At 33.9% G+C, this 62,693-nt stretch overlaps 5 protein-coding genes and 1 pseudogene across 5 annotated transcripts; 4 read left to right on the top strand and 2 right to left on the bottom strand.

Moving 5' to 3' along the window:
* Positions 1–18,090: 18,090 nt before the first annotated feature.
* On the top strand, positions 18,091–20,688 carry LOC116138594 (putative pentatricopeptide repeat-containing protein At3g16710, mitochondrial). The gene is made up of 2 exons (XM_031424306.1): positions 18,091–18,327; positions 20,350–20,688. Exons 1-2 carry the CDS (start codon positions 18,091–18,093, stop codon positions 20,686–20,688), a joined length of 576 nt encoding a protein of 191 aa, XP_031280166.1.
* On the top strand, positions 20,688–21,796 carry LOC116138593 (annotated as a pseudogene).
* Positions 21,797–21,959: 163 nt separating this feature from the next.
* Positions 21,960–25,370, bottom strand: LOC116138573 (CTL-like protein DDB_G0288717). Its single transcript, XM_031424288.1, has 3 exons — positions 24,322–25,370; positions 23,209–23,554; positions 21,960–22,556 (listed from the first exon to the last, which is right to left on the bottom strand). Exons 1-3 carry the CDS (start codon positions 25,368–25,370, stop codon positions 22,296–22,298), a joined length of 1,656 nt encoding a protein of 551 aa, XP_031280148.1. The 3' UTR covers positions 21,960–22,295.
* A 5,124-nt stretch (positions 25,371–30,494) lies between these two features.
* Positions 30,495–31,694, top strand: LOC116138635 (protein HIGH ARSENIC CONTENT 1, mitochondrial-like). The gene is made up of 6 exons (XM_031424337.1): positions 30,495–30,564; positions 30,651–30,728; positions 30,827–30,900; positions 30,991–31,061; positions 31,233–31,286; positions 31,380–31,694. Exons 1-6 carry the CDS (start codon positions 30,548–30,550, stop codon positions 31,491–31,493), a joined length of 408 nt encoding a protein of 135 aa, XP_031280197.1. The 5' UTR covers positions 30,495–30,547; the 3' UTR covers positions 31,494–31,694.
* Positions 31,695–32,200: 506 nt separating this feature from the next.
* Positions 32,201–33,150, top strand: LOC116138541 (protein HIGH ARSENIC CONTENT 1, mitochondrial-like). Its single transcript, XM_031424251.1, has 6 exons — positions 32,201–32,263; positions 32,344–32,421; positions 32,511–32,584; positions 32,674–32,744; positions 32,869–32,922; positions 33,003–33,150. Exons 1-6 carry the CDS (start codon positions 32,247–32,249, stop codon positions 33,084–33,086), a joined length of 378 nt encoding a protein of 125 aa, XP_031280111.1. The 5' UTR covers positions 32,201–32,246; the 3' UTR covers positions 33,087–33,150.
* Positions 33,151–33,687: 537 nt separating this feature from the next.
* Positions 33,688–37,774, bottom strand: LOC116138579 (peptidyl-prolyl cis-trans isomerase CYP21-1). Its single transcript, XM_031424293.1, has 7 exons — positions 37,425–37,774; positions 36,472–36,550; positions 36,197–36,244; positions 35,371–35,394; positions 35,093–35,275; positions 34,848–34,923; positions 33,688–34,108 (listed from the first exon to the last, which is right to left on the bottom strand). The coding sequence occupies exons 1-7, from the start codon at positions 37,524–37,526 to the stop codon at positions 33,946–33,948; spliced, it is 675 nt and encodes a 224-aa protein (XP_031280153.1). The 5' UTR covers positions 37,527–37,774; the 3' UTR covers positions 33,688–33,945.
* Between the last annotated feature and the right edge of the window lie 24,919 nt (positions 37,775–62,693).

Raw genomic sequence — 62,693 nt, 5'->3', positions numbered from 1 at the left:
GTCCTGTTAAAGTACCTATTTTATATCAATTTGAATATGTTTCATACCCAGTTCTTGATTTTGTTTTAGTAATAAACCTTGTTTTGCTGTTTTTATTTGTTTTTTTTGGTGTTTTTAGTACAAGGGTGTGAGGACAGATGGGTGAGATTGCGAAGCTGCACCACAGTCATATAAGCTATTACTGAGATCTTTTTCCATTGATTCTGTTTATGTGGCAAGAGTGGCGCGTGATGAAGGCTTCTATTTCAACTGGGTCAGACTTTTGAGCTTACGACAAAAATCACACACAACAGATATTAAAGTAGAGGTCATGATTTGAATCTCTCATCTATTACATCCTGCTGTATTTGGGTTGGTCTTTCTGTCTGAATTTGGGCTTGGTTTATGTAACACGTGAAAATGCCTCTTTTTCAGCTTAAGCTTTTAGGTCAAGTTTTCAACAAAATTGTTGTTGAAATTTCGTTATAATTTCAATTTCTTGTGGTCTTTCTTGCTTTTAATATAAGTAATCAATTTATGCATGCTTAAAGTTAAATGTTTTGCACTTAAATAATATTTTTATAAAGGAGATTAAATTAATAGTAATATTTTTGATTAAGCATTATTGAAGTTATAAAAGTAGTTGTATTCTCGATTGATGTAAGAAAATTTTAATCAATAAGCAAACACTGATTATAAATGTTTAACATTAAAATTCATGGATTCCCTCGAAATTAACTTGGCTTCTATGAGCATCGTGATTAAACATGATTAAAATTATCTTATAAAATTTGTGGTTCGTAGGATTAACATAAAAACAAAGAGGAGAAGATGGAAAATTTAATCAATAAACAACAAATGAATGCTAAATAAATACATAATGATCCATCCACTACCATTGAATAAGAGAAATTAATTGAAAGAATTAGCATGTTAAAACATTGAGAGAAAAGTTCAAGATTTTGTCTCATATTTCATTAATTTTGTCGCAGAATATGATGCGTTGAAAAATTAGAATAGAAAAGTCTTATAGCTATAATATTTTTCTCTCTTCTAATTGATTCCATCTATTATTGGAAATATAGTCTCTAATGAACTTCAAATCCGACTTCACTGCCTCGTGGCGCACCCTTAATAATAGTCTCTAATAAACAATATAAAAACTGATCTTATAAATGAAGAAGTTTTAACTCGAAAGGGATATGGACTTAATGTTGTTTGCTACAATACTTTAATCAGATGGTATTGCAAGAATAAAAAAGTCAACAAAACGAAGTTCTTAGTCTTTATGAAGAGAAGATTTTAGAAGGAATTAGGCCTAATGTGATTATAAATAACAATTTGTTAACTTGCCTTTTTCTTAAAGCTAATGTAAAAGATGCACAAAAATTAGTTGGTGAGATGCAACTTAATGGTTTTACCTTATTCTTGGACACATAGCATTTTCATTGATGGACTTTGCAAGAATGGATGTGTTTCGGAAGAAGTGGAAATGTTTCATACTTTAGTAAATAATAAGTTTGCAGTTGACCTTGAAAGCTTGAATTCTCTCTTTGATGGATTATGTAAAACATAGATATCCGAAACTGCTCTGTAGCTATTTTAGAAATTTCTCTCATTGAAAGCCTGGTGCCAAACATTGTTGTCAGAAATTTTGTAACTGTTTTTAGAATTTAGTTTTGATGGATACCATTGTTTCCAAATTTTACAAGCAATTGGGATCATAATAGAGATTATAATGTTATAAGAAGCACATTTATAATAGAAGCTCTTTATTGAGATAGGTGTATGTGCGATTATCTAATCACTTGATATGTACTGATCATATATGTTAATGTATAGTGCACGTTGTGGATAAGCTAATATAGAACATTACAATAGTATCATAAAGTGTTAAGGATATCAAGTCAACTCCTTTGAGCTTCACTATAATTACAGAAATTCACTTAAGATTTTTGAAATAATAAAATTTCCTTTATTATTAAAAAACTATTAGTCCGCTAGAACATATATCTACAAAATTAATAAATATTTATTAAATTGTNTTCATATTATATGATCTCATTGATGATCTCACTACATCATCTAAAGTTACAGACAATTCTTGCTTCTTGATTTTATGATATTGAAAATATTGTTTTGGGTCCACAACTCCAGGGTGACTTTCTTCAATTGTTATGTACTGCCTTTTGGATTTGTTGATATATTCTTTTCCTAAAAAACAGAGTTATTCAGGACATATGCCACAACTGGTTGCGTTTTGAGAGGGAATACGGGACACTTGAAGATTTTGACCACGCTGCACAAAAGGTACACATTCCTGCTGCAGTTTTAAAGTATTTGTTTTAAGTGCCAATTAATCACGTATTTCTTTTTTCAGGTTAATGTGTATGATGCATTTGCATTGCTATTGAGAATTAATATGTATAGATTAAAAAACAATTGAAGTGTTTAACTAATGATATTTTAGTTGGTTGCGATGTCCGCCTTATCTAGTAATCATATGTGTTTGGCTAAAATGTGCCATGTTGGCAGTTGTCTTTGATGACCTCATGTGCTTGTAAATGAGTTGTGTTTATGTGCCTCTCTACATATTATAAACTCTATCCTTCTCTCTTGTCAGAGCTTAAATACTACGGGTGGATCATTGGATCATTGCCTATCTGTTTAAATTTTTAGTTTAAGCGATAACTTCATAGAGTATTGTAGCAAGGTGGTCCACACAGTCTTGTGTTTCAATCTCTCTATGAGATTTGGGCCTGATTCAAAAATAATTTTAAAAAACCAAGTTACAATTAAAAATTTTAAGTTTTATCTCGGTATTTTAAATATTTGAAAATATAGTTTGTATTTTAAATCTCTTTATGAGATTTGGGCCAATTTGGTTTGTGATTCAAAAATAATTTTGAAAAACTAATTTATAATTAAAAATTTTAAAAGTTTTATCTCAATATTTTAAATATTTGAAAATATATTTGGTATTCAAAAATTGTTTTTGAAGTTAAAAACTATATAAAGATTGAGAAATGATAATTTTTTTCTTCTAATTTTACACTAATTTTTAGGATTATATGCAAAAACATTTTTTTGAAAACATTTCAACTTATTTTAATAAAAACATATTTTCATAAAATTCCTTATATTCCTTGTTTTCAAAAATAAAACACTATTAAAAATTTATATCAAATAGGCTCTTATTTAGATTATAAATTTGTATTTGTATTTATGTTATATTTATGGTTGTGATTGTGGGTGTTCAGTGCACGAGATTGTGTTAAATTTTAAGTATGGTTGTTGGATGCTTAACTATCAATTTAAACTTTTATTCAAGTTGTTACGTACATTGTTAAAGATGTCACTGAATTATGATACATCTGCTTAGTATTTATTGAATGTATACAACCCTGCTATTTTAACTCAATGCGTAAAGATGCTTGTCTTTGTTCCCTTTCTCAGGTTACACCCCGCTTGGAAGAGCTGCAATTATTTAGGTTACAGCAGGAAGCCAATTTGTTCCTGAACTAATAGATCAAAAAGAGCATCACATAGAAAAGTGTTAATGGAAGGAGAAAAACAGATTCGAACTTGACTAACGAACAGTCTCCCACTAAGGCGTGAAAAATACTGCCTAAAACCCAAACAAAGTGCATGGGAAAGAAAAGGGACGAGTACAGACTTAGCTGAAGAAAACGAAGTAGAAGAAGCAAAACCCAAGTTTGAAGAGCATCCAAATGACCAGCCACTCAAAGACTCCACCACTGGAAGGCCAAAGTATAACATGACAAGTGTATGCATTTTTATCAAACCTTAACTTCAGGCCAAGTAGAGATTCTCTCGCACTTCAGAAAGAGATTGCTTTTTATTTCTTTTTAACGCTGGATAGGCAAATACAGAAGATAATTCTGATGGTTTTAAATTTTTTTTAAGGCAACTTCTGAAATCTAAAAAATTCTTTAGCCATGTGTGGTTTGAATCAGTTTGAATTCTGTAGGACAAGTTCATCGAAAAGTCAAGGGTATGACTCTGTTTCTCTCATTCATTTTTGTCAATGTAAAGGAGAAGCTATCCACTGGACCTTCCATATGCACATCAGTCTTACGTCAAATCCTTATTTAACATTGTCTGACCTTTAAACTTCAACATGTGTCCTCATAATGTGGACTGTACATAGAAAGTAGCCCTAAGAAACTAATTTTAATGAGACTGGGAGATCACATGGTTGATGCTTCGGGGAGATAGAAACTGCTGATTGTAGTCCTTCTCTTTGATCATTTCTCGAGGGTGCTCATTAAACTTCAATTTGATTTTTCCTTTTAGTTGTCAATAAATCATTTAGTTCTTATTCTTTGGTTTTAAGATGAATCTCCTTGCCAGAGATGATTACGCGTCTCAAATAAACCTGTTGAGGGGTGAATTCCATAATTATGGTAAATTGCTTAATTTTCTAAGTATAAATAGTCTAACTGTCTAAGAGTATATTTTTTATATTTTTCATTTTGATAGCAAGTGATATGCTTAGGAGACTCAACCATATCCCATATAGATTTACCCATATTCCAGTTTGCCCTATGTCGGAATCGTTGCACACTAATTTATAATATCCTCTGGTCGATTTTTGAAGGGCTTGGCATATGTGGATTTTGTCGATGATGCACGCCTTACTGCAGCTGTAGGAAAGACAAACAAATGTTTGTTGGAAGAAGATAGCACTGCAAGATCAAATCCGAACAAAGGGGAAAGGATTTTGCTGGTCATGGGGCCTCTAGAGAAGTAGTGTGGCTAAGTGGAATTAGGTTTCATCTTTGTTATTATGTGTGTTGTGTGTGTGTGTGTGTGTGTGTGTGGTGTACAATGCATCTATAGACGTTTGCATGTTTGTGTTTCCCACTTCTCATTTTATTTTCTTACTCCTTTGGGTTAAATGGTAGCGCAAAGTAGTAATCAGACTTTCAGGGAGTCTAGAGCTCCACACTATGCTGCTAATAAACGTAGTGTAACATCAAGCTGAAGGGAGGAACACATTTCAATGCAAAGGAATGTCAGACCACTTGGTGTGCCCTCGACAAATCCAAAATCCGGGAAAGTGGAAGATGAGAAGCTGAAGTCAAATATGAGTTTAGAGAAATGTTCCTTAAAAGTGAGGTTTGTTCCTGGGGTTATATGTTAACTAGAAATAGCACAATAATTGACAAACTTCTCTTTCTTATTTTTTAAAAAAAAAAAAAAAAAAAAAAAAAAAAAAAAAAAAAAAAAAAAAAAAAAAAAAAATAAGGTTTTGCCTTAATTTGTTTCTGTAAACATAATTATGACCAACGATACCTATTTGAGGACGAAAAAGCAATGGCCTTGCATCTCATGCTGTGGAAAATGTGAAAAAATGTCTTTGGTCTGAAAAATATCTGAGGAGAAATATGAAGAATATCATCGTATGCTTGGTCGATTAAAATTTCTGCACATGAATATTCATTTTGATTGTCTGTTTTGATTGAATATCCATATCTCATATGATTATGTTTGTTTCACTTAAAACTCTTCATGATTTTGTTGGATGCTTTCCTAAAAATTCTCACAGAATCGAGAATGAGGTTTTCACTTTGTACATGTTAGATCTTGAATTAGTACCGATCTTCAAAAAAGACCTAATTGTTTCACTTTATATTTTTGGAATGGAATATTTACATAATCCCCATGATTTAGATTAAATGTTATTTCATGGTATTTGTATGAGATTCCTCCTTTTTTTTTTTTAAGCAAGTGCTTGAGAGGGTTTAATTGAATTGATCTATGAATTATGTTTCATTTTCCGTTTCCTTTATGTACTAAGGCACTTGTTTTTTGTTGATATTGAATAAGTGCACATATGATGTGGTCTTTATGATACTGTTAAACGAGTGTATAAATAATATGATACAATCATTTTACAGAAGAGCATATCACTTCATTTGTATGCCCATCTAAGAGAATAAACAAACAAATTTGGGCAGCAAGAGCTGCACTTGATTTGGGCAATCCACCAAGATCGGCTTTGATGGGGCAAAAAGGCACTCAGATTTATGTTGCACGGTGAAACTTCAACCTTTAAACAAACAAATCTTGTATTGAAGTAATGTCTCTTGCTTGGAATGAACAAACTTGATCAATGTCAGCCCAGTCCAGCGAAAAACAAACAAACATCACAACACCAATACGCACTGAAATAAGCAATTTCTCCAGTACAAAAAATGTACCATTGGTTACAACTTTGGTGAATCCAGAATCATAAACCGGACTTTAAAATTAATGTTGCCTTTGCTCAAGTGACTAAACAGTGGGAAAAAGCACTTATCTATAAATATGGTCTTTCTTGCTTCTAATAATCAGTTTATGTAAACTTTAGATCTTCTTCTTCTTTTCCTGAGGGTGGGGGGTTGAATAAGAACTTGCAATGTGGCAATAGGTTACCATTTTTTTTGGTGTGTGTGTGTGAATAAGGAGAATACCATTTAGTCAACCAGACTTTTCCTTGTTGGCTAATAAGAAGCACAAATTGAATCTGAAACATATTGAAGATAAAAAATTACAGAAAATCGGCAAAGTAAAACCATTAATCTTCATTTGGCATTGGCAAATCTATCGGTGCTGTGAGCCCAAAGCAGGATCCCCGAGCTTCTCTTCTTTCTGGCGGATACACACCTAAGATTGACCATTCATGATTTACCATTCCTCATGTATGTCCACCCTAAATTTCAATTAACAGGTGATGAAAGATGTATTCCTATGCATTTCACTCCGCCCGCATGTGATGTTATGGACCAAAAGTTATAATTAAAGGTATCTGTAGTACTGAGAAGCGGGGCAATTACATACGACTTTTATTCTTCCCATCGGTGGGATGAAGCAAAGAGATTGAACTCCTTTGGAGCCACAGTCAATAGCCTTCACTTGGTCAACCTTTGGAGCCTCGGTCAATAGCCGCCTTTAACTTCAGTATAGCCCATAGATTTCATACATAAAATGAACAAGATTTAATAAATCAGAGTTGTCGGACATAGCACAACCTAAATGATTGTGGCATATCCAATCAATAACTTGTAAATGAATACAAATCATTTCAATCATTATTTTGAAAGTTATTATTCACAATGGTTCAGGCCGTCAACCAAGCTCAATAGCCTTAATCTTAACATCCAAGGTTGCTCTTCAACACATGTCAACTTTATAACACACTATCAAATTCTTAGCAATCAAAACATGTTCCTTCAATCCATGATTTATTTCCCTCAACTACCACTGGATGATTGAATAGTCAACTAGAATTTTTGGGTATATTACTTAAGATGTCCTGAGTTCTATTCACTTCGACCGCTAATAAATGTGACCACTAGAGGTTTATCTAATCGTTAAAAGTCATCGTCCTAACTTACTGTTTAAAAACAAGGTAGTTCAAGAATGAATAACCCACATGGGCAGGTCTTAGAACTTCGTAATAAATTGCTGAACCAATACAGCTTTGTCGGATGAAGACCAACTGAAATTCATAAAACTATTATTCTATGCCATATGCTTCAATGATCTCTAATTCAAGATCTTAGCTAGGTTGATACATATATAATTAATGTACTTGACAATAAATATCACTGAAATTAGCAAACTTGCACATTCACAGAGCAATGAATCCATCGTAATCCCAAACAGTTACTCAAACATTCATCTAATAATGCGATTACAAAGTCAGATCTAACGGTGACAATATATCACCTAAATATAAAAATCAGTTCAAGAACAATGCATCAGCAAAACCAAAACCCCCAAATCTAATGTAATATTTCAATAAATGAAGAACTCCAAAGAAGTTATTTAATAAAAATGAATAAACGTGGTAGATCTAAAGAAACGGAATTCGATGGATCAATCCTCCATTAAGCTAATGAAATCAACAAACAATAACAATACAAATTTCACATACCATGGTTTTCCGACTATATCGACAATACAAATTATTTACCACATTCAAATATGCTTGTTTCTGAGATCCTTACTAATGTTTACAATAAGTTGACTTTACATCCTGCAAAAAGTTCATATGTTCTTGCTTTTACAAATGATTTTTGATAACTTACAAGTATTTTCATTATTATAGGTCTTTCAACATTAATTAAATCTCTCATAACCATTTCTTCACTATTTATTTATCACAATGATTTGATATATTACTGAAGGCCAAAACCAAGCTATTCTTTGAGCAATTTCATTCCAAGCTTGTTACAAATGTATCCGACTCGGGAACCTCTAAGAGACTTAGTAAGAACATCTGCTAGCTAGTTGATAAGTTGCATAATTTGAGTGTTTTTAAGGTTGTTTTGATGTTAGTTTAGTTAACTTCTCATTTGTTTCCTTTGTTTTGATGTTTGTTTTTGTTAAGTTTGAGATATGAATAGTTACCTATTGATTTGGATAATTTTTGTGTTTTTTTTAGGCTTTGATTGAGTAGATTGGAGTATTGGAATGAAATTGGGACTTAAAGCTTAAAGAAGTTGAGATTACCTAACATTCTTGAAGGCCATGGCCATGCCTTGGTAGTTCACCATGGCCATGGTGGTGGAACAAAGAGACTAGGAAACAGCACGGCCTAGGCTATGGTGACTTAAATTTGGCCACGACCAGGGTTGTGGCGGAAACTATTAGGGCGTTTTTATCAGTTTTTCTTTCCTTTTTCACTTAGGACTCTTTTGAGTATTTAAGTATAATTTAGATCAGTTGTCAAGGGACGAATTTTGCATATTTTTGAGAGGAGAAGACGCATTCTTGAGGCTTGAAGACTGAAGATCAGATTTAAGAGTTTGATTTTTTATTTCTTTTCAAGTCTGAATATGTTTTCCTTATTCTCTATTTATTTCTTTGTTCTTAGGGTGGAGTAAATCTCTTTTGTTAGGGGAGGATGAAACCCTAATTATGTTTTGAACAATTTTTATTCTTAATACCAGATTTATGTTTATGAATTTGTGCAAGAGTTTAGGTTTAATGCTTTATGAATGTTGGATTGATTCAATTACCTTAATGATGTTTCGAATAGAGAAGTTAGGGTTTATTGCTTAATTCATAGTCATAATAGTTTTATTGGAATAACATTGCACAACATATTAAAACTAGAAGTAATCGAATAGAGATTCTAAGATTAATTTGTGGTCCATCTAATTCATAACCGAATAGGGCGAATTAGTCGTAAGGGATTGATGAATTTATGCTTCTTAATTTCAGAGTAATCGAATATGGATTTGTATTAAGTTGACTATTATGTCTGAATAAGGATAATTGGCCTTAGAAGAATCCTATCAATTCATAGCACAAACGAGTATTAAGAGTAGTTGTCAAGCACAATTAGGGGGAAATTTGTACCCTAACTTCATTAATACTGCAAAGTTCTTCACATTGTTTATTTGTTTAATTTAGTTATTTTTAATCCATTACTTTTACACTCTAAGATTTCGTTTTCTCAAATAACGGGTAGGTAGTTTTAAGTAATTACAAATATTCACTTTGATCTCTGTAGGACGATACTGAAACTCATCACTTTATTACTTGAACACGACTAGTGCACTTGCTAAGGTTGATTTAGTCGCATCACTTGTCATTTGAGTTGACAAAACTGGTGACAATGCATCCGGATTCAATCTTCTATCGGATAAACTGACAATCAACCTTTATATGCTTTGTTCTTTCGTGAAAGACTGGATTTGAGGCAATATGCAGAGCAACTTGATTGTCGCATATTAGTTTCACTTGCTTCACTTCACTACACCCAAATTCTTGAAGAAGTTGTTTCAACCAGATGAGCTCACAAGTCGCGAGAGCCATAGCCTGATATGCTGCCTCTGCACTTGATCTAGCTACTACATCTTGCTTCTTACTCTTCCAAGATATTAGATTACCTCCAATCATGATATAGTATCCAGAAGTAGATCGTCTATCTAATGAAGACCCTACCCAATCAGCATCAGAATACCCAACAATTTGAGAATGACCCCTATTTTCATATAGCAAGCCTTGTCTTGGAGTTCCTTTAATATACTTGAGAATGCGAACTGTTGCGCCCCAATGACCACTACATGGGGCCTGGAGAAATTGGCTAACCACACTAACTGCAAAAGAGATATCTGGTTTGGTGATCGTGAGATAATTCAGCTTACCAACCAATTTTCGATACCTTGCAGAGTCTTCTAATGGCTCCCCTTGTCCAGGAACAAGTTTGACATCGGGATCCATAGGAGAATCTACAGGCTTACAATCTAACATACATATCTCCTCAATAATGTCCAAGGCATACTTCTTTTGTGATATAGCAACACTAGCCTTAGACTCTGCTACCTCAATCCCCAGAAAATACTTTAGCTTCCCCAAGTCCTTGGTTTGAAAGTTGCTAAACAGATGCTGCTTTAGTTGAGAAATCCCATCTTGGTCATTACCTATTATGACAATGTCATCAACATAGACAACCAAGTATATAAATTTACCATGATCATTACGGCGGAAAAATACGGAATGATCAGCTTTACTTCACGACATCCCAAACTATTGAATCACATAACTGAACCGTTCAAACCATGTTGTAGGTGACTGCTTGAGACCATATAAAGACTGGCGTAGACGACACACCAATCCTGACTCCCCCTGAGCAACAACCCTTGGCAGTTGCTCCATAAACATTTCCTCGACAAGTTTACCATGCAAGAAGGCATTTTTAGTATCCAACTGATGAAGAGGCCATTAATACATGGCCACTAAAAAGATAAAGAGGCGTACCGAAGTAATCTTAGCAGCGAGAGAAAAGGTATCATTATAGTCGAGCCCATAGATCTGAGTGTACCCCTTTGCAACAAGGCGAGCCTTCAGCCGATCAACTTTGCCATCAGGATCAATCTTAATAGTGTAAACCCAATGAGACCCAACAACAGTCTTGCCTGGCAGTAAGGAAACCAACTCACAAGTACCATTATGATCGAGAGTAGTCATCTCCTCAATCATGGTAGCTCTCCACCCTTGATGTGTCATTGCCTTGCTAACAGTGTTAGGTATAGGGATAGAAGATAGGTTTGAAATAAAGGCAGAATAAAATGGAGATAAACGATCATAACTAAGAAAATTATAAATAGGATGTGGGTTTCGAGAAGATCAAATACCTTTGCGAAGGGTAGGTGAAGGAGTTGCCTCGTCTACAGGAAACATGACTAGAGCAGGCGACGAAGGAACAGGAGATGGGTCATCAGGGTTGACCGAGGTACCTGTATCAAGAAGGGAAGTACCATTGGGATTAGTAGGAGGACAAAAACGATGAGAATAAACTTGGGGAGGAGGACGATCCATCGACGAGGAAGGAGGGATGGGGATAGGTAAGGTGGCAGGGATAAGATTGCTATTAACGGTGTTTTCAAAAAAGTATGGAGATGTCTTAAAGAAAGTTACATCTACAGAAACAAAATATTTGTTGGTGGTTGGGTCATAGCAAGGGTAACCTTTCTAGAGACAAGAATATCCTAAAAAGATACACTTAACAGATTTAGGCTGTAATTTGTCTTTGCCTGGAGTGTGATCATGAACAAAGCAAATGCAACCAAACACCCATAATTGTATTAGATATGGGTCTTTACCAATACACAGAATGGAGTGAGGACTCTTATGTTGCAAGACAGAAAAGACATACAGTTAATCAAGTAACAGGCGGTGAGAACTGCATTCCCCCAAAATCGAAGAGGAACATGATGATGTATAAGTAAGGTATGGGTTGTTTCAATAAGATGAAGATTTTGAGTTCGGCGACCCCATTCTGCTGAGGATTATAGGCACATGAGGTCTAGTGAATAATACCCTAAGAAGACATATACTTAGTACAGGGAGAAGATAGATGTTCCCTAGCATTATCACTACGCAAAATCTTAATAGAAACACCAAATTGATAACGAATCTCAGCACAAAAATTTTGAAAGATAGAAAAAAACTCAGAACCAGTTTTCATTAAAAATGCCCAAGTATAACGAGAATAGTCATCTATAAAAGTAATAAAATAATAGTAACCCAAAGTTCAATTGACACGACTAGGACCTCAGATGTCTATGTGAAAATATCAAACATTGAGATGGCCCTATTATTGACTCGCTTGGGAAATGAAGCTCTAGTTTGTTTTCCAGGTTGACATGAATCACAATTAAAAGAAGATGATGTAGACAGACTAGGTACTAATTTTTGAAATTTGGCAAGACTTGGATGACCAAGGTGGCTATGAAGAATGTCCGTAGATGCAGCAGAGGTAAAGGCAACTAGCGGATTTGGATCGGAGAGGTGGTACAGTCCATGTGATTCATGTCTTGTTCTAATCGTCTAACCTGTGTTCCGATCCTGCACCACAATAGAGTTAGCAAAAAAGGTGACAGAACAGTTATGATATTTGGTTAACTTACTAATAGAAATCAGATTATATGGACATTTAAGGGCGAATAAGATTGAGTTTAAAGAAATGGAAGTGGTTGAGCTTCTCCTATCCCTTTGACCATAGTCTGTGAACCATTAGCAAGAGTATTTTTTGATAAAGTGGGAGAAGAGGTAATTTGAGATAAAAGATTTTTATTACCAGAAATGTGGTTAGATGCTCTGGAATCCAAAATCCATGGGCCAGTAGAGGAGGTCCAGCTCAGATAGGCAAAGGAATTACCAGTTTGGGAGATGCCAGATGAGGATGACTATTGCCTGATAGCTTGATATTAAAGATACTCATTGTAATCAGCCCTAGAAAATCTAATGGAGTTAGGTTGTTAGTCTTTAGCATCGAGTAAGGAATGAGTCCATCTCCACTTGCTTAAGCCACATGGGCGGTGGATCGATTAGAAGATTGACGTGGTGGCCTCCCATGCAAAGCCCAACAAGTGTCTCGGTTGTGGCCGTTCTTGTCATAATAGGTGCAATGTGGTCTAGATCCCTTTCCTTTTCCCTTTCCAGAACCACTCTGTCCTTGTTGATTTCCTGCTTGAACAGCTAATACAGATGTCTCAACCTCATTAATATCACCTAGGTTTAAAGAAAGAAACAATAATCAAGCAGATACATCTTCCAAAGATGGTATGGTAGGGCTAGCTAAAATTTGATCTCGAACAGAACCAAGGTCAGATCGTAGTCCAATTACGGCTAGGACCGTAAAGAATTTGTCACGTTGTCTTTCTTGTTCAGTGGTACTATCAGATACTGGCATAAGGGAATCAAATTGATCTTTTAAAGTCTCTATCTACCCTAAATAGCTCTCCATATCTTGATTATTTTGTTGAAGGTGGACAATATCAGAAACAACTCTATATATTCTTTGCACATCATTCGTATACAAAGTTTTGGCTTTGGTCCAGACCTTACAGCAAGTTTTACAAGATTGAAACAAATTAAGCAGTTTAAGGTCTAAAGAGTGCCAAAGGAGACTACATAATTGAGCATCAAGTTTAACCCAACTAGCCCTCTCAGTAGTAGAAATATTAGTGGATGTTTTACTTAAGTGATCATCATAACCCTGCCCCATAAACCATAACTCTACTGAAGCAGCCCATGATGCATATTTACTACTACCCTAAAGCTTGACTGTAGTACTTGTTGGAGAACTAGAAATAGAAGAGAAGAATAGTTTGATATCACCTTATTTTGATGCTTTTACCATTGTAATCAAGAGAAGTGAGACATAAATCCAAAACAATAGAAACACCCTCTGTCAGAGTTGAACCACCAACAAGAAGGAAGAACTAGAAGATGCCGACGAACCAGGAGAATCGAGAAATAAACTCCCCAAAAGCAAAGAGGAGCGCCTCCTTTAAAGATATGTTTTAGGGTTTCTGAAATAGATGGATTTAGAAGAATAAGAAGAAGGCCAAGAACCAACCTGGCTCTGATACCATGAAACAACAGTGTTTGTGAAATATGTTGCTTGATTATTTCCCCAAGCAAGATGGGAATTGGCAATGTACTAGTTACATGAATTAGTAAAGAATTGATCCTAAATAATCAAGGATATACACACAATATTAGTCTACCATATTTACACAAATCAATATACTATCTCTATTTTCCAAATATATCTAAACAGTCAATCTAGGAAATAATATCTCTGTTTTCCTAATATATTTTAACAATAAGTAATTAGTTTATGTAAACTTTAGATCTTCTCTTCTTCTTCTTCTTCTTCTTCTTCTTCTTTTCCTAGAGGTGGGGGGTTGCATAAGAACTTGCAATGTGGCAATAGGTTACCTTTTTTTTTTTTTTTTTCCTTCTTTAAAGTGTTAATACTATTATTTTAATTTGAAATTTTTGCAGATCTACTTGAAGTTTGATTAGTCTTCTGGAGATCTAGCCCGTGTTGAACTTCTCTCTGAACTTTCTATACCGAGTTTCCTGTATCAAGTGATCTGTGGCTTGATTATATTCACTATTTGGATAAAACCTTGAAGGTTTCACTCATATTTTCTCTTTTCAATTCTTTATGTTTCAAGTATTTATAATTTTAGCAATTAATCATCTCTTTTTCCTTTCAAGCATGAAATATTGTACGGGATGTTCATTCCAGGGCTAAGAAAAATTGTCCTTGGGTTGGTGATCTTTGGGTTTGATCTTTGCTGGCTTTGGAACGTTGCTGTGTGCCTGAGAAAGAGATATCTACTGTAAGTTTCAGTTGTTACCTTTCATCTGTTGCGAATTATGAGAGATTGTTATAAGTAGCTTAAGAGCAATGAAGTTTCACAAACTTTAGTGTTGGAATTTCATTCTGCTCCTTTTACAAATATAGAGGTTTACTCTTGTTGTTTAAAAAAAATTTCATATCATATTCAGGTCTTTGAGAAGTCCCTTCTATGGACTTTTTCGACCATTGAAGAGGTAAAGATATTCTTTTCTCTAATTTGCAGGCTTGACTTACTGCTCTTTGTAACTTTTTATTGTTTCATCTACATTTTATGCATCAAAGATCTTTGTTAATTGGGCCCTCTTTGTTTCAGTACCTAAACTTATTCCTCACTCGAGTGGATGGCTTGAGACGAAGAATCCTTTTGCCTGAAGTAGAAGAGGATGAACTAAATTTTCCATTGATAAGGGAAACCTTTTAGGTTCACATATGTATACTGTTCATTTTTCCTTGTTAAAATTGTTTTTACTCGATGTCAAGAACTTTAAGCTTCTCAAGACATTTGTAGATGCTCTATTCATGATGAATTTTGGATGAAGAAAATGTGGACCTTGTAGCTAGTCTACTCTTTCATGGTCCAGGCATAGATCTCTTACGAATGTGTATCAAGTGCTTCTACCCTTAGACTCCGAAGAAAAGTCTATTAATTTACTTCATTTAGTGTGTTGTTATAGTACCATTATGACCACTTTATGTAGAAATTACAGTGCATAAGTCTTGGTACTCCAAGATGACTTTTGTTAATTGCTAGATTGTTACCTTTGTTAATTGTTTTGTCGTGGAATAGCGTCCTTTGCTAAAAAATTTCTCATTCAGCATGGGAGTTGCATGCACGGAAGATATCTTTATGGATCTGCGAATTCATAAAATTTGCATGTCATATTCAACTGGTACATCGTTGTTCTATAATTGTTGTCTTTAATATTTGTGTTTATAAACAATTAGCCTGATGTCTCTTTAGTGTAACATCGAAATTGCAGGCTCTGTATGATTGGATGTATTATATGTACTTGAATACTTAACTGTGCAGTTTCTTCCTTTTAGCACGCATCAGATTACTTATCTCAGCAGATAAAGAATACAGATGGTTTGCTGCATTTGTATGCTTATTGGGCTCGTTTAGAGCTAAATTTGGTTGCAGCTCTAGGTGTTTGGGAGAGCCTTGTTAAGATCTAGTTTGGCCTATTCATCCTTTTTCTCTTTCTTATCATGTATAGTTCAATATGATTGATTTATGATTCATCTTTGTGCTTTTTCCATATAACTTGCTTTTTGTCTGTGCAGCGAGTCAATGTTGGAAGCCTAGCAAGGTTATATAGCTATGGGAACTGATTTGGGATAGTTAAACGAAGCTAGGTCCATCTCCAAGAGATGCTACAGTAAAAGATTTAGTGGGACAGCTTCAGAGGTATAATTCTTTTACATTACTTGCTTTCAATTATACTAGATTGATTTATGGATAGAATTTGAATTTGAATTTTTCTAAACTGCTTTTTTCCTAATTTTTTTTTTTTTTTAAATTGTTGCTTTTAGTAGTATACGATGCAGCTTTATTTAATCAATTGATATTTGTCATCTACAATGCAAACATTTCTTTCTTTATTCTCTTTTTGCAGCTGATGGAAGTTGAAACTAGACAAATGGCTTAAGTCAAGGTTGTTAAAATGTTGTTTATCAAGTAGGGCAATTTATGGAGATCTTTTGAATGCTTAATATAGAATCATGCTCTTCAGTTGAGAATATATTTGGAGAGTAGCCTTACAATAGGTCAACCTGTTACTTGGGCACCAGAATCATAATGGTTTAATATGTCATTTTGAATAATTTTTCCAAATCATACATAAATGATATATGACAGTATCTTTAGGGGTCATGCTAGTTGAAAATCCATGATGTTTATTTTTTTAACTTCAAACTTTGGAGTTACTGATACTCTGATGAAGTTATGACATAAATGAAGCAGTCACATTTAAACCATAGGTAGTGGAGTAGTTTTTGAAACACAATAGGCTGATATAAGAGTAGACTAAGACAGCTTAGCTTTCCTTATTTACTAAAATTGTACCCATTGTTATTTAGAAATAAAAGTTTATTTTCTTTTAAGTGTGAAACTTGTCAACTTGCAAAATACACCAAGTCTATCTATCTAGCTCATAAATATAAGAGTTCTAGGCTTTTTTAATAATTCATAGTGATATTTGGGGGCCATCTAGAGTTACAAATATTATAGGGTCTAAGTGGTTCATTACGTTTATTGATGATCACACTGGAGCATGTTGGGTATACTTGATGAAAAACAAGTTTGAAGCAGGTCAATTGTTCAAAAACTTTCATTCAATTGTTGAAATCAGTTTCAAGAAAAAATCTAAGTTTTGCAAACTGATAATGGTAAGGAATATTTTCACTTTATCCTAGGAAACTACCTATTACATCACGAGATTGTACATCAAAGCTGTTGTGTTAATACCCCTCAACAAAATGGGATAGTTGAAAGAAAGAATAAGCACCTATTAGAGGTAGCTAGAGTCTTAATGTTTACCATGAATGTACCTCAATATTTTTGGAGTCATTTGATTTTAACAGATGTATATTTGATAAATAGATTACCTACTAGAATTCTTGATTTTCATACGCCTCTTGAGACATTGCTAAAGATCTTTCCTGGTTGTAGGATCCTAAATACTTTACCCTTAAAGGTGTTTGGATGTATTGCTTTTGTACATGTTATGTCTCCTAATAGAGGAAAGCTAGACTCTAGGGCCATTAAATGTATCTTGTTTGGATATTCTCCCACACAGAAAGACTAATAGTGTTATTGTCCTGTAAAGAGAAAATTATATGTCTCTAGTGATATTACATTTTTTGAGTCACATCCATTCTTTTCCACTTCCCTTCAGGGGAGAATTTGAGAGATTGTGAAGGTCATTCGTGGGAAGTAGTGTTACCCTTACAACCACACTTGAGTCAGTCTCAGTAGTCTCCCAGTCCAGGTCAAAGTTCAAAGTCACCTAGTTTCCTATAGGTCAGCCTTGTCCTATAAGAATGAGTTAGTTTCTTAGTCAGCCTAATTCAGGTTAGGTTCTTATAGGTCAGCCTAGTCCCATAAGGATGAGTCAGTCTCGTAGTTAGCCTACCAATTTAGGTCTTACTCTAACTATATAGCCCACTCTTGGTAAACCAAACTCTCAGGAAAGATTGAAACTAGGGAGAGTCTAGAGAGATTAAATTAGTCGGGTCTCCAATGTTATTCTCGAAGAACTAACTATCAAAGTGGAAGGAAACCTAATGATCTGCATAAGCAATCATCCTAACTAGAAGAAACCAGTGATTCACAGTCACAAGGTAAGGAAGAACTATCTTCTGATGAGTCTAAATCAGGGCATGATGATTTACATTTACCTATTGCACTAAGAAAGGGTGTTAGATCCTATATGTTGCATCCTATTGCTAAGTATGTGGCATGTAATAAATTGTCAAATGATTTTTTAGCATTCACCACTAATCTCTCAGCTGTGAAGGTTCCAGCACCGATACATGAGGCATTAGGGGATGAAAATTGGAGGAAGACTGTGATAGAGGAGATGGAGGCTCTTAGACTTAGGAGATGGAGGCTCTTAGACTTGGGAGCTGGTGAGTTTACCTGGAGGGAAAACAACTGTGAGCTGCAAGTGGGTGTTTACTATTAAGTATAAGGCAGATGGAACAGTTGAAGGGTATAGGCAAGGCTTTTTGCAAGAGGATTTACGCAAACCTATGGAGTAGACTATGAGGTGACCTTTGCTCCGGTGGCTGAGTTGAATACTATCAGGATACTCGTCTCTTGCAACAAATCTAGACTGGCCTCTACAACAACTAGATGTGAAAAAAAGGCGTTTTTGAATGGTGAACTTACAAAAAAGGTATACATGGAAATGCCACCAGGGTTTGAAGGAAGTGGAAAGGACGGAAAAGTGTGCAAATTTAAGAAATCATTATATTGCCTAAAGCAGTCTCCACGGGCCTGTTTGTTTCACTGTTCCCAAAATTCAATCCTATTCTATTCAATCCAAAATATTTAAATTTTTTAACCTCTTAGGTTTGTTAATTTAACTAGATACCCCCAACAATAAAAAATTATAAATTGACAAAAACATCTCCACTCACCCACATATTCCTGACAGAGTCGGCCACCACCACTAGCATTTAATGGGTGGGTGGGGGTGTTTTTCTTAATTTTTAAACTTTTATTTTATGGGATGTTTAACTAAATTAAGAAATATAAGGGATTCAAAAATAATCTTACCAAACACGTTTTCAAATTCAAATCTTATCCTCGTAATAATAACTCAACTTAAATTTTTCAAAAATACTACTCAAAATAATAAAACAAACACACTCTAGATATTCTTTTAGAAGTAAAGTTGATTAATTTAGTAAAGACCGGCTCACAACTCATACTTACAAACTTTCTCTCACAACCTCGATGTAGTAGTTCGTAATTGATCAACTCATAATTGGTTAGGCGAGATCCACTGCAAGCAGGCGGGACCCATTTTCGAGCAGACAAATTATGAGCTATCACGTCAGGATTGTGATAGAAAGTCTATGAGATTGGGTTGTGAGTGTAGTATTGTCTGATTAATTGTATCATGTATATTCTTTTTTAATTTCAAAATTTCTTCAAAAAAGAATGAAAAATCTCGTTAAAAGCATTTGAACAAAAGTCCTTACATAATTTGGATATGGATTATGAATTCATATATAGATATATAAAAAATACTATATCATTTGAAATCATGAATGTTTTTGCCTTTTGAGTAAAGGCAGATTTGAGTTCAATATTGAATTTGACCTAATCCATAATTAGGTTGGATTGTATTTAATACAATTTATCTATTTGAAGCTGTTAGGCGAGGCGAGGCCAGCCGTTCGTGAGTAGTTTGAACACTCTCTGCCAGTAATCCGAGATATGTCAATTCAAGTAGCTACATGAACAAACTTTGAAGCCAGGTCTGCAACATATCATAATCATATGATCTATCCACTATTCTGCAGAAAATAGCTATCCTCCATGTTAAAAACAATACACCCTTTAAATAATTTCAGCAAAAATATAATTACATCTGAACCCTATAGGTTTCAGATAAATACGTTTTATCCCACTCTCATTTCCAGTGAGATGTATTATTTAACCCTCAACACCCAAAAGTTTAAGCCAATTTGAACCCTTGATAGATAATCCACAAACGGCGTTACTGAAATGATGCTCAAAAGCTTGATTCATCGTTTTTCTTCTTCTCATTCTTCATTCGTAAAAGCAGGTAAAGTGACTACAACTATACCACAAGATTTAGTACTCAAAGTAACCCAGCTTCAGAAATTCCTTCAAAAAGATTGTAAAGAAGGTAACATCACTCTTGGTGAAGCACACTATTTCTTTTGTTTAATGATTCATATGCAACCCAAACCACCGATTTCATCATTCAACCGGTTGTTTGGAGCTCTTGCTAAGAAGAAGTTTTATAAAGACGTTATTTTGCTATACAAACAACTGGGTTCGATGGGGTTGTTACCTAATTTAATTACTTTGAATATTTTGATTAATTGTTTTTGTAATGTGGGTCAAGTTTTTGATGGTTTTGCTGTTTTTTGGAGGATTTTGAGGTGGGGTTTTAACCTAGACATTGCGACGTTTAATTCTTTGATTAAAGGTTTGTGTTATGGAGTTGTTCAAGAAAATGGCTGTGATTGGGGTCAAGCCTGATATTGTTTCTTATGGTAGTATTGTCAATGGTCTTTGCAAAGATGGGTTGGTAGATAAGACGAAAGAATTGTTTTTGGAAATGAAGAGTGGAGGAATTAAGCCAAATATGGTTGTTTTTACCACTCTAATTTACGGTTGTTGTTTTGTGAGAAATTTGGAGGGGACTAAAGGCTTATTTTTTGAGATGCTGGATCAAGGTTTGCATCCTAATTTACTGACGTATAATACAATGATGGGCTTTACAAGGAGAGGAAGATGGAGGAAGCTAATGGGTTGTTGGAATTGATGATTGTAAGAGGTTTTGAGCCTAATGTGGTTACGTTTACTACAATGAAAAGTGTGCTTTGCAAGGACGGGAAGACGGGGGAAGCTAATGGGTTTTTGGAATTGATGATTCAAAGAGGTTTGCAGCCTAATGTTGTTACGTTTACAACAATGATAAATGGGCTTTGCAAGAAGGGGAAGACGGAGGAAGCTAATGAGTTGTTGGAATTAATGAGTCAGAGAGGCTTGCAACCTAATGTGGTGACTTTTAATACAATGATAAATGGGTTTTGCAAGGAGGGGGAGACGGAGGAAGCTAATGAGTTGTTGGAATTGAGGAGTCAAAGAGGTTTGGAGCCTAATGTGATGACATTTACTACAATGATAAATTGGCTTTACAAGGAAGAGGATGGAGGAAGCTAATGGGTTGTTGGAATTGATGAGTCAACGAGGTTTGCAGCCTAATGTGGTGACTTTTAATACTATGATAAGTGGGCTTTGCAAGGAGGGGAAAATGGTGGAAGCTAATGGGTTGATGGAATTGATGATTCAAAAGAGGTTTGCAGTCTAATGTGGTGACATTTAATTCAATGATAAATGGGCTTTGTAAGGAAGGGAAGGTGGAGGAAGCTAACGGGTTGTTGGAATTGATGAGTCAAAGAGGTTTGCAGCCTAATCTAGTGACGTTTAATCCAATGATTAGTGGGCTTTACAAAGAGGGGAAATTTGAGGAAGCTAATGGGTTGATGGAATTGATGATTCAAAGAGGTTTGCAGCCTAATGTAATGACTTTTAATTCAATGGTAGAAGGGCTTTGCAAGGAAGGGAAGACGGAGGAAGCTAATAGTTTGTTGGAATTGATGAGTCGAAGAGGTTTGTAGCCTAATGTGGTGACTTTTAATACAATGATAAATGGGCTTTGCAAGGAGGGGAAGATGGAGGAAGCTAATAGGATGATGGAATTGATGATTCAAAAAGGATTGCAGCCTAATGTGTTGACTTTTAATTCAATGATAAATGGGTTTTGCAAGGAAGGGGAGATGGAGGAAGCTAATGGGATGATGGAATTGATGATTNTGAATCTGATGGGGTTTACTTTAACCATCAAATCCATAAGTCTCCACAAATAACTATCCATGGATAACTAAAAAACTCTCACACTTATCTCAAAATACATAAGTGGGTTTATACTGTAGAAAGAAGCAAACTAGTTATATCACAATCATATGATCTTATGGATCGGTAAATACATAAACACTCTACAGTTATCCAAAAATCAATAAATCCCTTAAAGTTTAAAACTAACCCTAAATGAACCTAGAGCACAAATATTTTACCCACCACCGGAGCCACTGATTTTACTTAAAACAATCTGATCAAGCCATCGATTGTGACATGAGCAAATAACATAAACAAATGGCAGAGTGGTCTCATTACATTAAAGAGAGAAATGAGAGAGGGACTGAAAGGCTCCAAGTTTATTATAATTTTGCTTCTTTTAAGTTGTACAATGTGGCAACTGAAAGTATGCACAGTTTGCCCAGGGGCAATTCTACCTTACACACAGAACAAATGATTAATAACAACACATGAATGGTGTTCAAGTACACAACTGGAACTAAAGGAAGTTTATACACCAAGAGTAGTGGGTACGAAAGTCGTTCTATGGTTCCTACTGAGAGGTACATGAACGTAAACCGCGTGCACCTCCGGTTTGTAGACCTCCCCTTTGTCTCTATCTATGGCATAGCAGACGTAAACTGTCTCAATAACATTGTCCAAGACATGGACAAAGAAACCCAGCACCATGATTAGAAGCACCCATGCAAGAAACCCCACAAAGTATGCTTCGGCACCAAGTTTGGTCGCTCCCTTTAAGATAGCACAGACCTGTTTATGCACATCCAAAATTAGGGAACATTGATAGTAAACAAAATAGTCAAAAAGGAAAAAGGCATATAGAAATATATACAATAATCGGTCATCCGTGAACCCTTGGTCTAATTGTAGCATAATGGTCAAGTGATCTCAGGTCAAAAGTTCAAGCAACCCCATCTTATGACAAGGTGGATAATAGCATGATGTTCATCATGATAGTAGTTTAACTAATTAAAAATGCATATATTAACTAAACTTAGTAGTCTACTAATGGATACAGCAGTCAATCTATTCTCTAATCCACAAATCTAAAAGCTAATATGGAAGCATACAGAATTCAACATTTAAATGCTTGAATACAAGCAGCCAGCTTGGCTAGTTTTGTCCAATCTATGCCTAAAACAACAGGAATTCATATGGAGCCTATCCAAGGAAAGTATAGTTAAACCACCACCATGATGAAGGCTTGTAAACCATCGAAAGAATTGCCTGACTAGACTCTTCACTGTCCTGAATTTCATAATTGAAATGGTTACTATTCTCCAATGAGAATAGAAGATCTATCTAGGTCAGCTATGCTGCAAGGATGCCACATGGTAAACAATAAAATGGCCCCCTAGCACTAATCATTCATGAAAATTTAGATTTTGAATAATCTGCTCACCGCAATTGTATATATTGCCGAAACGACAAAAATAATCCCAGCTAACAAACGAGTTGAGACAGTCTCCACAAAAACAGCAGAGAGAAGGTTACGCTTTAGAAGTTCATAAGTCATTCTTGCGGATGTGCAGTAAGCTTCACCCGTTATTGCTGCAAAGTTGATGGTGAACTTGTTAAGAAAATCTACAGCTGACAATAAGGCATTTACACAGCAACGCAGAATAAGGATCACAAATCCAGGAACATCTTCTTGTCTTGCACTATCAACAGCAGCACGGACTATACGTACTGCACATATAAGTAGTCCAGATAGACAAACAGTGCCAGAGGAGGGACCAAATGCATTCCTGCAAGTATTCACAACAATAACATGAGGAAGATAATAACACCACTGATTTTCCTCCTAAATATATTGACAGGCACACATGATGGGGATGACAAAATGAGTAAGACACAGTAGGTCTTCCACTGCTATTACTTTAGAAAGAGGATGATTAAATTAAACAGAGCAATAACTGCCAAGGATACTCACAAGTGAACAAATTCTACTATTAAGCACAAAGCCAGCCCTAAGCAAATATATTCAAATGCGTGGTACTAACAGAATCAAACTCCAACTACCGAGACCATTGCACATCAAACAGCTCAATATATTGATGTAAGTTAATTTCTCTCTCCAACCTTATTTCTCTAACAGTGGTTTATCTTAGTGTAGACCAATGTTATTATCGCCTCTGCGAGTAGTTAATCCTAATTTCTTTCCTTTTTTTTTTTATATTAAACACAGAAATCTTCCTTACTTTCCAAATGCATTTGATTCCTTCATGAACATAAACCTACCTAATGATCCAGGAAATCATCTACATGGCACATCCATCTAAAAAATATATCACTATGATGCATGCTTCACATATTAACCATTTTTTTAATGTCATACCTATAATAAAGGGCCCAGCAAATAATTTCAATATCTGACTATTAACTCTAAGCATACTCCCCAAAAGTTCAAACACATCAAAATAAGCAAAACCATCTGCAAGAGCAATTCTAACAAGCTTAAAAAGAAAACAACTAATAATTTAGCTGAAAAGTGATAAAGGGATCAAGAATGCACCTCAAAGAACTTCTTATACTTCGCCTAGGTTTTGAATCCTCCTTTGAAAAATACCACTGTGCAATAGTCCCACTTATCACATAAGCCTGTGCTTCAACCATTGCACTCAACGACCACAACATGGTAAGAATCGCAACCGCAAAGTAGGCAGGCACCCAACTATCTTGTTTCCACACACATTCATACTCTCCACTTGATTCTTTCGCCACAATTTTCCCATTAAATCTTGCAAACACCAAGAATACAATAATGGGCGCATAATAAATAATCAATCCTAGAGTCAACAACGGTAACGCCACAAACAAGCCCAAATTCTGAGACAAAGCATCAGAAGCAACACCAATGATCTGAATAGTCAACTCAATTCTATGCCAATTGGCAACAAATATCCAAACAATAACTCCAATTATCAAGAACACAAACACAAGCACTAAAATTCTATACGCCAAAGGGAATACATCACTACAAGAAGAACTAACAGTACACGCAACAAACCAATAAACATTTAAAAAAATGGGCACAATAACGAAGAACGGAAGCGAAATGTACACAATCTGTTTGGTGTAACGTTTGAGAAGCAAAAGGAGTAAAAAAGAAATGGGCACGCTTAAAATCAAAGTCAAAACAAGGGTCCATGTCAAATCTTTAGAAAAACTAGAACTTAATGATAAAAAGGTAAAATTGACAGAACCCCAGTTGCTAGAAACTGAAGCTGACTCTTCAACACAAGATCCTGAAGTAGAATTATAAGCATAAGATGACACACTAGTAAAGCTAGAATTTTTATTACAAACTGAGAATATACCCCAGGCAAAAGTTGCGATAACAAAGACAACGAAAAGGATGAGAAAAGGTAGGTCCTTGAAAGGTCTGGGACCATAATTGTAATTGATCTGTATGAATTGGACCGGGTCGGGTTCTTGCGGGTCGGGTTGAGATGGGACTGAAGTGTGTTCTTCAATTGGGGGTTTGGAAAGAAGAGGCTGAGATGGAGAAGAAGGTTCGTAAAGAGATAAGGGCTTGTTTGGGTCTTCTTCAGTGCTGCCCATTGAAGTGATTCGTGAGTTTTGTCTGTAATTTGATTGAATAGGTGGGCTGAGATTGAGACTGAAATCGAGATGAAAGGAAGAAGATGAAGATGACGAAGTTGTTGAATAGTTGAAGTTAGTGGATTACAATAATTAATTAATTGTTTTGGGTGTGGGTTTTGATTTGATTATGATTTGTTCTGAGTTGAATTGGAAATTGTGAGGGACAGAAGAGTTTTTTCATCCATTATTGATTAGTGTTTTGGTTGTTTACTGGAGATTTGAAAGCAATATTATTTGGATCTTCATTAATAATTCTTAATTTATTAATTAATTAAAGGGAGAACACCATTTTCCAACCAAGGTTCGGTGAAACGACACTTTTCTACCCTTTAAGTTTCAAAATGACACTTTTCCACCCTTCGTTAGATTATGTTATATTTTCTATTAATATTTTACTAAAAAGATGAAAATATCCTTAAATATTTAACTTTATAAATTTTTTATTATTTTTAATTAACCAAAAAGTTAACTATTAAAAAGTTAAAAAAAAATTAACCCTACTTAAAAAGTTAGAAATAATACTATAAAATTGTTTAAAATTAAATAACTTTAATATTTATTTATTTATTTATAATGTCATCAATATCCCATCACTGTTATTTAATAATCTACTAAATTTATAATATTTCTCATAATATAATAATTTTCATTTTTACTAATTAATATAGAAAATCGATATTCCTAATTAATTTAATAAACAAAAGAAAAAATATATCTTTATACTTGAACTAATAAATAATCGAGTAAATATTTTAACTTAACTAAATTTTAATTTATAATAAACTAATTAAGAAATAAACTGTTTAAGGGTATTCTCGACTTTTCAATGAAATATTAACAAAAAACACTAACAGAACCTGATAAAAGGTGGGAAAGTGTCATTTTGAAACTTAACAGGTAGGAAAGTGTCCGTTTCGCCAAACCTTGGGTGGGAAATGTCGTTCTCCCTTAATTAAACCCTATTCGTCACCAAAAACATGTTCCTGGTTTCGAACCTTGGAGAAATTTCTACATAGGGAAATTTTATTATTAGTCTTACTTGGTATAATTATAAAAATATTTAATTTCGTAAAGAACTTTCTAAGAAATTTTTAAAATTTTTATTGGTTTTTCCTTCTTCTAAGTTAAGAGTATTTGTGATTTGGAATTTTCTAAAACCATTAAAAAAAAAAAAAAAAAAAACTTAAACATATTGCATTCTTAATGTTATAAATAAGTAATTATAATCATAATACAATCTTTAAATAAAGATATTTTTGCAATTAAAAGCCATTCAGTTGTAAATCAATAATGTTTTGAGACCATTAGTTTAATGTTGTTAATTATTGAAGCATCAAAATAATATTCTCCAACCAACAGTCCAAGCCTAGAATTTTTTTTTTTTTTTTTTTTTTTTAATGATTGGGCGTTTTTAAGACTCTAGAACTATCAATCGAATAAAAGTTTTAATAATAACCCTTATAAAGCTGTGAAAACTCAAACTGTTTTACCATCAAAGGACTCGAAGTACCTATTGGTGGTTGTCCAAGACTCCAAGCCCAAATTGATTAGCTTAAAGACATTCCTCACTTATTATGACTAATTTAGAAGCAGTTAAGAGAGGTCTATAATTTGTAATTTAAAGAGATCAATTTAACTTAATTAATACCCATTATATTATATATACTATTGTCATTGTAAAATGGTTGGATCAACATTACATATAAACATGCCTGATACGTTTACAAGTCCTAAAACACTTATAAACATGGAGTGGACAAGGAATTATAAGTCCTAAAACACTTGCTAATTCTGTTGAATCAAGAGTTTCATTCCAAGTCCTAAAACACTTGGATTGTGGAGTGTGGAAAGCATTGGAGGAGATTCGACCCAAGCAAGTTCCAAGGGGAGAGAGAGCCCAAGCACTTCGCCCAAACCATCCCAAGTCCAAGCCCAACAAAGGAAGCTCAAGTCCACCAGAGAGAAGCCCAAGTGTTGAAGTGAGCCATTGGCCCAATTCTCATTCCAAAGGGGAAAGTCCACTGAACCTTATTGGATCCAATGCAAGATCTTCAAGGTCCAATCTATTACACCCTTATTGTAGACTGATTAGGATCATTGATCAAGTTTTGGGCTAATAAATTGAGTTTTTTCAACTAATGGAGTGGTTAAAGACATGAACCCTAGATTAGGGAATCATGTCCCTTTTTTGCATTAAATGGGTATGGCCTTAATTTTGAATGGAAGGCTTGTAATTTTTGTGTAATATTTATTTATTTTCATTTCTTGTATGTAATGTAATTGTTGATTACACTTTTAACCTTGTAATGCCTACTAAAGGCAACTATTCTCCTTGTAAAAGTTAGTTCATGAAATATCAAAAACTTGGTTTAACCATTGAGAGAACTTGTGTGTTCTTATAAGATTTCTTTATCCAAGTCTTGGCAAGGAGATTGGTGGTGAATCGATTCAAGTTGGTGGAGAATTTTTATGTTGAAGGTATTCTTGCTTAACCTAAAATTGCAAGTAAGTGTGACATTGCCTCTATTTGTGTTGGCCGAATTTAAGCTTGAGTTTAGGGCATATTTTGTGTTGTTTGTGTTGCAAATTGGTTGGATTTGGATCAATGCCTAAACATAAACGGTCCAATCCAATTTATAACTTTACAATCATATTTGGGAGAACGACATTGTCCACCCAAGGTTTGGCAAAACACCCTTTCCCACCCTTTAAGTTTCAAAATGACACTTTTCCACTCTTCTTTAGGTTTGTTATGTTGTTAATATTTTACGAAAAAGACGAAAACACTCTAAATATTTGACTTTATAAATTTTTTATATTTTTAATTAGTCAAAAAGTCAATATGAAAGTAAAAAAGATAAATAGTTAACTTTACCTAAAAAGTAAGGTAATGTGTATGGAATTTTTTAAGTTAAATACTTTCATATTTATTTATTATTTATAATGTCATAATATCCCATCACTATTATTCAATAATCTATTAAATATCTAATGTTTGTCATGATATAATGTTTATTTTAATAATTAACATAAAAAATCAAATTCCTAATTAATTAAATAAATAAAGGAAAAAAAATATTTACACAAACTAATAATATTGAGTAAAACTTTAACTTAACTAAATTTAATTTATAATAACTAATTAAGAAACTAATGTTTAAGGGTATTTTTTCAATCAAATATTAATAGAAAGCACCAACAAAACTTGACAGGGTGGGGAAGTGTCATTTTGAAACTTGACAGTGGGAAAGTATCGTTTTGCCAAACATGGATGGGAAAATGTCTTCTCCCTCATATTTATCTAATCACATCTTCAATACAATATGTTGCATTGATCCAACTACATGTACAAAATGTAAAATTATGCTCAATGGGATTAATATGAAATTTCTTAAATATATCTAAAGAATCACTATATGACATATATGAGCATGGGATAGTTCAATAAGGTGGTCATGGAATGAAATGAGGCCAAACCGACCATTTAACCTCAATAATATATATATTAAAAAAAAAAAAAAAAAAAACACACAAATAGATGATAACATTAATATATGCTACCTGTTCAAGATTAAAGGAAAGAAATTGTTTGATTATTACAAGTCAAATTAGTTTAAGTCATTTGATAGCTTATATGCAGGAAGTATTCAATAGCCAATTGCTTGTAGTAAAGATGTGTTCATTAAAGAATTAATATGGCTGTTCATACACTCATTCAAGATAAATTGGGTGCGTTGTTTATTATTCATTCCTATCCCAACATATCTCAAAATATTTTTTTTTAATTATTTAGAAAATACTATATATTTTTAATTACTTTTAGTCCCCTTAAGTTTATCAATTTCATAAATACCCTCAGAAAAAAAAAGTTTAAAAATTAACAAAAACACTCCCACCACCCATAGTTACCAGATTCTGAACATCGACAACCACACACAACGGCTACAAACCACCGAACTAGCCGATAATCCGATATGGCCTTTTCCGGCCAGATCCATCGCGGATCTGGCCTCGCAAAGAAAGACCGTCAACGACGGTAGATCTGGCCATTTACGGCCGTTGATGGCCAAATCATCTGACTGGGAAAATCAGATCAACTCAGGTCCGGCTAGATCCAACCAGTTGCTGTAACGCCGAATCCGACCAGTTTCCGGTAGTGGTGGCCGGAATCTTGCACTGGGGTGGTGGGGTGTTTTTGTCATTTACAATTTTTTTTATATGGGTGTTTAGTTAAATTAGCAAACTTATGGGGTTTTTTTATAAATTTTTAAATTCCCCTCGTAATAACACCCTATCCACTATCCAATACTATTCCAAAATCTTATCCAAAATAATAAACCAAACGCACCCTGTAATTGTCAAAATTAGAGGGAAGAGAGACAATTGAAGAGAACCAGACACGCCGAGAGATATTTGAGAGAGGGTAAGAGAGACAAGAAATGGTCAGAGTTTAACAAAAGTGCGATAATATAGAATATTACAAATAATGTACAATTTAATAATAAAGCAAAAAAAAAAAAAAAAATCATATTTTTAAACTAATTAAGAATAAGAATATGTGATTCTCATTTCAGATCCAAATGGTATGTGAATTAATGTCGTAGATTTCCTTCTCATATTCGCATGTCAACAGTAATTTCATAATCAACTACTTATTATAACAGTATTGGAAGTCACATTGTAGAAATTATTTATATGGATTTCTTGAACTAACTCCACTCTAACTATCTTGCTAACAATACAATGGGAGGTTAATATATATAACAAAGAGATAAATATTGGCTATATATATGGATAATAACAGATTTCAGAATCGAAAATCATCCAAACTGTATGAAAAAACCAAGGCTTGCATATAATTGTAAAAGCGTTTAGGTTCAGAAAGGTCTAACCTGAAGAGAAGCTGCCCAGAAGAGCCTATTCAGGTCAATCTGTAACCTGATAATTAATTCCAAACTTCAGCACAAAACAAAGAAAGAGGTAATATAAAATTCATTTCCGAAGAGTTGACCAAAGGTTTTACATCAGCATTGTTTTATATAAACCGAAAGCTGCAGTTGACAATGTTGGCTAAAAGGAACATTTTAGCTTTAACAAAGCTCGGGGGGGAATTTTGTTTCCCAAGAGATTTTATCATGGATAGCTCAAAAAAGTGAGTTCATTTTTTATTTCTCCCTTTAAAATTGTTATCAGTAATTTGGCTGTGAAATTGTAATCCATTTTCATATTTTTTTTCAGGCTTGAAGATGTTGTAACTGTTGATGTTCATGCTGCAAAGGATCTCCTTATCTCAGGTCACAAATATTTGGATGTGAGGTGGGATGTTTAATGGAATCTAATTTAGTTTAGCTTTCAATTGTTACAATCTTGGATTATTGAAGCACTGAGAATAAACTGATGGATTTGTTTTGCAGGACAACTGAGGAATTTCAAAAGGGCCATATTGACAATGCCCAGAATATTCCTTACATGTTCAAAACACAAGAAGGTGATCACTTAATCATGTGAACACAATTCATTACTTCCCCATATGCAACATATCTCCTCACTTAAATCTTTGGTTTCTGGCAATATCCAGGCAGAGCCAAAAACCCTGAATTTGTCACACAAGTTTCTGCTCTATTCAAGAAGGATGATCCCTTAGTTGTGGTAAAATTTTTGTTTATTATTTTCCTCTTTCTTTACGGATAACTATTCAAGAAAGAACTTAGATGAGACGGACGTATCATACAGAGTTTAAGAGGAGATGTAAAGGAAAGAAAGATTCAGAAAACTTGGATTTTTAATTGACTGCTTTTAAATGTTTTGCTTCTGGTAAAGGGTTGCAACAGTGGAGGCAGATCACTCAAAGCTTGTCTTGATCTTCTGAATTCTGTAAGATTATTATGCAAAGTATTGTTAGTGCCGAGTTTAATTGTTGTTATCTATTTGATTAGTTAAATGAAAAGTTTAACTGCGTGGATTCAGGGCTATGAGAATGTGACTGACATGGGAGGGGGCTACTCAGCATGGGTTGACAAGGGACTTGCTGGAGACCAACCACACGAAGAGCTCAAAACTACTTGCAAATTTCGTCCTTAACTCAGACTCGAGAACTCAGATGAGGAGTATTTGAATAGTAAAACATTGTTTTTAATGTTGATGCCTATTTGTAACAAATAATGGTTGTATCAGTTGTTTTGATGGATTAGTCTTCTATCGACTTATGTGCAAATCGTTATGTCAATAAAGGTTTATCATTTTTATCGCAATTGATATAATAAATCACATAATATGTATAAATCACGTGTATTGACGTGATCTACATGTATTGAACAGATGTACATACATCTATCTCACTAAAAACTTCATCTTATTCAAGATATATAGCATTATTCTTAAACAAAATCTCATACGATACAATTTTATTTTGGTACTTGTTATCAAAATTTACCAAAACTTTAGAGGTAGATCTCCTTCAATAGACATACATAAGTCATATAATATTTCAACTTTATGCAGGAATGCAAATAGTGTATGACTTAGCTGCTTGCAGTTCATTATGTTTTCATTAAACAATTCCTATGGCCATGCTTACTTGCAAACTATAATGCATCAAAAGAAAACTCTGTAAAAATAATTGAGGCTTTCCTTCTACAAGGCCTCTCAAAATATATTTACCGACATCAGCATCTACATTGTTGACAGAGGACCAAGTGTTTTTCACATCAATGGATAGGTAGTATCGAAATTGTATTATATAAATGAAACTGACACTTAACAAAGTTGTCACCTAGAAGCATTTTGGCTTTACCAAAGCTGCAAAAGAACATTCTGTTTCCAATACGATCTGTCATGGATGCCACAAAAAAGTGAGTTAGTTTTCCCTCTGAAATAATGCAGATATAATTATTTGGTCTGAACTTGTCATTGATTTTCGAGATCTTTTCAGGCTTCAAGATGTTGTTAGTGTTGATATGCATGCTGCAAAGGGTCTCCTCAGCTCAGGCCACTGTTATTTAGATGTGAGGTAAGATCTTTTCATAAAACTTTAGTCAAATTTCTACTGTTACATGACATCTTCGATCATTTTTAATAAACTGATGGGTTTGTATATAGGAAAACTGAGGAGTTCAATAAGGACCATATTGAGAATGCCCTCAATGTTCCATACATGTATTTCACACAAGAAGGTGATTGGTTAGAAATCTTAATTAATCATGTAAACAATTCATTTGTTCCCCATATAAAACCCATCAGTTATGGTTTCGGCAATATCCAGGTAAATTTAAAAACCCTGAATTTCTGAACCAAGTAACTGTACTCTGCAAGAAGGAGGATCACTTAGTTGTGGTAAACTTTATGTTTATGATTTTCCTTTTAATCCGCTGATAACTTGCTGGTGGGATGTGGCAAATATATGCATATAATATTTGTGAAGCAAAATGTTTATAAATTTGTCTTAAACATTGTAAAGGGTTGCCAAAGTGGAGCCAGATCGCATCGAGCTTGTGTTGATCTTCTAAATGCTGTAAGATTACTCTAATTCTTGCTTAATTCACATGATTTATTCTTTCTTAAATGAATGGAAAGATTTGGTGGAGGAGACAGGGCTATGAGCATGTGACTGAAATGGGAGGAGCCTACTCTGCATGGGTCGACAATGGGCTTGCTCAACACAAACCAGCTGAATAGTTCAAAACTTCGTTAAAGTTGAGATAATAAGATTGTGGGTTGATTCTGCAAACATCATTTCCTTCCATGTTATTGCCTGTAATTGATGTTTGTGTTGCATTTTTATGTACTTCTGTGGATTTAATAATAAGAGTTGTCTTAACGTGTGTCCAATAAGATCGGATGTGGGTTGCTTTTGCAAACATCATTTCCTTCCATATTTATGGCTTGTGATGATCGTTTGTATTGCTTGTAATCAACATCTATGGATCTAATAACAAAAGTTGTCTTAACGTGTGTCCCGTAAGAATGTAGGTTACTTTTGCAAACATTACATTATTTTTAGGTTGATGCCTTTTAATGATCAGTTATGTTCCTCTTGATGAACGTCTATGGATTTAATAATACGAGTTGTCTTGATGTGTGTGGACAAAATATTCATCATATCAGTACATTGAGAGTCTTTTTTTTATCTTTTTGTCAACAAGGTGTAAAAAATAAACTTTTGTATCACTATATTCTCTTCTCCCGGCGCAGCTTCTTAACATATAGATAAAGGATGAATCCCAACAAAATTTATGGTTAGCACAGTAAAAACAGTAAAGAACTGGCATGCCTGAGCTTCAAATAAGAACAATATCATTTCCTTTTCATTGCGTAATAATGGACATGTCACATGTTTGTATTTATAACAGTTGCTGGATACAAAAGGCCAAATACAATATTTCCAAGAGGCACCGCACCTATGACTGTTGGATCTAAGTCAAGATTTAATTAAATTTCATGGACATAATACAATGAGAAACAAAAGTGAATCAATTATCTAAAAACACTAGCAAACTCAAAATTGAGGAACTTGGTGTTACTGTACGAAGAAGGCTCACCTTTCCTCATCCCACTTGCTCTTGGGTATCTCTCCTGAGTCAGCAATTGTGACCTTTTTTCTTGGTTTTCCGCTGTAGGTTCCAGCTCCGCCTTCAATTGCATACACTGTGTCCATGCCTTGAATGACCTTGCCAAATACAACATGTTCCCCATCCAACCTGCAGAAAATATGTAAATTAAATAAGAAATTCACGGGCCTCACACAGAAACCAGCCTGCATCCAGACCTCACATCCTCAGCATAAACTTCATTTATAAAACCCTATACTCAATGTGCAGTTCAATTTCAGTAACAGAACTACAACTAAGATTATCGACAATGCTAGCAAATGACCCTACATATTTACAAAGTATGACATCGTCTTATTTAACAACTCAATTTTCAGATCCACAAAACAGAAAAACAAAAACAAAAAATGGCAAAGATATACAACAAAAACAACATGCTGATCAGTGACGCTCCAACAATGAATCAACAGAACAGGTTATCTGTATATCTTTACCATGTAGGTAAAAAAGCCAAGACCCAACCTTAAGTACGTCTTGTTAAACACACTGCAAAATCATGATGCTTGTAACAAGTTTAAAGTTTGACATCCCATCAAGTAAACTCACAGAATTCATAAATAGAGGGAGAGGCTATAATACATTACTACTAAACCAAATATATGAAAAATCTTTCAAGGACAAATAAAACCAGATGAAGAAACAACCAGATTAGCATCCGAGCAGCTGGAGTCCATAATGATTACATAATATAGGGTAAAATAAGCGTGCAATCTGAGTTTGTTAACTTTTCGAGACAGATATTCAGGCCAAAACCTTCCTACAATGTGTATGTACTACTATTTAATCATTGCATCTTAATTTTCCATTATATCACCAAAGAATATCTTACCAACTGGCCTTGACAGTGGTGATGAAGAACTGTGAGCCGTTGGAATCAGGTCCTGAATTCACCATAGAAACAACACCTACAAAGAGAATTTAGACAATCTGAGGGAAGCAATGACAGAAGCCAGAAAGAAATAGCCCCCAAAATAAAGAGAACTTAAGACAGCTTCTTCAGAGAAGCAAAAGTTATCCACAATTCACCTATAAAATAAATAAAACAATCACTAAAATTAGTACACATTAGATCACCTGGATGTGAATGTTTAATCTTAAAATTCTCATCGGGAAAGGTGCCACCATAAATAGACTCACTTCTCTTTCCATCGCCATGAACTATATCTCCACCTTGAATCACAAACCCAGATATGATACGATGAAATGGTGTTCCCTTGTAGTGGAGAAGTTTCCCACTCGCCCCCTTGCCTTTTTCCCCTGCCATTGCAGAAGATAATATATAATAACCACATTGACTATGAACGTAGTCTCTATCAGTATTATTTGGAATTAAAAGATAAGAATTCAAGTACCTGTGCATAATGCCCTGAAATTTTCTGCAAACAAAAGAGCTCCAGAATTAGAAAATTAAGGGGAATGCTATCCAAAGAAATCTTCAAACACTTGTTTGTTGACTAACATTGTATTTCCACATCACCCATTACAATATCATCACTATGCCAAACTGTAATCATACAGAGTGGGTTCCTATAGAACACCTCCAGAAAAGTAGGTAGTCACTTAGAATTGCAATACATATCTACATGAGAAAACAAATCAGAGGAAAGCCAGATAAACAAAATGGATCCTGAGAAAGCAGGGTCCTGGAAGAGGTGTATTGCGTAAGGTACTATCCTTATGCAGTTTCAAAAGAACTGGCCACTCTTAAGATCCAAATGAACCGCAATTCTCAGTTCAATACCTTTACTGTCACAACAAAAATGCCATACATCCTCTATGGTACACATTAAGCTAAAGCCAAAGATTTCGAAGAGCAAGTGCACCCTTGTAGTTCACTAACTTATTAATCAAAAGCTTGAATTTCTTGAACTACAAATGAGCTAAAGAAGTAAGACAATTGACTTTCAGTGTGCCAATGGATTGAGGAGTTAAAAGACCAAGGGGTCTTGGGTTCAAGTTGTAGCAAGGGCAAGGGGTGGCCACCAATTACAATACCCAAAAAAAAAAAAAAAAAAAAAAAAAAAAAAAAATGATCTGATAAAATCTTTTCAGTTCTCAATGGATGGTAGACTGCTACTGAACCACAAATTAGGCAAATTGAGCATTCTCCTGGTTTAGACAAATTAAGCTTCCAAAACCGTGATATGAAAGTATTAACACAGCAGACTGAATACATACCAACAGTTTTTGGAACAACCTGGCCATACAATCCAATAACAATTCTACCTGCAAAATCCAGAACAGAACTGGAAGTTAATAAGATGAGAAATGCAGAAAAAGACGCAATTAATTACTACAACGCTGTCATATAATAGAATCTATCTAAAAGCTTAATGTGTGGATTAATATCAATATGGCATTACTTCAGTAATTGCTATTACTCTTTAATTAAAAGATAAAAATTTTTGCAGTCATATCACTGTCATACAGCACTGTGGATGAGAAAGCAGTACCTAATCGTTGTTCATCAATATCAACATCCAAGTATACTCTATGCGTAATTTCATACACCTCTTCCACCTTCTCCTCCTCCTAAGAATCAGTTTAAAAGGAATAGAACAAAAATTGAGTCAAGACAAGACAATTAATTAACATTTAAAACAGGATTAGGGAAATGATTTTGTAGTACTGAAAAGTATACCACAACTTAAAAGCACTTTCATGACTTGATGAACAAAACATTTCCCACTTCGGATTCTATATCTCCATAGCTTAGAGCAATGCAAAAAACAACCCTAACATATCCAATATTTTAATGGAGGGTGCATTGCTCTCCAAATTGAAGGTCAAACTATTGATTGACAAAACATTCACTTTACATGTAGTAAAACAGCCACTAATGCATACCGCAATAGTCATCAAAATTCAAAGACAAATTTTTCCTACCACTACTAAATCACCAAAATAAACGTTACTCCTCTACTCATACCCTCTATCAAGCTATTCACTGAACAGAACCAGTAACGGTGCTTACAGAGCTAAAATTAAAACACAAATAACATGAAGAAACCTCTGATCACATTCTTCACAGAATTATAAGAGAGCAAGTGACAACCACCATGAAACTATAAACAATTTAAAGTTATAAAAAGATCAGGCAATAGTCTAACAACGAACCCTAACAATGGAAAAAAAAAAAAAAATTAGCTCTAAATAACAGTAAACTTCGTTATCTTCACCAGTGATCTCACATCGAAATTCAAAATCAAACAACAGTAAAAAGAAAATTAAAACCCAATTCAAAAGAAAACCCACATTGGCACTCTTAACAAAGAATCAAAAATAAAATAAAAACCCTTTAACCCCATTTGAGTAATATTTCATTATTCAAAACCCAGATCATCATTTTCCGCAATAAAATTAACAATTAGATCCAACACAAAATACACAAACAAATAAAACGCACCGGTTTGTTATGGATCGTGAAAGCGTAAACGAGGAAAATAAAGATGAGTAACAAAACGAGAAGACTTCGTGGCTGAACCAAAAGCGAGATCTCTCTCCGCATCTTCGCTTTCGATTCTCTTTACCTTTGCTTCTTTGAACTCAATAAGGGCAAGCTTTATTTCGTTGATTCTCCATCAATACACAACTTCACGAAGGCTATCACTGGGTCTCGAGAAAACGAATACAGCACAGAGATTGAGATTGAGACCGAAAAAAGAAGAGAGACAGTGTCAGTGGCTTTCTTAATTGTTGTTGCAGGGCATTATCTCCTGTAAAGACGCTGACGAGTGGAGAGTTTGCGTGCCCAAATCTCATATTTTTTTCTTTTTGATTTATAATTAATTATTATTTATATATCTAAGTTTTGAATCAAAATCATTTGAATAATAGTGGTAAGTTAGTCGTAACATTATTATATAATTATATGCTTTAAAAATTTGTTTAACTAATATGCAATATTACTTATTATTTTTCAGGCGTAATATTATATATAAATCAAAATTTCTCTATTTAAAATTAAATTATTGACTATATTATAAGAGTAACCAACATTTTCCCACCCAAAGTTTGGCTTAATGACTCTTTTCTACCCAAAAAGTTTTAAAATACCATTTTTTCACTCTAAGTTTATATTTCGTTAATACCCAAAGCCGATTCTAGCCTATTCTATACAAAACCCTTCTCACTCCGACACTTGATTTCTCACCGACTATCAACCACCGCAAAGTTAAGGTTTCCTGTTCTTAGCTTATTTTCAACTGATTCCGACAGCCAATATTCAATTAGTTACCACCATTCGATCTATTGTCATCCACTCTACAAAACCCCTCATATATTGGCTCCTAATAACTCTACGAACGCTGGCTAAAAAAGTGAAGCGTATTTTTTATATTAACAGAATATAAATTTTGGGTGAGAAATTTGTATTTTGAAACTTTTTGAAAGGGAAAGTGTTATTAAGGCAAACCTTGGGCGGGAAAAGGTCGTTTAGTCATATTATTAATAGTTTAATACCATAATATGATCTATTATTGCGTGAGGATGGATTACTTAAAAGTAAATTAAAGTATTAAAATAGGTGGTCTTCTTCTAGAAATTGATGTAAAATTGGGCCTTTATGTTTTAAGGCCCAGGCCCAAACTAAACAGAACCAACATGTATTTGTGACTTGCGAGGCCTGGTCCATGACATGATATGTCATATCATGTCATCATGACATATGTATGATGTAAGCAAGTAAAAATATTTTATTTTAATATTTATAAATTAGGGTAATTTTAATTTATTATTAATAATTATTATAAAAATATTTTATATGTTATATTTAGTGACATTTTGTATTTATATTAATTAAAAATATATAATCACTATGAAATATAATAAAATAATAAGACATTAAAATATTAATTGAATTTCAACACTTTTTATTACTTATAAATTATAATTATAAATTACAAATACAAACTTAGAAATTAGGATTAAGAATTAGTATATATCTTTATTTTCATTAATTTCTAAATTCTTCAAATCTTCAAATATATCTTCTGCAACATGATTTTGAAGTTTGAAATCTATTGCCACCCAATCTTTCATACACATAATGACTTCAGCAACACAATTTTAAGTTTAAAATAGTCATTACCCTTGTGCAGGGGGGTAACAGCTATTTTAAAAAATAGTTGTTAATTTTATAATTTTATTTTTTTCGTATCGTGTCGTGCTATGTCGACCCATGACACAGCTCACATATTTTCATGTTATGTCGTGTTTTTTTTTGTGCCGTGCTTTTTTTTTGTGTTATATTTTTTTTGTGCTGGGCCGTGTGCTGGCTCTATCTACGTGTATACGTTTTGGGTCATGAATTGAAACCCCCAGTAGCCCATCCAAATTAAGAATGGCTCCGTTTGGTTCAAAATTGTAGGTTTTTGAGAAAAGATTTTTGAAAAAAGGTAAAAAAATATTGAATTTGGTGGGTATTACAATGTAAGATTTATAAATTAATAAAATACTCCCTATGTTTATTTCTTTACAAAAACACCCCTAAAATAAAATATTAAATGTTAACAAAAACACCCCCAACTCACCCTCAAATACAGACAGCCGGCCACCACCGCCAGAGGGTGGCCGGAGTGACCGTATCGACGCATGACCGACTAGATCTTGTCTATAGTGCGTTGATATGGGCTTTTCCGACCAGATCCATGGTGGATCTGGTCGACAAAGGCCAGATCTATGACCAGATCTGGCCGTCAACGACCAGATTTGACCGTATTTGCTGGTCAACGACGGCCAACAAACGGTCGTCGTTGATGGTCAATGACGACCGTTTGTTGGCCGTCGTTATCGACTGTTACGGCCAGATCTTTGGCCTTAGATCTGGCCTTTTCGGGCCAGATCCACCATGAATCTGGCTGAAAAAGGCTAGATCGGCTCACTACTGGCCAGATTCAGCCAGTACTGCGCCATCCTAACATATTTCGGCCATTTTTCGGCAGTGATGGCCGGAATCTGGTAAATGTGGATTACTAGGGTGTTTTTGTAATTTTTAAAAAAATATTTAGGGGTATTTAATTAAATTATCAAATTTAAAGGGTTTAAAAAAGTTGAATAATATTGAGAGTAGTATTTCCAAAAATCAGAATTTTTGGGTATTTTACTGTTTAACTTTTTTGAGAATACTAAAAATAGTATTCCCAAAACTGAAACAAACGAAGCCATTAACTTTCTGGAGCCATCCAAGCCACCTACATCCCATTCCAAAAAAAAAAAAAAAAAAAAATTTACATAAATATATCATAATTCGATAAATTTACAGGTTTTGAGGTATGAAAGCTGACAATCAAAGGCATGTCGATCGATGAGATGTCATGTCGAACCAATTAATACCATACCCATATGGATGAGGATAAGGTAGATATAGATTTCAAAGTTATTAAATACGTTGAGGCCTTCCTTCTTCTGCTTCCAGAGCTGCCCATTTCTGAGACTTTTCATTTTTCAAAGCTTTAATGGTGGTGGGTTGAGATCATGAATTCATGATGAAAGAAAGGGGAGCACCTTACTGTGGTTTGGCGTAGAAGATATATTTGTTTTTGTTACGTTTATTCGTTGTCGTTTGAATTGCAGTTTCAAATGCTAAAAGTGGGATGGTAATTATGTTTTTTTTTTTTTTTTTTTCTTTTTAGGATGGTAAATGTTCATACTAGTTTATGTGCACCTTGGTTAATTTCTTAAGACCCTGAAACTATTAGTCAGATAAAAGCTTTAGTAGTCACCCTTATTAGTGACCAAAGAGAGATTCAAACTCAATATCTCTTGAGTAATATACCTAAGAGTCTTTATCGAACTACTCGACTACCTAAAGATTTATTATATTTCCAGATTTTTTTTTGCCATATAGAGAGAGTTAGAAATTGCAATACATACATTACTTATCGAATAACTTCATAATTCATTTGATCAACCACATTTTGCATCAGAAAACCATAAAAAGTACTGGTAAGATTGTGTGATATCATTCATCGATTATTAAAAATATATAGTTGAGACCCAAATTTTTTAATATAAAATAGAGTATACAAACCTAATCAATTTAATTGCATATAACATCACCATTTCTTTGAATTTTATTTTTATTTTCCACAACTACCTCTGGGTGATCTACTGTTTCTATAGGAACTCTTGGATGTATTACTCAAGAGGCTTTGAGTCCCTCCTCAGTTGCTAATAAGGGTAGCCACTAGAACTCTTACTCGACTTATAGGTCCAATGTCCCGAAAGATTAGTTGAGGTGTGCATAAGCTAGCTTGAACATCCCCGATCATTAAGAAATAATATATAATTATATATATTTTCATCATAATATCAAATCAGATGACTTAAGCAGTCAGTATATGCCCAGGTACACGATCGCCTAAGCGATCATGTGCTGGGCAGAATCAATATCTATCCAGATGCACGATCGCCTAAGCAATTCATGATATCGCTTAAGCAATCCTTTATGAAAAATATTTTGTCGCTTAAGTGATATATTTAGTCGCTTAAGCGATCATGGGCAATACATATTTTTTCCAGCTTTTCTCTTGAATTTTGACAAACTAAAATTACTAACACATATTAATTCCATATTTTCTCTTCAATTTGACAACCTAATTCCAAACTAAAATCACCAACACATATTTAGGCCATGTAACAAGAATACTAAATATAAAGGATGATTTATTCAAGGTACCAATAAAATTTAAAACATCAATAATTGAAAACAATAACTCATCAACGATTGGCCTTGGCAACTCTCTTGATTTCATCCTTTTTTGAACCTAATTTTCTGGATCTCCATTTGATTGCTTCTAGCAACTGTTTCTCTTGTGGCCATGTTGCTTGCAAATTGAGCACTTATTCATCTTCCGGGGAACCTCAGGGGCTGATGGAATATGCTTAACTCTTTTTCTCTCCTTTGCTGTCTTCTTGAATGGCGGATGGATGATAATGTCAACCAACTCTGGCGGCACTACCCACTGCTCTTCAGAAGGAACTGGATATATCATTTCTGAATAAGCTATCATGTAGTGATTTTCCATATAGAAAGGGAAGCAAAGTTCCATGTAAATTCTTGAACCAAAATCCAGCTTCCATTGGTGTTTCAGTGCTGCTAGTGCATGAGGACAAGGTAAACGTTGAATGTTAAGCACTTTACAACTGTAAATTTTACTAACAAGGTTAACTAGGGCATTCGGACCATAGCCGCACACAGTGAACTCTTGAGCATTAAAAGGATATGCAAATAGTACATTTGACAGTTCCATACGCTCTCGCAATAATTTTTCAGCTGACGGAACAAGGTTTGTAGTAAAATTATCTGACTTCGGACGATGCTCATGGAACCATCGTGACAATGTCCTCTGGATTGCATCAAAAAGTGCAACTATTAGAAACTCTCTTTATATTAACAACTTCGAATTTATGGACTCGACTATGTTCGTGGTCATGACATCAAACCTTCTTCCAGGAAAGTAAGCTCTACTCCATCTCTCGAAACCAATACCATGCTCAAGATACTTAGCAACTCTATCATCCTTTATTCTGATTTTTTGGAATTGCTCCTCTAACTCTTCAACCCGTTAAGCTTTTGCTGCCATGTAGTATGTCTGAAGGAGGCCAGCACACTTAAACTTTTGTTTTATGTTCTCACCAAGGTGCCTCATACAGAATCTGTGATGTGCTTGAGGGTAAATAATGGCAATCCCCTTCTTTATAGAGTTGTGCCTATCGGATATTATGCACAACTCGTCACTGTTAGGCACTGTCGTACGTAATTGCTAAAAAAACCAAGCCCACGACTTGTCATTCTCATAGTCAACCACACACCATGCAACATGATATGTGCGATTCTCATTGTCCTGTGCAGTGACCACCAACAATGTACCTCCATACTTTCCTGTCAAAAAGCAACCATCAACATCCAACACCTTTCTCATGTTTACAAAACCCCTTATGGCAGAAGCGTAAGCAACAAAAAAATATTTAAGCATCATATTCCTGTCCCACTTCAAAGCTGTCTTGCTACCTTGATTTGTCAACTCAGCCATATAACGATACACTTCTAATACTATGTACCCATGCTCCGGCGTGCCCCTCACAAAATCTTGTGCATGTTGTCCTTTTCCAGTATTTCCAGTAACTAACAGCACATCCCAACTCTGTGCGCATAAGTCTCTGAATGTCTTTAGGAGATAGACATTTCCCTTCAACGAACTGACTTTTAACAAATTATCCAATAACATCAGCGGAGGCTTGTCGATACTCACCTGAAATATGTCCCAAATCACATGTGTGCTCATGGGTATATGTGCTAAGAATAAATTTTTCGGACTCCACCAACCTTCTACAATAAACTCACCACTTGCACTTTCGGTCACGACATGCAACCATTACAACTGATGAATTTGACATTTTGGTGATAAACTCAAAATTACCTCTCACGACAACATGTTTTAGCTTCCTTACCACTTCCTCTTTGTTGTCAAATAAATACCCTATGCGCAAGTCCAATCTATCAGTAAAAATATGAGCTGATTCACTACTACCTGCAATTACCCCCTTTGAACCCGCATAAATGACTATAGTGTTTTCTTCCTCACAAACTACACCTTTTGCATAATCTGTATTTAAAGGAATCTTTACATCTGCGGGAACATGTACGAGGTCCTCCTTCTCAGCATTTTCATTCTGTCGCACATGACCAACCTCTTTTACAGTGTCCTTCTCACTACCCAATTCACCGCCTACTGTTGATTTTTCAACTAACAAATCAATGCCTTTGTAGTTCAAATTAAAACCAGGTAAATCTCTGCCAACTTCCTCGTTATCCCCTTCCTTTGAACTAGCTTCCAACAGTTTATCTACAAAAGAAACTCTTAAAATTGGCCTCGAACCATTATCAGCCATATCAATCATATATAACTTCACACTTTCATTCGACTTTAATATAGCAGGAGGTACCTTATAATGTTCAGGAACTCTGCTTAAAACATACTTCACAACTATATTGCTACGTGAGCAACTCAAATCACCTCTTCTAATTATTTCATCAATCAACTCATCAAAACTAACATCTGTGCTCACAGCAATTGGTATAACTTCTTTGCTCTTTCCAATCCACTTCCAGCTACTTTCTTCCTCCACCCACTAACCAAAATATTCAACACCCAAAACAACTTGTCTCATGTCTAATAATAGCCAAGTACCTATAATGCAAGAAAAAAAATATTGTTAATTGATATACTAAGGGTTGAAATATTTTAAAAAGCATCTGCATAGTCGCTTGACCGATCTAGTGTATCGCTTAAGCAATCTGGTATATCATTTACTGTATCACTTAAGCAATATAATGGATCGCTTAAGCGATCTAGTATAAATATGCATGATCGCTTAAACGATCTTATGCCATTCACTAATCGTTTAAGCGATCTGCTGCTATACACCGAACTTTTAAGTGATCTGCTAAACCATACATGATCGCTTAAGCGATCTACCTGCTGCACTACCAGACGCACCAGATCGATTAAGCGATCTACCTGCTGCATTACTAGACGTACCAGATCGCTTAAGTGATACACCAGTTCGCTTGAGCGATCTAGCTGCTACATTACTAGACGTACTAGATCGCTTAAGCAATACACCATATTGCTTAAGCGATCCATCATATCCAGAACATATTTTCAGTCATCTCCACCTACAATCGGTGCTACCACCCCCAATTACCCACAATAAAAGAAAATATTCAATAAATTTCACTCTTTTCAACTTCCATTACATCAAACACAACCCCAATAACCTAAACAACTAAATCAAAATCATAACCCAAACCCAATCCATCATTAAATCTTTGTAAATCTAAATATAAAATGGAAATGGGAGATACACATACTTAGATGAAATGTCAGGAGGAGAAGGAGGAGGATCTGTGGCGGAGAAGATGTTAATGGTGGAGGAAGAAGATAGTGATAATGGCGGGAAGAATAAGATGTATAGGACGGAGGAAGAAGAAAATGCAGAAGAAGAAGAAGAAGATGTAGACGAAGCTTACAACCAGGGGAGGGATCCATTAATGTAGCGGGAGGAGGAAGAAGAAGGTGTTTGGGTTTGTTTGCAAGAATTTCGGTTCTTTGGAGACATATTATAATTTTTAAAAGATTACACAATACTTCATTAATCCTAATTAACCCCTAATCATTTTTAATTAACCTTAATAAAAAACAAGGATATTTACTTAACACTTTCAAATTATATGACCTTTTAATTAAATTTGAATTTCATATGGCTTTTTAATAAAATGCCCCCCATTCAGCCTGCCCTGATTTCCTGGAACCACCCAAGCCACCTACATCCCATTCCAAATTATACAAACAAACAAATTCACATAAATATATCATAAATCAATAAATTTACAGGTTTTGATGTATGAAAGCTGACAATCAAAGGCATGTCGATATGGATGAGGATAAGATAGATATAGATTTCAAAGTTATTAAATACGTTGAGGCCTTCCTTCTTCTGCTTCCAGAGCTGCCCATTTCTGAGACTTTTCAAAGCTTTAATGGTGGGAGGTTGAGGTCATGATGAAAGAAAGGGGAGCACCTTACTGTGGTTTGGTGTAGAAGATATATTTGTTTTTGTTAAGTTTATTCGTTGTCATTTGAATTGCAGTTTCAAATGCTAAAAGTGGGATGGTGATTGTGTATTTGTGTTATATCTCCATATATATATTTTCTTTTTAAGATAGAAGATGTTCAGACTAGTTTATGCGTACCTCGATTAATCCTCCAAGACCCTGGAACTATCTACCAGGTAAAAACTCTAGTAACCACCTTTATTAGTGACCGATGAGAGATTCGAACTCAATACCTCTTAAATAATATACCTAAGAGTCCCTATCAAACCACTTGGTCACCTAAAGATTTATTATATTTCTAGATTTTGTTACCATATAGAGAGAGTTAGAAATTGCAATACGTAAATTACTTATCGAATAACTTTATAATTCATTTGATCAACCACATTTTGCATCAGAAAACCACAAAAAATACTGGTAAGATTGTGTGATATCATTCATCGATTATTAAAAATATATAGTTGAGACCCAAAATTTTTAATATAAAAATAGTGTATATAAACCTAATCAATTTAATTGCATATAACATCACCATTTCTTTGAATTTTATTTTTATTTTCCACAACTATTTTTGGGTGGTTGAGTGTTTCGATAGGGACTCTTGGATATATTACTCAAGAGGTTCTGAAACTTTCCTTAATTACTAATAAGGGTAGTTACTAGAACTCTTACTCAATTGAAAGATCCAACGTCCTAGAAAATTAGTTGAAATATGCATAAACTAGCTTGAACATCTCCGTTCATTAAGAAATAATATATATATTTTCATCATAATATCAAATCAGATGACTTAAGCAGTCAGTATAATGTATGAATAAACCCTAAACGCTTCAATTGCCTCTCTTAATGTGGACAAATAATTGAAAATATATTAACTAAAGTTGGAATGCCTGAAACATGATGTTCTTATTATTCTTGATAAATAAATAGGGTAATATTACACATGCATGCACGATCCATACTATTATTATAGTAATAAGGATCACATCACATCAAAAATGACAACCACAATGACCAACTTGCAATTATTTAAGTTCTGGTTAAGTTAATACGTCTTTCCCTTTTGGTGTAAGTGCAGCAAATTCAGGGAAGAAATTAACTTTGTGTAAAACTCAAAATCAAACTCGTACAGACCTAAGCCTAAAATAGATAATATCTATTTGGTTAAATCCATTAATTCTCTTTGTATTTGTAATTTCATTTGCATGCATGAATCTCTCCATGTTAGGCCTTGTCCTGTGAAGAGTTACAGAATTATACAAGTTTTCATTGAGTAATATTACAAAATTAATGCACAACATAATAATTATATATTAATTTTTGTTTTCAAAATAATACATCTACCTTATTATATTAATTTTGGCCTGAAACATGCTACAATGAAAATTGATGGACAAATATATACATGGTGGGGTTTTGAAGCTCTTAATTGATGAAAGTATGTGAGGTCATTCAATTGCATATATAGTAATATATAGTTAAGCAGAATAAATCAAATCTGAAAATAAGAACAATGAAAGGAGTCACAGAGATATGGTTTTCTTCACCCAGTAAGATAAACGCGTTATATATATAGTGAATAATAAATATTAGACGTTTCAATGTATTGTACAGGAAATCCAGAGTAAATAAATCCCCTTTTGGCATGTTGATATCTTGCGATATATATCTCATGATCGAGGCTAAAGATCATGCTACTCCCCATTTTATTGAATTTGAGTCAATCTTCAACTCAATCGTGTAATTAGTAACATATAAACTTAATTGTAATATGTTTGAGAGAGAATAAGTTGCAAAAAACCAATTACAAACTCCTTGTAAATCAAACTACTATTTCAACGCATTTAATAACATAATAGTGAACGTAAGTATTACATTACGAGCAATCAAACCACTTAAAAAAATCTTTTTGTGTTTTGTATAAATCTCTACAAATTCATTGTTCTAATGATGATCTGTCGAATCATGCACATATCCTACATGATTATAATGTTGTCAATAATGTACCTCTTGTTGGTGCAAATTTTTGCATCAACACAATGTTTGAAAGCAATTTAAGAAAAACTCTGCATTAAAAAAATCTTTTTGTATTTTGTATAAATCTCTACAAATTCATTGTTCTAATAATGATCTGTCGAATCATGCACATATCTTATATGATTCTAATGTTGTCAATCATGTACCTCTTGTTGGTGCAAATTTTTGCATCAACACAATGTTTGAAAGCAATTTAAGAAAAACTTTGCATTAAACCTTGTTAAGTTTCCTTAAAAAATTGTCGATGTCTTAAAGAATATATATAATTTCCTAAAATGTAAATTAAAATTTACCGAAATTATAGGCAGAAAAGAAAAATGTAACACGAGTCACTGACTATTGGGTCCTACTGGTTTGAATTTGGAAATAACAATGCTAGTTTTACAGAGATACATATAAAGAGGGCATACAAAGACAATCTTCACCCTTGATTTTCATGATTTTCTTTTCTCTCTTTTCTCTTTTTTGTTTTTTCTTTTATTTTTTCTTTATTTTTTTCTTCTGGATGATGTCACTTTGTAACCCTCTTTATATGGGTCTTTGTAAGGATAACATTAAAAAAACTCTTAGCCGCAATGTGGAGCCAAATTCAACTTCCATAGTGTTTCCACACCAAATGTGTGATGTGTCTACTTAAGCCCAAACAAAAAAAAAAAAAAAAAAAAAAAAAAAAAAAAAAAAAAAAAAAAAAAAAAAAATCTAATCTTAAAGTAAAATTAAAAGAAAAAGATAGAAATTTTCAAACATCAAAATATTTCACGATAATTTGTTTATTTCACATATTAATTACTATTACACAAATTCTTGTTTATTTAATAATTTTGAGACAAAATTATTAACAATTATTCAAAATATTAAATATTAAATTCTTAAATTCCGTTGTTTTCATAATTAGAAAATATCTAGTTAAAGTGGGGTATTAAGATTAGGACAACCTTCGTCTTGTCTTGTACATATTAAGACAGGGTGTACAAGAGCAGTACCTACCAATCCAATTTTCTCAGGTCTTATCATCTCTTAAACCAAAACTGTTTTTGATAAGCAACTAGGTTTATAATACGGCCGGTCAAATTTATTTATCCATACCGGCAGCACGGATTATCTTTCTTCCAGTGCTGTCCCATCCAGCCTTTTACGTTACCTTCTGGAGGGAAATTTTCAACCAAAAAAAAAACAAAAAATTGAAAAAACAAAAACAAAAACAAATAGAAAGTATGAGGTCATAATCTAATCAAATTTTTGTTAACCAAGGAACTTTCAAACTTTCCGAGATGAGATCCCTGTGAATTAATCAATTATAAAACTATAACGTAAAGATTGTAAGCTGTCACATAAAGATTATGAGATTTGATTATAAGTGCAGTATTATTATTTTGTTGATATTTCACAAATTAAGATATGATAAGTCCCACCTTCATTTTCATTACAACGACTTCACAAATGACTTCCTTTCGTAATACCTTACTCTTCTTAATCAAATAATTTCTTAAGAAACATCATAAAATTGTCAACCAATATATTAAATATTCAATTAACCGTAATAAATTTAAAATGTGTTAATGTAATAAAATTGAAATAATAATGGCTTCGTTTGGTTGCCAATTGGGAATACTACTTTTAGTATTCCCAAAAAAGTTAAACAGTAAAATACCCAAAAACTCATAATATTATTCAATATTATTCAACTTTTTTTAAACCCCATAAATTTGTTAATTTAATTAAATACCCTTAAATATTTTTAAAAAAATTATAAAAACACCCCAATAATCCACATTTACCAGATTCCGGCCACCACAACTGGAAAATTGTTGGAATCTAGTAGGATGGCGCACTACCGATTGAATTTGGCCTGTAGTGCTCCGATCTAGCCTTTTTCGGCTAGATTCAGGGTGGATCTGGCCGAAAAAGGCCAGATCTAAGGCTAAAGATGTGGCCGTTGACGGCCAGATCTTTGGCCGTAACCAGTCGGTAACGACGATCAACAAATGGTTGTCGTTGACTATCAACGACGACCGTTTGTTGGCCATCGTTGACGAGCAAATACGGCCAGATCTGACTATCAATGGTCATATCTAGCTGTAGGTGGATCTGGCCGGCAAAGGCCATATCGGCGCAAGACCTGCAAGATCCAGCCGGTCATGTGCCGATACGACGACTTCAGCCACCCTCCGACGGTGGTGGCCAGCTGTCCGTATTTGAGGGTGGGTTGGGGGTGTTTTTGTTAACTTTTAATGTTTTATTATAGGGATGTTTTTGTAAATAAACAAACATATAGGGTATTTTATAAATTTATAAATCCTACATTGTAATACCTGCCCAATTCAATTTTTTTTTAACTTTTTTCAAAAACTTTTCCCAAAAACCCAAAATTTTGAACCAAATGAAGCCAATGTTTGTTGGCATGTCAATTTGAGGTCACAAACTGTGAAAAACTATTTATTATTTTCAAAATAGAGTAAACAAATTTTTCCCACCCAAAGTTTGCCTTNTACAAAAACACCCCAATAATCCACATTTACCAGATTCCGGCCACCACAGCTGGAAAATGGTTGGAATCTAGTAGGATGGCGCACTACCGATTGAATCTGGCCTGTAGTGCTCCGATCTAGCCTTTTCGGCTAGATTCAGGGTGGATCTGGCCGAAAAAGGCCAGATCTAAGGGCGACGGCCAACAAATGGTTATCGTTGACCATCAACGACGACCGTTTGTTGGCCATCGTTGACGAGCAAATACGGCCAGATCTGACTGTCAATGGCCAGATCTAGCTATAGGTGGATCTGGCCGGCAAAGGCCATATCGGTGCAAGACCTGTAAGATCCAGCCGGTCATGTGCCGATACGACTACTTTAGCCACCCTCCGGCGGTGGTGGCCGGCTGTCCGTATTTGAGGGTGGGTTGGGGGTGTTTTTGTTAACTTTTAATGTTTTATTATAGGGATGTTTTTGTAAATAAACAAACATATAAGGTATTTTATAAATTTATAAATCCTACATTGTAATACCTGCCCAATTCAATTTTTTTTTACTTTTTTCAAAAAACTTTTCCCAAAAACCCAAAATTTTGAACCAAATGAAGCCAATGTTTGTTGGCATGTCAATTTGAGGTCACAAACTGTGAAAAACTATTTATTATTTTCAAAATAGAGTAAACAAATTTTTCCCACCCAAAGTTTGCCTTAACACTTTCTCACCCAAAAAGTTTCAAAATACAATTTTTCCACCCAAAGTTTATATTTCGTTAATACCCAAAATAAACTTCATTTTCTCAGCCAACATTCAGCGAGTTATCAGGAGTCAGGGTAAGAAGGTTTTTATATAGTGGAGACCAGTGTATTGAATGGCGGTGACGGATAGAATATTTGGAAGGTTTTTATATAGTGGAGACCAGTGTATTGAATGGCGGTGACGGATAGAATATTTGCTGCTGCAATTAACCGAGAATTAACTAAGAGTGGAAAACCTTAACTTTGTTGTAGTCAACAATCAGTGAGAAATCAGGTGTTGAAGTGAGAGAGGTTTTGTAAAGAGAAGACTATAAGTTCAAATAGTGGTAATAGAGAGAATTTCACCGCCAAAATTAGTTCTGGGTAATTACGAAATATTAACTTTGGATAAAAAAATAATATTTTAAAACTTTGTGAGCAGAAAAGTACGGCACACCTTGGGTGGAAAAAGTCGTTTACTCTTTCAAAGTATTATGTTTCATGAATTAGATGAGGTGTCAGTGGAATAATAAATCTGTTTAATAAAGTATCGATTAGATATGGACCGACAAGATTTATGACCATTAGCTTACTATAAGTCCAAATTTTCAATTTTTTGAATTTTATTTTATGCCTACTTGATTGTTTTGTAGCTTTTGTTTTAGCGAAATTAAGTAGTGAAAGCATGTTACATATCTGAACTATATGATATAGTAGGCGACCTAATTACTTTGAAATTAATTTACATAATCAAGACAAATTATAGTGTTCCCCACTTCCATTTTTCAATCTAAAACCCAACTTCCATGAATTGAACCGTCACTCTGTGGTATTTATTTTCATAGATCCCGATGCTTATTCCACTTTGACTGTATCCTCAATCGTGTGTTTTGTTCGAAGTAAACAAACATGGAAGAGCCCTTTAACCCAATTTTTTTCTTTTTTAATCATCCAGTTGTTCGGACTAGTTTACGTATATCTCAATTAATTCTTGGTACCGTACAAGTCTAATATCACAAGGTAAGTCACAAAGATAATAACTGGTCCTAAAGTGGTTTGTAGGGGTGTTCATAACTGGTTAACCGATTTTCTGAACCAAACTGATTAATCGATTTTTTTAATAGAACCGGTTTTTTAGTTCGGGAACTAACCTGAACTTAAACCAAATTGATTAATTGGTTTTCTCTTTAACTTATTTTTTTATTTTGATTTTTTCATAATTTAAACCGATTTTATATTTTATTATTTTTTTAATAAAATGGTTTCTGTAATCTTGTGGTAAACCAGTAACTAAACTGAAAAACAAGTTTTTGTATTTCTTTGAATCAAAACCGGACTAATTTTTTAGATAATTAGAAAATTGATTCGATTCAGTTTTTATATTTTTTTGAATAACTCTAACGCTTTAAATGCAGGAAGCAATAAAAAGAATAAACAATTTTGAACGTTAAACCAACCTCTTGAGGTTCTTTACTCCAAGATTAGTTGATTGATCATTCGGAAAAGGAAGTTTATGACCCGAGGATTTTTTGCCTCCACACGGCATTGCTCCGTTAGGCTTTGGCGCTTTGCCCGGTACATATATTTTTTTAGTTAATTAAATTTGTTATTAAGTGAAAAGGTGATAGACATTAGAGAAATTTTGAAGCTTGGCCATCATTTTTTGACTTGGATTAGCTGGCTTTCAGTACCAGGACGTTCAAGAGAAAACAGTACATATAAATGAATAAAATATAGGTTGCAGAAATAAAAGTTAGTGAAATCTTATTGTATAGTTCAGCTAGCTTATCGTTGATCACATGGATGCATTTGGTTGATTAATTGAATAATTTTTTATATTTTTTAATCAACATTCTTTAATAAAGATTCTTGTTTAATGATTTATTTTCTAGAGCATGTTCCATGTCTGATATGCCAGATTATTCTTTATATTCTTTATGTACCGACCATTTGCATAATTTATTTGAATCTTTCACAGTAATTTTTTTAAACCTCAAATGTGAATTTATTTGACTTTCATAGGAGGATAATTTTGGAATAATAATACGGCTAAACATCTCTATAGTAATACTCCATATAGGAATAACTTCCATATAGTTATAAAAAATTATGGTTCCAACTTGGGTTAATTATAAATAAGAATAGATTTCATATTATAATAAATTATAATTTTTCTAATTCTCGTTTTAAGAAACTTGCCTTTATATAGTAATAATTGTATGTATAATATAAAAAAATATATGTTATGTTATATTAAATGTTTAAGATAAAATAAAATATTTATCTGAAGTTGTTTGAAACAATGATTTATTTATGCTTTAGAGTTGTTACCATATCTTTTATCTTGCAGGTATGTAATAAGTTGCGAACATGGAGTTGAAACCAAAATATTTCTAACTGCATGTTTAGAGCTTCTTGGCACAAAACTTTTGGTATTTCCGTACTAGATTCATTCTTAGGATTGTCTCATTCCTCTTCTTGTTTAATTCCAGTAATGATTTCTTTTTCAGTTAAAGCATACACGACTTATTGCTCATTTGGATGATTAAGAAATATATTAATATCCATTTGATTAGTGTAATGAAGTTGTAATATTAATCACTCAATTTTGTAATGATTTTTTTATATTCATTTTCATACTATCCTAATGCTATTAAAACAATGAATTGAAATCCTAATACTGCTAAAACAAGAATTATAAAATAAAAAATAAAAAAAATAATTTTTTAATCAAAATAATAATTTTTGTAACTACACATTTATTAAGTTATAACCTCTTCATAATAATAAATTTAGTTAATCTCAACATTATAAGTATAGAAAGATTCCAGTGTAGTAGTTCTACAAATATGGTTAATCATGTTTAACCCCTCTATTTTTGGTTAATTTAATAGTTACCCAACTTGTGCAATTGGATTAGATTATCTAATCCAATATTGGTTTTGAATCAATACCTTAAGCTTAATGTCAAAAACTGTGTGCTGACAACCAACGGCTGTAAAGTACTACTGTATTAGATCATGAGCTCCACTGGATTTATAATCGAACGGTAGTCGATTGAGACACCATCTAGAAGTGGAAACTCTCTTCACCGCCCCACACGACACACCACGGTCTCCCGTACGCTTGACTATACTGCAACACTGTAACAACCTACTTCGCCGTCACCCTGACGTGCAGGAACCCAGAAGGAGACCTTTGTTTGTCGCCACCTCACCAGTTGTTACAAACCTTTCTGAATATCCAATTGCTTTATTTTTTCTTTTCTTTTTTTGAAAAAATATTTTTCAGTTGTTTTTGTAAATAATTTAATTACTAAAAACTAATATTTACAATTTTGTAAATAAATGTCATATCTTCTATTTGGACAGATGTCAATTATTTAATTTGTCGTTATCGTTTTAATCCCAGTCGACAGATTAATGGGTCCCAACTTTCACAACTTGCATCTCAAATTGCGATTAAAATTCCAAATTACTGCACAGTAACATTCTAAAGTTTCCACATTTAAATGACTGCACCAAACGTAGCCCTTCGTGTCGCTTTACCATCTACAGCAACAATACCACATTCTTATCACTTTAAATACTGCGCTCTGCAAGTTTCAATGCTCGCCACTGCTTCATCTCTTCTTCTTATTTAAAATTATAGTTGATGGGTTTTGACGCTTCGTACACCGCCACCGCCGCCAAATGGCTAGCCTTAGTACGGCCGTTTGGGTGCAGGCCATCTCCTATATATATTTTTTTAAAGGATGGTAGATTCCAGACTAGTTTTATGCATACCTCGATTAATCCCCTAAGACCTTGGAATTACCGACAGGATAAAAGTTCTTGTAACCACCCTTATTAGTGATCGTGATAGATTCGAATTCAATACCTCTTGATATACACCTAAGAGTTCTTATCAAACCATTCGACCACCTAAAGATCGATTATATTTCCAGATTTTGTTGGCATATAGGAGATTTAGAAATTGTCTGCAAACGTACAAACTTATCGAATAACTTTATAATTCATTTGATTAACCACATTTTACATCAAAAACTATCAAAAATACTGGTAAGATTGTGTGATATCATCATCAATTATTAAAATATATAGTTGAGACCCATATTTTTTAATATAAAAATAGTGCATATAAACCTAATCAATTAATTATATATTAATTTTTGTTTTAAAAATATACATCTACCTTATTATATTAATTTTGGCATGAAACATGCCAACGAAAATTGATGGACAAATAGATACATGGTGTGGTTTTGAAGCTCTTAATTAATGAGAGTATGTGAGGTCATTTAATTGCATATATAGTAATATATAGTTAAGCAAGAATAAATAAATCTGAAATTAATAAGACAATGAAGGAGTATAGAGATATGGTTTTCTTCACCCATAAGATAAACGTGTTATATATATGTAGTGAATAATAAATATTAGATGTTTCAATGTATTGGTGCGGGAAATCCAGAGTAAATAAATCCCCTTTTGGCACGTTGATATCTCACGATATATTCTCATGATCGAGCCAAAGATCAGCTACTCCCATTTTATTGAATTTGATTCCATCTTCAACTTAATTGTGTAAGTAGTAAATATAAACCCATTGTAATATGTTTGAGAGAGAATAGTCGTAAAAAATCATTACAAACTCTTTGTAACCTAATATTATTTATTTCCACGCATTCAATAACATAATAGTGAACGTAAGTATTACATTACGACAGTCAAACCACTTAAAAAAAATCTCTTTTGTTTTTGTATAAATTTCTATAAATTCATTGTTCTAATGATAATCCGTCGAATCATACACATATCTTACGTGATTCTAATATATCAATCTATACTTTTGTTGGTGTAAATTTTTGCATCACACACAATGTTTGAAAGCAATTTAAGAAAAACTGTGCATTAAACCTTGTTAGTTTCCTTAAAAATTGTGGTTCTCTTAAAGATATATGGCTGCGTTTGGATGAATTTTTCATCCATATTTGAGTCAGATTTTGAGAAAGTGTTTTGGTTCAATATTTAGAAAATAGGATTTCCAATCTTATTCCAACATTTTTCTGACACTTGACCGTTTGATTTTTTTTTTTTTTAGTCTTTCCCTTTTTCACACGTTCTCTTTTGACAGCTTATGACACTTTTGAATTTTTTTTTTTTTTTTGTAGTTGTTAATGAAGTATACTGTAAGAATAATTGTGGGTTGATAATTAGTACTTTTATCATATATGTATTATAGATGTTTTAAACAGTTGATATTAATACTTGAAATTAATATGGGTTTTTGTTTTTTAATACTACAGGTGACAAAATTAACTAATAAATATTTAGTATTATTAATGTAACTTGATAAGTTATATATAATAATACATTATTTAAACAAATTCAACAAATATTATATTAATAATCATTTATAAAAAATATATATTAATCAAATATTCACACAAAATATCAAGTCAAATGTTCAACCAAACACATATTCTGTAAATCCTATTCTCGTAATCATAATCCTATCCAACTATCCAATCCTATCCCCAAAATTTTATCTAAATACTGACCAACGCATCCTATAATTTCCTAAAGTGTAAATTAAAATTTACCAAAATTAAGGCAAAAAAAATGTAACGCTGATCACTGCTATGGGTCCTACTGGTTTGAATTTGGAAAAATGGCTCTTGGCTGCATGTGGAGCCAAAATTCTACTGTCCACACTCTACGTGTTTCCACATCACATGTGTAACAGTGTGTGTGTCTACCAAAGCCCAAAAAAAAAAAAAATTCTAATCTTAAACTAAAATTAAAAAAAAAAGATAGAAATTTAAAATTTTCAAACATCAAAATATTTCACGATAATTTGTTTATTTCCATATTAATTACTATTACACAATTCTATTTTATTTAATAATTTTGAGAAAATTATTAACAATTATTCAAATATTAATTTAATTAAATCTTAAATTCCCTTGGTTTCATTTTCATAATTAGAAAATATTAGTTAACGTGGGGTATTAAGATTAGGACAACCTTTGTCTTGTCTTGTATATATTAAGACAGGCTGTACTAGAGCCGTACCTACCAATCCAATTTTCTCAGATCTTATCATCTCTGAAACGAAAACTGTTTTTGATAAGCACCTGCTTTATATACCGCGGTCAAATTTATTTATCCATACCGCACGGATTATCTTTCTTCCAGTGCTGTCCCATCCAGCCTTTTAAGTTACTTTCTAGAGGGAAATTTTCATAAAAAAACAAAAATTGAAAAAGAAAAAAGAAAAAAGAAATAAAAAGTATGAGGTCATAATCTAATCAAATTTTTGTTAATATGACAAATCGTAATTGAACAGATAAGATCCCGCGTAATTAATAAATTAGGAATTATCGTTATGAGATTGATTCTATATATATATATCATTTATTTATTATTACAAATTAAGATAGATGTCCCACTTTTATTCATTACAACAACTTTACAAGGATTCATTTTGTAATACCTTACTCTTCTTAATCAAATAATTTCAGATTCATGTGAATTAATCAACTATAAACTGTCACGTAAATATTGTGAGATTTGATTGTAATTAGGATTATCATTTTTGTTGATATTTCAAAATTAAGATATGAAAGTCTCACCTTATTTTCATTACAACGACTTCACAAAGAACTTCATTTCGTAATACCTTACTCTTCTTAGTCATGTAATTTCTTAAAACTTCATAAAATTGTCATCAATATGTTAAATATTCAATTAACCGTAATAAAATTAAAATTTGTTAATGTAATAAAATTGAAATAATAATGTTTGTTGGCACATTGTTATTTGAGGTCACAAACTATGAAAAACATTTATTTTTTCAAAATAGAGTAAACACACTTTTTCCCACCTAGGGTTTGTCTTAATGACACATTTCCCCCCAAAAAGTTTCAAAATACAATTTTTCCACCCAAAGTTTATATTCGTATAACCAAAAATAAACTTCACTTTCCTGTCAGCATTCAGTGAGTTTCAGGAGTCAGAGTAAGAAGTTTTTATATAGTGGAGGCCGTTGTATTAATGGCGGTACGGATAAATATTTGTTGCTGCAATTAGCCGAAAATTAACTAGAGTAGAAAACCTTGACTTTGTTGTAGTCAACAATCAGTGAAAAATCAGGTGTTTGAGTAGGATTTTGTAAAGAGAAACTAGAAGTTTAAATTGTGGTAACAGAGAGAATTTTGCCGTCAAAATCGGCTTTGGGTAATTACAAAATATTAATTTTGGGTAAAAAATAGTATTTTAAACTATGGTGGGAAAGTACGGCACACCTTGGGTGGGAAAATGTCGTTTACTCTTTCAAATTATTATTTTTCATGAATGATATTAGGTGTCAGTGGAATAATAATCTGTTTAATAAAGTATCGATTAGATGTGGACTGCAAGATTTATACCATTAGCTTACTATAAGTCCAAATTTTCAATTTTTTAAATTTTATTTTATGCCTACTTGATTGTTTTGTAGCTTTTGTTTTAGCGAAATAAGTAGTGAAAGCATGTTACATATCTGAACTATATGATATAGTACGACCTATTACTTTGAAATAATTCATAATCAAGACAAATTTTAATGTTCCCCACTTCCATTTTTCAATCTAAACCCAACGACCCATGAATTGAACAGTCACTCTCTTCCTTCTCCTTAATATTTTATCATAGATTATAAACTAAAATCGGTTTTTGTATTTCTTTGAATCGAAATTGAACCAATTTTCGAATAATCAGAAAACCGATCAATTTAGTTTCTATATTTTTTTGAACACATCTAATGCTTTAAATGCAAAAAGTTAATAAAAATAAACATTCTTAAACGTTAGACCAACCTGTTGAGAATTTTTACTCCAAGATTGGTTGATGTCATTCGGAAAGAAAGTTTATGACCCTGGCTTTTTGCCTCCACACGGCATTGCTCGTTAGGCTTTGGGCTTTGTCCGTTGCATATATTTTTTTAGTTATTTTAAACATATATGGAACTTTTGCTATCTATAACATTTTCAGAGTATTACAACACCCTGTGTTGAGGGAAACTTAGAAATATGAAAGAAACATGAAGAATGTAAGGAAGATGTGTAGAGAAAGTATGGAAGTGTAGAGAAATATGAAAAGAAGAGTGAGAGAAATACAAAAGTATTTGCAGTTTTTACAACAAAGTTCCTCCTCCTCCGGGAAGGGAAAGCCTTTATTTATAGATAGCAAGGAGACAAGCCCTCATAAATGAGGCATTAAGTACAAGACAAACCTTTTTGACTTTGGTTTTTTTTTTTTTTTAATATTAAGTAGCCTACAATTGTTGACAAAGCTAAAGCTTACAACTCTTGACTTTTTTACAATGGCTACGGGAGATATACAATGAAAAGGCAAATTGCCATTTAGTCCACTCCTATTTTACATAAAGTACCACCTTTAAATAAGACACGCAATCTTTAATCATCTGACAAGTTGGTAACGTGCCACGATTCTTCATCCTGAAGTCGAGACAACCCATTGATTGATCTAGTCAGCAGGGATTTGTCGGGAGATGTATCTGGATGAGTATCCGAAGAATGTCTAAATCTGATGTTGGCGTTGCAGATGTATGTGGTGCATTCACGTTGTTTTGTCGCCTGGATTTATGGAGATAGTAATCACGAGACTGCTGAAGCTCTTCTTCCTGCACAGTATCTGCTGTGAGTCTGGGTACCACCATTCTTAGATAAAAATTGTCATCGGATTGAGCATTGATGGAACGTATGCATGTCTATTTGGCGTGGAGCAATTTCTCAGTGTAGTCTGGAGAAAAGAGTTCCCACGGAGCATCATCGTGAAAGGATGACCATATGCATCTGGAATGTATCTGATTTTTTTCAAAAAGGATTTTTGAATTGATCTAGTCTCAACAGGATGATCAAACAATTATGGACAAGATCGTATGGATAAGACCGATGAAAGGTGACTTGATGGTGAGAAAAATATAGGCCATCAGTCGGATAGAGTGATGTCTGTGAAAAAACATTATAGACCATGCCATTTGGTAACATAGGACCTTTGTATCGGCAAGTTGGTGAGCAAACACAGATTTCCATTTGTCGAGGTTTTTGAACCATCGGAGAAAAGTCTCAAAGAGTGTAATCAGAGGTTGAGGTTGACTGATATTGGATTATTTTCAACATATGATGGTCGGAATTGAATAGCAATGTGGTATTGATGTAACATATACCAAAGAAACCATAATAATTCTTCTGGAAATATGATATCAAGACCTGGAGGTAAACAAAAGATTTTTGAAAAGGGGTAATCTGGATGGACCCCTAACATATCCATGGATTGACCACATTTTTCAATGCATTGAAGTTGGTAAGAAAACATGGGTGGTAGCATTTTCATCAATGGTACGAGTTCGAATAAGGTCTCAAATTCAGGAGGTACATCGGGAGGACGGTTTGGTGAAGAGGATGATGAACAGGAACTGGACTGAGTTAATGTTTTGGAACATAAAACAGGAAGAGGTTTGGATCTAGGGTTCAGGAAACCAACTTGTTTAGTTTTAGGTCTGGATAAATAATCTGCAATGGTGTTGGTATAACCTTTGATATGCTGGACGTGAAGGAATATTTACTGAACCATTCTGCCCAGCGAAGTAACTGTTGATGTGGAACCTTTTTCTTATGGAAACGAAGCATTTGATCAAAAACTTCTATCCGTTTCAACAAAAATGATGTCCAACAAGGTGGAATTCAAACCTTTCAATGGCTTTTTTGACTGCTATACTTCCTTGAAAGTAGATGATAATGCTGCTGGTGTGGTTTGAATTGTCCCTCTGGTATCCGCACAGATGTCGTACCTTGTCGTCATCTTGTTCCAAAAGTACTGCACCCAATGAGTGTCACTAGCATCCGTCTGAAGATGCGTTTCCCCGAAGAAGGAATCTTCAATGGCTGTGTATGGAGGATGACACTTGAGACTCTTGACTGCATTTGTCTGCTTTTCAGACCATTCTGGAGGATTCTTCTTAAGCATCTGGGAAAGGGAGTATTGAAACGAGAATGTTGGGGATGAACAGCGCATGTAATTGGCAATTCCCAGAGATTGTTGTATTTCTTTCTTGGTTGTGAGAACATCTGGGATTTTTGCAATTCATTAGCTATGGCTGAAGATCACTTGCCATCAGCAATTACCATACCGAGAAATCATCATCTTGTTTGCCCAATTGCATTTTCTTCTCAGATAGCATGATACCATAGGTGTGGATGATAAGCAAAGTCCCGAAGAAGACGTATATGAGATTCCTCGTCTTTTGAAAAGAAAGGATATCATCGATATAAATGAGACATGATGCAGAAGGGAGCAAAAATCTTCGTCATGGCTTTCTGAAACAGGAAGGAGCGACTTTTAGTCCAAAAGGCATGACTGTCCCTCGTAGTGGTGATTGGGTATAAGAAAGCAATCTTATGACGATCATCAGGAGAATTCCAAGTTGCAAAAACCAGCTTTGAGGTCAAATTTTGAAAACATCTTGCATTATGGAGATTTGCAAAAAGAACTTGTCTGGAAGGCAGAGGAAATTTATCATCACGAAGGAAGAAATTCAAGGGCTATAATTGATGACCAGTCTGAGTTTCCCTCTGGCCTGTTTCTGCTCGTTTATTGACATAAAAAGCTTCACATGCCCATTGAGAGTCTGTGGGTTCAAGCATCCTTGAGATAAAGCTGAGTACATTCTTGTTGGCGAGACTGAGATTTTTTGGTGACATGCCTGAATGCTAGCTTTAGTGGGATTGTATCTTCGCTCTTGTGAATGGAAGACGGATAAAGAAATCTGATTCTTCCATAATGGATGAGCACATTAGTGAGAAAATCAGCATGAGAATCTGCGCAAGAACGAGAAATAAGCTGGTTCTTGATCTGCTCAATAGGATTGCCTTCAATCTGAATAAATTAGGCTGTGTGGTCCAGGATTGAAAAACATCTTGTACCGACACCATCGGAGGATTCTAAGTTTATTGAGTTTAGAATAAACATCAAAACCTAGACCCATGTCTTTCCAGGTAATCGAAACCAAGAACTTTTGAAAGTGAAACATCCTGGGAAAATTTGGATTTTAATGGTTTTGCTAATCAGATGAGTATGAAGGTCTCACTATTAGCAGTGTAGAATATTTCCTGATGAGGTTTCCACTGAGAGGCTGGAAGGATCTTAGGTTGATAATAGTACGAGTAGCACCAGTATCAAAGAATGCAATGACTGAACAGGATTTGAGTATTTAGTAGGGAAGATCTGAACTTTTGCTGTAGGTATGTGACTGAGAAGGCTAATGGGAAGGGATTGTGTGTGCTTGTTGATATGGTAGAAATGTGACAATCATCTGAATTAGAGTACTCAGTATCAGTGGCTGCAAACTGGAAAATGGTGTCTGAGGTGGTTCGTCATCCATTGAAAACCAACTTTCAACATCATCATCAGAAAAATCGATATCTGTGAGCTGAGAAAGTTGTTGCATCATTTTGACTGACTGCTTAGGCTTGTTTAGACAATTTTTGGCAAAATGACCTGGGCGGTTGCATAAATAACACCGATTAGACCGTTGCCTTTACGTTTCCTTTTGCGAAGAAACTTGCGGTTCTTGAAACGTCGAAATTTGCGTCGAGCCGGAGCATTAGGCGGAGAAAACTTGATGCTGTCTAGAATGAAACTTCTTCTTGGTAGGACAAGAACATGACGATCTGATTTGCCATTGATCTGCAAGTCTGGTCGTTACAAACCTTTGTGAGCTGTTTAGAACGCTTCATATACCGTCAAAA

Source organism: Pistacia vera, unplaced genomic scaffold (assembly GCF_008641045.1).
Source record: "Pistacia vera cultivar Batoury unplaced genomic scaffold, PisVer_v2 Contig342, whole genome shotgun sequence".
Lineage (NCBI taxonomy): Eukaryota > Viridiplantae > Streptophyta > Magnoliopsida > Sapindales > Anacardiaceae > Pistacia > Pistacia vera.
Note: the sequence above shows the minus strand (reverse complement) of the source record. Positions and strands in the feature narration are given on the sequence as shown.

Coding starts and splice junctions, on each gene's coding strand:
- LOC116138579 (XM_031424293.1), bottom strand. CDS start 37,526: ATGCGGAGAGAGATCTCGCTTTTGGTTCAGCCACGAAGTCTTCTCGTT. Junction 36,551..37,424: donor TCACGATCCATAACAAACCG/GTGCGTTTTATT, acceptor ACTGATTCTTAG/GAGGAGGAGAAGGTGGAAGA. Junction 35,395..36,196: donor GGTTGTTCCAAAAACTGTTG/GTATGTATTCAG, acceptor TTTTGTTTGCAG/AAAATTTCAGGGCATTATGC.
- LOC116138635 (XM_031424337.1), top strand. Junction 30,729..30,826: donor CACAAATATTTGGATGTGAG/GTGGGATGTTTA, acceptor TTTGTTTTGCAG/GACAACTGAGGAATTTCAAA. Junction 30,901..30,990: donor CATGTTCAAAACACAAGAAG/GTGATCACTTAA, acceptor GGCAATATCCAG/GCAGAGCCAAAAACCCTGAA.
- LOC116138541 (XM_031424251.1), top strand. Junction 32,422..32,510: donor CACTGTTATTTAGATGTGAG/GTAAGATCTTTT, acceptor GTTTGTATATAG/GAAAACTGAGGAGTTCAATA. Junction 32,745..32,868: donor AGGAGGATCACTTAGTTGTG/GTAAACTTTATG, acceptor AACATTGTAAAG/GGTTGCCAAAGTGGAGCCAG.
- LOC116138573 (XM_031424288.1), bottom strand. CDS start 25,370: ATGGGCAGCACTGAAGAAGACCCAAACAAGCCCTTATCTCTTTACGAA. Junction 23,555..24,321: donor AGTATAAGAAGTTCTTTGAG/GTGCATTCTTGA, acceptor GAATACTTGCAG/GAATGCATTTGGTCCCTCCT. Junction 22,557..23,208: donor CGGCAATATATACAATTGCG/GTGAGCAGATTA, acceptor GTGCATAAACAG/GTCTGTGCTATCTTAAAGGG.
- LOC116138594 (XM_031424306.1), top strand. CDS start 18,091: ATGTTGCATCCTATTGCTAAGTATGTGGCATGTAATAAATTGTCAAAT. Junction 18,328..20,349: donor AAAACAACTGTGAGCTGCAA/GTGGGTGTTTAC, acceptor CTTTGATTAAAG/GTTTGTGTTATGGAGTTGTT.